This window comes from Abrus precatorius, unplaced genomic scaffold (assembly GCF_003935025.1).
Source record: "Abrus precatorius isolate BTA unplaced genomic scaffold, Abrus_2018 Scaffold7, whole genome shotgun sequence".
Classification (NCBI taxonomy): domain Eukaryota; kingdom Viridiplantae; phylum Streptophyta; class Magnoliopsida; order Fabales; family Fabaceae; genus Abrus; species Abrus precatorius.
Window position 1 is genome coordinate 17,070,813 of NW_020874417.1, and position 72,089 is coordinate 17,142,901.

The 72,089-nt window shown below is 31.7% G+C and overlaps 6 protein-coding genes across 6 annotated transcripts; 3 read left to right on the plus strand and 3 right to left on the minus strand.

The window, feature by feature from the left end:
• Positions 1–9,752: 9,752 nt before the first annotated feature.
• Positions 9,753–10,487, minus strand: LOC113871563 (protein MAIN-LIKE 2-like). The gene has a single exon (XM_027508654.1). The coding sequence runs from the start codon at positions 10,485–10,487 to the stop codon at positions 9,753–9,755; it is 735 nt and encodes a 244-aa protein (XP_027364455.1).
• Positions 10,488–15,290: 4,803 nt separating this feature from the next.
• On the plus strand, positions 15,291–19,320 carry LOC113871564 (2,3-bisphosphoglycerate-dependent phosphoglycerate mutase-like). The gene is made up of 8 exons (XM_027508655.1): positions 15,291–15,495; positions 15,748–15,971; positions 16,307–16,425; positions 16,524–16,680; positions 16,801–16,902; positions 17,013–17,132; positions 18,746–18,823; positions 18,982–19,320. The coding sequence occupies exons 1-7, from the start codon at positions 15,291–15,293 to the stop codon at positions 18,788–18,790; spliced, it is 972 nt and encodes a 323-aa protein (XP_027364456.1). The 3' UTR covers positions 18,791–18,823; positions 18,982–19,320.
• A 1,698-nt stretch (positions 19,321–21,018) lies between these two features.
• Positions 21,019–24,965, plus strand: LOC113871565 (type I inositol polyphosphate 5-phosphatase 5). Its single transcript, XM_027508656.1, has 10 exons — positions 21,019–21,162; positions 21,272–21,371; positions 21,475–21,549; positions 22,026–22,113; positions 22,238–22,342; positions 22,836–23,394; positions 23,655–23,848; positions 23,944–24,052; positions 24,465–24,613; positions 24,746–24,965. Exons 1-10 carry the CDS (start codon positions 21,019–21,021, stop codon positions 24,963–24,965), a joined length of 1,743 nt encoding a protein of 580 aa, XP_027364457.1.
• Positions 24,966–25,381: 416 nt separating this feature from the next.
• Positions 25,382–28,257, minus strand: LOC113871567 (putative ETHYLENE INSENSITIVE 3-like 4 protein). The gene has a single exon (XM_027508657.1). It carries the CDS (start codon positions 26,792–26,794, stop codon positions 25,382–25,384), a length of 1,413 nt encoding a protein of 470 aa, XP_027364458.1. The 5' UTR covers positions 26,795–28,257.
• A 4,832-nt stretch (positions 28,258–33,089) lies between these two features.
• On the plus strand, positions 33,090–37,227 carry LOC113873219 (nitrate regulatory gene2 protein-like). The gene is made up of 5 exons (XM_027511259.1): positions 33,090–34,283; positions 34,422–34,499; positions 35,154–35,359; positions 36,151–36,374; positions 36,520–37,227. The coding sequence occupies exons 1-5, from the start codon at positions 33,239–33,241 to the stop codon at positions 37,172–37,174; spliced, it is 2,208 nt and encodes a 735-aa protein (XP_027367060.1). The 5' UTR covers positions 33,090–33,238; the 3' UTR covers positions 37,175–37,227.
• A 452-nt stretch (positions 37,228–37,679) lies between these two features.
• LOC113872280 (acyl-coenzyme A oxidase 2, peroxisomal) lies at positions 37,680–42,183 on the minus strand. The gene is made up of 7 exons (XM_027509709.1): positions 41,415–42,183; positions 41,206–41,321; positions 39,444–40,324; positions 39,101–39,280; positions 38,837–39,003; positions 38,614–38,737; positions 37,680–38,037 (listed from the first exon to the last, which is right to left on the minus strand). Exons 1-7 carry the CDS (start codon positions 41,855–41,857, stop codon positions 37,882–37,884), a joined length of 2,067 nt encoding a protein of 688 aa, XP_027365510.1. The 5' UTR covers positions 41,858–42,183; the 3' UTR covers positions 37,680–37,881.
• Positions 42,184–72,089: the final 29,906 nt, after the last annotated feature.

The window sequence follows — 72,089 nt, forward strand, 5'->3', positions numbered from 1 at the left end:
TTTATCAAAGTATTTTTATGATTTTTCTTATTTTTTATGTTTTATTTAACGAATAAAATACTATCACTTCTCTGTTCGTTTAAATTCGTATCAACTTTGTTTTTTATTATTAAGAAAATTTGCTATTCGAAAAAATAGGAGCTTTAGGCACATATATTTTTAATTAATAATTAAAATTTATAAATGCGTTAAAAATAGTGTATTATTATAATTTTTCTTTCAAAAATAACCATTTCCTTTTTTCCCCTCTACGCCAGACCACTATCATCGAGTACAAGCTTCTTCTCTTAAAATAATACATCTTTCATTTTATGCTAAATGTCATTTAATATTCATTTTTTTAAATTTTTCCGATAATTACCTTCATTTATTATTCTAGATATTTTTAATATTTTATATATTTATGATATATGATTATATTTATTTATCTTAATAAATTATTTATTTTTTATAAAAATAAAATATTGTAATAAAACTTAAATTAAGTAATATAAATACTTTTTAATCATGTTTTAAATCAAAATTAAAGAATAAATGTATATATTTAATATAAATACACATATACTAAAAAAAATAAAAAAAATATTTATATTATTTTTATGTTTATACGAATTTTTGTTATTTGGTCTTTGTTAATAAAAAAAATTAAAAAAAAAAGATAAAATAAATAATAATAATAATTAAATCTTATCGTATCTAATATTTAATGTGTATTAGATAACTTTACAAATAATGACACTATAAATTACATGTAAAAAAATATTATTATAGGCAGTGATGATTGTGGATAATAATAATAATATAAAATAGGTATAATGGTGATAACAATTGTAATAATAATAAAAGTATATAATATAGGGATATCGATCGATGAAAAGGAATTTTTTATTATATCTCGCATGGAGTTTAGTATATGAGTTTTGTCATGTAAGCTAATTTGCAAAAATTTATTATTTTACCAGTTAGGCTGAAAATTGCATGACTTGTTTAATTATGACTCTGTATGAGTTGGTTTAAATAACTTGTAGGTTAAATAGGTTATATAAGTTTTTGACCTAATCCATTAACCTGTAAAAAAAATTTTAAAAATTAAATTATTATAAATTAAGAGAAAAAGTTATTAAGCAATTAAAATGATAATAAATAATTGTTTTAACTTAATTTGTAATATTGAGTTTAAATCTTAACAAATAGAATTGCGTGAAGAAAAATTTTTGCTGCTCAACTATATTAAAAGATACCTATAATTTAAAATATATATATGTAAAAAAGACATGTAAGTTTGTTAAAAACATTCCTGTTTAAATTGGAGTTTATAAAGGTTAGCTTGTTATCATGCAGGTTTAAGCAAGAAGGCGTGGGTGGGTCGACTTTGCATGCCCACCAATAATCTTATCATGCTTCTTCATGATTTAGCTAACCAACTCCCACCTTTGATAACTTTTAAGTTTTAATCTGATAAATATAATATAACAAACTAATAAAATAGACTTATATTATCAACATGCTATAGTGATATTTATGTTAAATATTTTAATCACTGCTATTTGAGTGTGCTTAAGCCTAAAAACAAATATTTATGACTTGTTTGATAAATATCATAAAATAAAAATTATAATACAATAGTTAAATAAAATTAAGATGTCATAAAAGTAAGACATTATTTTTCTATACTTAATATATATTAAAAAATAATTAAATATATTATATTATCTTATCATTTATATTTTTAATTCAAATTTATCAAGTATTAAAAGATACAAATTGAATAAGTTAATGTAATAAAATTATAGTATTCCATTTGATAAACATATATACAAATAAAACAATAAAGATAATGAACATTTTATCTTCTTTATTACCATACGAATGCTTAATTTATTTCTACTTCATCTATATTTTTGTTTTTTATTTAATGTTATTCTACACATGTTCAAAAATGTTATTAATATTTTTGTTTGTGAATATTTTTGCAATATGCTAATTTATCAAGTTATCTCTCATTTATTAGTCTTACATTTTATATATAGTTGACTCTGTTACTTTCTTAACAAAGATAATAAAATATATTTGAGAAAGTAGTAATTAATTATATGGCGAGCTTTTAAATTTCCAATTAAATAAAACAAAAAATTTAAATGGGAATAAAAAAATTTATTTTAAAAATATTAAAAATATTAAAAAACAAAAAAAATTAATTGTCATCATAAAAGATCCAAATATCATTTAATAATTTTTAAATAATTTATAATATTTAATAAAATATGTTTAATATTTTCCCACCGTGTAATTATGAGGTCCACACTAGGAGTTTTATATACAGTACTTAAGGCACTTTAGGCAATATTCTTCTATCAAAAAGGAGTTTTATATACCTTAGTAATTCACATAAGAAATATATATCAACATTAAAATTTTATGCTAGTTATTAAGATAAAATTATTATGTTAACTAATTATAAAATAATACTAAAATATATTTTTAAAAAATGTTTAAATTTTGTCTTTATTAAAACTATTTAACCTAATAGTTTTTTTCTTCATAGTTAAATATTATTGAAGAGGGTTGAGTCTAATAAAAAGGTTAACCCCCTCAAAGTGTCAACATGCAGTTTTAGAATCTTACTCAAAGGCTTATCATTCCGAATATCACTTTCCTACAATATTCCCCTTCAACATTATTCTTTACTCGTTTCTTTATTCCATTCCTTATTTTCTTATATCATACATATGACTAAAACCTTTAGTGCATATAACGTTGATTTATCAAATTATCTCACGTTAAGTGCACTGCACAAAATATTCTATATAAATGTCACAGTAATTAGATAAATTTTGGATATCTTATTATTTCATTTGGTTCAAAATCATTCATATACTATACATTTTTGCATAGCACAATGACATGCATCAATTAAATCATCTAACAATTTCTTTAAGCACTATGAACCTCGTTCTTTATTTCCTTATTCCTTAACCTCTTTTAACAAAGTTTACATCCTTTCATTCTCTTAACATAAAATACTTCACAAACTTGTTACATTCCTTTTACGAAGTCACTGCAATCTTGAGAAAATTTTATTATCTTCGTACCGTAATGAGTTCAATCTTAAAAAATAAAATAAAACCAATCAAAATCGGTGTGAACCAACTAATCATATTAATTTGAGACTTATTTATTTTTATTCAAAACATTTTTTGAGAAAAAAATGAGCTCATATTTAAATCTATTATTAAATTTTTTATTGATAAACTTGTTAGCCCATAAAATATAATTTTTTTAAAATAATATAATTTATCTTTTTATAATTTTTAATAATTCAATATTTAGTATGTTATACACACATAATTATATTTAATTTGATCATGATTTAATTATAATTAGACGAATAAATCGTGAATGGACATTTTTACCTATATATTTAATAATTAATTTAATTTTTAAAATATAGATTCAACCGATGATCTTTCATGAATAGATGTTTTTATAAGTATCTTTTTCGTCTCTTGATATTTTTAAAGATAAAATATAACAAAATCCATCTTAAAGGAATATGTGACATATAATTTTATCGTGAAGAAGGAGTTACATATATATGCATTTAGGAACTAAGTTTTATCGACCCATTTTTTTTTAAAATAACATATATATATATATATTTAAAAAATACGTAAGGACAATTTTTTTTTGTTGAATTTCAGTTATCATAAGCATTTAAAATTTAAAAATAGCTATAATTGTATTTTTTTAAAATATTTAAAATTTATTGTATTAAATATATTTTTGAAGAAAATATAAATAAGTAAACCAACAATTTAAGATAAGAAAAACTTATTAAAATTATAATAAAAAAACATTGAGGAGGACGAACGTGGGGTGGGGCTACAAGAAGATACTGGTGGGACATAGAAAATCTGTTGGATAAGATGTATGGAATAATTGTAAGGAAATAACTAATGGCTGCAAATGCAAAATACGAAAAATTAACCATTTCCTCGTGACGATGGTTATGCTTTAACGCCCGTTGTGTCCGCACGTACACTGTCCCAACTGTCCAACTGCAGAACCTCACCCAACTACCCAATCTCCACCACATGGGTATTCAAACTAACCAACGGAAACAGTTCTAAAGTGTTTTTGGAACTTTATGTTCTTTGCCCAGACCACAAACTCAAACCACTTTTTTTTTTTTTAATACCATGTTTAGATTAAGAAATTTGAAAAGACTTACCCCATATATATATATATATATATATATATATATATAAAATATATATATTAAAAAGAGACTACAAACTTGGCTAAAAGATTAAAATAATGTATTTTTAAAAATAAATTACCAAAATAAATTAAAATTAAAACAATTTTTTTGTTTGGAGTAAATTTTTGCCAACTCAGCATTAGTTTCGTATAAAAGTCAGATGAAATTAAATTTTATTTTTTTATTTAACTATTTCATCTAAGAGTAGAACGAAACACTAACTAAGACGAAATTGTAGGATATTGACATGTATCCGTATCTCGCTAAATTCGTCTAAATTTTGGACAAAACCACTGGATATTGACACGTGGCCAATCTTGTTAATTTCGTCTTAAAATTGGACGAAATCACATATAAATCGTCTCACTTTTCAACAAAATCATAGGATTATGAAACGTGACACAATCTTGTTAATTACCCCCAGTCCCTCGCTTGCTGCTGCCCCCAAAAATCCAGCATAAGTTTAGTATGTTATGTATGCAGATGGGCATCCAAATTGAAGTGCAGAAGTGTTTCTAAACTTTCGGAGACTTGTTCTTCTCCAGGTTAGTAAATTTTAGATATTTTATGAGTTTTTTTGTTATTAATGTTTTATTAAAATTATAATTTTTTAATTAGTAAAATAAATAGAGATAGTTAAAATTTATGAATATTTAGTAAATATATTGGTGTGAATGTTAAAATGAAAATGTAATTATTTAAATATTGTTAAAAAATATAGAAGTTAGGAGATAGTTAATATTAACTTGTGTAATAAATAAAAATGATGTTATATTTGTTGTAAGAATTTATTTTATATATGTGAAATATGTATATAAACTATTAAATTATTTGTAATATAAAATGATATAAATGTTGTAATATGTTTGTGTATGTTAATAAAAATTTAATAATTTATTATTTATATTAATAAGTATAGTTAAAATTATTTATTGATATTTTTTTTTTATAAATGCAGGATCAGTGAGATTATTATTATTGTATATTGGAATGGAAAAATTGTTGTTGGAAACGAAGGTGTAATATTTGAAGGTAACAAAAAAATGATAAAGATAAGAAGAGGGATAAGTTTTATGAATTTGAAAAAAAAAGATTCATGGCAAGTTGAATCTTAGTAATAATCATTCAATATCTAGAATAATTTCTCGTTTTATGGTTGATTCAAGCGCTAAACAATACACTGCATTGGATATATGTGATGATGAAGACATTGATTATATGATTAGTGCGTATCAACAACAAAGTATTACAACTGTTATTGAATTATATGTGGAGATTGCATTTGGTGAGAGTTCAAGAGGTGAGTCAAATATGTTGAACTTAAGCTTATGAATGTCACTGCCTAACCTTATGGAAATGACGAATATAAATATTACAAAAGGTATAAATTAAATTATAATTTTAATATTTTTTTTAGTGACTACACATATTGAATAAGTGCATGTATTTTGAAGGATGTGCAGAATTATGCAGTTATGAAGATGAAGATGAAGTCAATAGTGCTTATAATGATGATGATGATATTGATGAAAGACATATTCCGTTAGACAGCTCATCAGACACAGATGTAGATGGTGATTTTAATTCAAACTTAAATTTACAACAAGTGTTGGAGGTATTATTTATAGAGTATATTGATTAAATAAATTATTTTTTTATGGATGAATATTTATTGTTTATATATAGTTGTAGGTAAAATACCTTTTTGGAATATAAGTCCACACTACAATTATATTAATTGAGACCACTCAGACCAAGAAATTGAAGCAGAAGAAATTAGTGATGACAATTCATGGGTTATTGGAGATGCGTTACATGTAGGTTTATTATTTGAGTCGAAAGAGGAAGTGAAAAATGTCTTAAAACAACATGCAATGAAAATACATCAAAGTTATTATGTCGTTGAGTCAAAACTAACAAAGTTGTATGTGAGGTGTTTAAACCATAACAATGGTTGTCCTTGGAGAATAAGAGCATCATTACTTAAAAATGCAACAAAGTGGAAAATAACAAGGTGTGGGGGTAAGCATACGTGTCTCAACCTAACAATATCTCAAGATCATACCAAGCTAGATTTAGATTTGATTTGTTAATGCATCATTGGTAACTTTTGCATTAAATCTTATTTCGTGAAGGCTTTTGACAATAAAGGGACTAACCTCTTTTGTTTTTTGTTATGTAGGTATGGTAAATCTTGAACCATCATTGCCTATAAGTTTAATTCAAGAAAGGATGACAAGTCAATTTGGATATAAAATTTCATACAAGAAGGCTTGGAAGGTAAAACAGAAGGCGATTGTAAGAATATTTGGTGACTGGGATGAATCATATGCTACCTTGCCAAGATGGTTAGAGTACATGCAATTTCATGCTCCAGGGTCTGTTTATAAGATTGAAACGAAACCATTTGTTGTTAGGCATCAACAGGATAACAGATTTAGAGTATTTGAGCGATTGTTTTGGTGTTTTCATCAATGTAAGGAAGTATTCAACTATTGCAAACCAATTGTTCAGGTAGATGGAACATTTTTGTATGGTAAGTATTGTCACATATTGTTGATTGCAACGACACAAAATGAGAATAATTGTGTCCTACCAATTGCTTTTGCAATTGTTGAAGGAGAGACTCTGTTAGCGTGGAAATGGTTTTTGGCAATGATTCGTGTGCATGTGATGACAAAGTCTGGTTTATGTTTAATATCTGATAGACATCAAAGCATCAAAAGTGCTGTTGCAAACCCACATATTGGTTGGCAACCTCCCCATGCATACCATGTTTATTGCATTCGTCATATAGCAAGCAATTTCAATCATAGATTCAAGAACATTGATTTGATAAAACAATTGGCGAAATTAGGTATGATGACTTTATTTTTAATTTTGGTGTTCTCTTAGCTTATTATGAACTTTAATTTTGAAGTAATGGTTTAATAATTGTTATTTGCAGCGTATATACCTTCAAAGATTGTATTCGAAGAGAAGTTGAGAAGATTTCGCAATGAATCACCAGAAATAGAGAGGTGGATCGATAACATATCGAAAGATAAATGGGCTTTGAGTCACGACGAAGATGGACGTCGTATGGGCACATGACTACGAATTTGTCAGAGGCTATTAACAAGGTTTTAAAGGGAGCAAGAAACTTACCTATAACTGCTCTGGTAAAATGCATTTACGAACGCTTGGTTGAATATTTTGTGAAGCGTGGAGAGGAAGCCTTAAATGATCTGAATGTTGGTAAGAGGTTTTGTTCAAAATTGTTATACAAAATGCAGAAGAAGCAAGAAGAAGCATCTTCACATCAAGTGAGACGATATGATATAGAAAGAACAAGATTTGAGGTTGAAGAGGCCTTCAATCCTATTACGCAAAGGGGTGGAAACAAGTGGACTGTTGTTCTGTGTAGAAGATACTGTGAATGTGAGAGATTTCAAGCATATCGATTTTCATGTTCACATGTAATTGCTGCTTGTGCATCAGTAAGTATTGAATTTTGGCAATATGTTGATGAAGTTTACTCTGTACAAAATGTGGTAAATGCATATTCATCATAATGGTTCTCCCTAAAAAATGACAGTAATGTGCCCACACATAGTGAGTGGAAGTTAGCTCCTGATGAAATGAGAATCAGAAGCAAAGGAAGACCAAAATCAACTAGAATTAGGAAGAAAATGGATTGGGTTGAGTTACAAAGTAGACAAAGATGTAGTAATTGTCATCAAATTGGTCACAATATGCGTCAATGTACTTCTATATCGCCTAACCAATAGTATAGAGCCCTTGATGTATGAAATCGTATGGTGTATAATGTTATTTATCATCATGGTTTTTCGTGTGTTATTTATCAGTATGGTTATATATCAACATGGTTATATATGAAGTGGAACGGTGAATGCATTTAAACGCAGTAAAATATGTCATAGAAACATTAAAATGATTACATAATATATATGTACAAGTAGTGGTCTCAGTGTTGTCAAGGTCAATCATCGTGTGGCTGGTCGGGTTGATGTGGGGTCAATATGCACTCCCTAGGCCAATCTCTGGCTCCACGATATAGGTTACAACGTACCTCTGCAGGTGAAATATCTAAGGCTGCTTTGAAGTCAGCATTCAAATCAATTCCATGACTATATGGGGTATCATATGAGGTCCCAGTAGCAAAACCTGGATCTGGTGGTGGTGGTGTTAGAGTAGATGGATCATAGGGAGGCGAAGTGATGAATGGTGATGGACATGAGATATAACACTCTGTGGTGATGAATAGTGATGGAGGGGTCTGTGGCAGATGTTGGGTGGCCTGAGATGAGTGAAAATATGTAGGTGGGGTGACATGTTGTGTGTGGAAGGAAAATTACGAAGGAATGTAGAAGACCCCATCAGGTCGCTCAGGTATGGGAGGAAGAGACCATTCGGTTGCTTGAACCTCAGTGCGTCTACGCTGTAATCCCCTGCCTTCCTTACGGTCCCTAGGTTGACCGACATCTATAACTGGATCCTCAGTATTTTCACTATGTATCGGAGGGTCGGATGAAGAAATAGGCTCCATAATGCGATTCAAATCATTCTTCAACACTAGCATAGACTGACACAAGTCTCGCATTTCATCGAAGGTGAAATTATCATGGCCATCAGTTATCAAATAGTGGGCTCTTTCAAGACCATCACCCTACAACACCAATTTTTGTATGGAAAACAATAGCATTACAAATCAACACCACACAACATAATAACAGTGATATAACTGCGTTTGATTACATTTACAAGTAATGATGAGACCACTGCTTCTCTTGTCATCCAACGTCTAGTGTGAGCTATATACCACCGCATATACTCAGAGTTAGAACTGAGCTACCCAATCTCTCCTTCTCTCCCAAATGTCTATGACATCCCTAAGCTTCTCTTGCCAATTCTCTGATGTCTTCTCTCGTAGTGTGAAGTTATGTAGTGCATCTGACTGGAATGGGTCACGAGGTATATGTTGGAATATACCAAATTGACGCATTACTCGATCTGGTTGGTGCCACTCACACACCTGAAAACATATAAAAGGGACTACGACCCTCCACAGTTCCATCCCCTCACAACATATAGGTGGTAACGAATTAATCAATTCAATCGAATATGGTTGCCAAATTATTTGTAAATAAGGATAAAATATTAATGGTAGTTTTCATAAATGATAACAAAATCACAATTTAACTAGACTTTCATATCAAAATAGGAAATAAATTATGACTAAGCATGTCAAATTTATATCTATAATAACATATGTTCTTCCCCCCTTTTCTATTTCTTTGGTTTGCCAACCACCTGCACAAAAAATTAAGCTAATGTTAGTACCAAATTTATGTTAATAAAAGTAATTCAAAATGAGTCTTACTATTACCTGGTAGCATATGGAAGATGAAGTCGTGTGTGTGGGGGTTATCATAAGCTAGAAATGGAAACCTATCTCATGTCCACATGACAAGTAAAGCAGCTAATCCACCTAAACCATGCCGATCAATGTTGGTGGCCATACACAACTCTCTATACAATACTCCCAATACTGCAGACCCCAACTATATTCACCAGTAATATCAAAGTCCTCTAGTAGAGGTAAGTACCTCATTGACACTCTACTACTGGAGTGATCGTTTAATATAAAACCCCTAATTAACCGCAACATGTAAGCCCTAACAAACCGGGTGATCTGTAAAGGATTCTGTGCATGCATCGCAACATGGGTAAAATGTTGGTCTAACCAACTCATCTTTAAGAAGCTACCAACAAAAGCATCACGTGATGGTCTAATCCCGAGACTCTCCTCAACAATATCAGCATAATTACCTCCAATAGGTGCTATCATAGGTCTTCCATCAATCTGTAACCCTAACAACACGAATATATCTTGCAAAGTGATCGTACACTCGCCTTGAGGCAAGTGAAAAGTGTGTGTCTCTAGGCTCCATCTCTCTACTAATGCAATGATCAACGGGAGGTCTAATGGGAATTGATATACGCGAGCAATCCTAGTAAATCTCGCAATCTCCAAATGTGGAAGGATCTCTTGTGGAACACCATCCAAACCAGTTGGAATAAACTGACTCTTCCTAACCTTCAAAATGAGATGTTTCCGACCATCCCAAATATGTTCAGACACGTGAACATTCTGTAAGCACAATAATGAAGGATTCTCTGGTCCTAGATGAATAATCCTATTCTGTCCTAAAGATGAAGTCATCTTCAGGAAAACATGGTCAAAAATTAAAATTTAAACATTAATTATACAACAAAATTAATAACATTGTCTCCTAAATAATATCAATTTCAATTATTCACACTCAATTTAAAAAAAAAATTGTAAATAAAGTTTCTATTTACATATATTTTAACATTTCTCAATTAATTGTATTTTTTTACATTAAATATCTAAATCAAATCTTAGTCCTAAATATATGAATGACCTTTATAAATGAAATTTATTTTTTCCTTCTATTTTACCATAACTAATTATTTTAAGTTTACTAAATATATTTTTTTTCAACTAATGACATAATTTAAGATTACTAACTTTTTTATTTTATTAAAAATTATATTATACTGATAACATTTTTTATAATTTTAGTATCAATCTAAAAATTTTATTTCACTAACTAAAATTATTATTTCATCCTAAATTAAATTATATATTTAAATTTATTTTTGCTAAACATTTTATTTACATAAGTAAATTTTTAATTTCATCATAATTAATTAATAGTCATTATATTATTTATTTTTATATTATTTATAATCTTAAATATTTAATAGTATAATTTGAATATAAATTAATATATAGTCAATTATAATACATTTAATTTTTTACTTTTATAGTTTTTTTAATTATCTATTAATGTTTTTTATTCATAAATTGAGTTATCATTTTACATTTTTTAATATTATTTAATATTAAAAAACGAAATTTTTATTTTCAAATTTATATGTATTCTAAATATCATTTATTATATTATTAATCAACCAATTTTATACAACTATTTTTATTTTTCTATTCTAAATATTATTTAACAATTTAATATAATGTATTTAATTTATTTTTATTTGTTTTTCAATTTACACCTCAAATTACTATAATAATTTTACATATAAAATTTTATTTTTTTTACAAATTAAGATTATTTTTATATTTCTAAAAAATTACTTAATTAAATTAAAATTAATTTTTAATCTAAACTACTTTATCAATATTTGTCTAATCAATCAAATTTGAATTATAAAAAAATTAAATTACTTACAATAAAATAAAACTAACATTCTGCAGATTTTTCCAGCCAACCACAGTTTTTTCGGCGATGGACGACGCCAAAAATGCTGGCAGTTTGTGCAATGACATTTCTCCACTACCTCCAACCTTTCTTCTCTCCTATCGCTGACGGCAAACGTTTGCAGTTTTTCCAAGTTTCTCAGACTTCCACTTCAATAATAGTCCAAACCGGCAATGGAAATGGATGAAATCACAAATTTGTAATGGATTAAGAAAATAACCACTTGCTTACTCAAAAATTACTCAAACAAATGATAATGGCTTCCAGATCAAACCAGAGGTAGAGGGGAAAAGGAGAAGAGGATTCGCGGTAACTGTGAATGCCAAAATTAAATTCAAATCTTTTTATTTATTTTTTTTAAATACGGGGCACATGTCATTATATTGATAATTTTGTCCCACTCTTAAACGAAATAATTAAATAAAAAAAATTAATTTCGTCTAACTTTTATACGAAACTAGTGCTGAGTTGGTAAAAATTTGCACCAAACAAAGAAATTGTTTGAATTTTAGTTTATTTTGATAATTTGTTTTTAAAAATACATTATTTTAATCTTTTAGCCTACAAACTTCTGGAAACTAATAAAATAAACTATTAATTAAATATTTGTTTATAAAAGTTTATGAATATTTTGTAATTTTCATAATTTTTATAACTCGTTTTAACATTTTTTTCAGTTCATTAAAATAAATTATTTTAAACTAATTTTATTAAATTTTATAAATATAAATTATTATTTAAAAATTTATTAAATAAATTCTTAATTAAGTTATATATTGAATTATATCTTCAAAGCGAAATACACATATTTACGTAGAGTGAACTTTTAAATTAATCTTTATATTTTAGCGCTGCTGCATATTTATTATTTACTTATTTAAAACTGTTCATTAATCTCTCTCATATAATTTGTGGTGTATTTAAGTGTCTTACATGTGATTAATAAAAGTTAAAATAACTTCGTCTGAAACTGTTATTAATCTGATCCTTCCACAACCACTTTTTCTCTCAAACACACGCATAGAACCTTTAAATAATAGTGGTGTTAGAGCTATAAACAATATCTAATAATGTCACAAACGCAGAACCTTCAAACCTCAATAATGGTGATGATATTTTTGCAGATCTCAAAAACACAATAGTATTGTAATTTGTTGTTTGGGATGAATTGATTGGTAGGTTACAGTGGCGTTGCTCCGAAGAGAGTGAAAAAGAAAAGAAAAGAAAGAGTTGATTAAGGTTTTGGAGGTGCTAATCACTATGAACATTGTGACTATGAGGCTCCAAAAAGAGAACAAAAATGAGAAGTGTCAACAGAACACATGAACAATGTAAATTTGAGAAAATGTAAGAGAAAATAGAAGAAAAGTGTAAAACAACTTCGTTTTAGCTTCCAACTATCGCAGAAGTTAATGTTTTTTAGGCACTTATTAATAACAATAACTTAAATACATACGACTCTATTTTAGTGTTTGCAAAAATATTTTGCTTTTTTTTAGGATGAAGTATGAAAAATGAAAATCTTCAACATCAAATGTTACTCAAATGAATGTGTGACAATACAATTAGTTAAAATAATTCACCCTCTTTCAAACTAAATCCAAAAATGCACCTTGCTGTGATTGCTTTTTTAGTTAAAATTTATACTAGTATTATTCATAGCAGATAGCAATGTTAATGTTTACCAAGGCAGATTTGAGGAGTCAAACATGGATATCGTTGGAATGGGCAAAATAATTCAACCTAAAAGACAAAAGAAACTAACCGTACACCTTGGATAATTCTATGATTGATCCTCATGCTCCAGCAAAGTGTTCGAGCCATTGATGTGAAGCTTGTGAGGTTTGATGAGGCCATTGCGTAATTGCACATGCCTCTTACGCAGTGCACATTGCAATGCAAATGCTACATGATGAGAATTTTGCAAAGGCGAATAAAGGAGTTGGCATAGTCAATGGTTCTACTTCTAATGGATGACTCGTTCCTGAAGATGCTTTTGTTCAGGCCTTCTATTCTGAAATTGTGGCTAACTGTTCTTTCCTTCTCTTTGGAAGCACTAGCTCCCTGATTATCTAAGACCAACTAAAAAATAAACGAAAAGAAAATTTAAAGAACTGATTATTTTTTTTATTTTTAATTATAAATTTGTCGTTTCTTGTATTTATCTTTCAAAACTTAAAATAAAAATAAAATAAGTATTAAATAAAAGTGAAAACAATTGTGTTCTGTCTCGTTTCAGAAGTTCTAAAATTGTATAAGTATTATTTATTTTGTTAAAATATTATTTCACTTCACAAATTTCACTTCTCAAATTTTGAAGGTTATTTAAAAAAGAGTTAAACGAGGTGTAAAATGTAAAATAAGAGTTGCAAAAAGCAAGCTCCTTATCTTTTTCTGAACTTTTTTTTTTGGGTCCAATCTTTTTCTCAACTTTTAAGTGTCCACGTATGTTGCAATTTGCAAGCTGCATAGCCACAGGCCCGTGAGCCCAGAAAGATTTCTGACCTCAAGTCATGAATTGTCGCTGACCCAAAAAAAAAAACGCAAAGAAGTCGTGAATCGTCAACGTCCACTTTACTCCACTTTTTATTTTGTTAAAAAAAGCAAAGCACACAGATAAAAATATAATGCAAGTAATGAACAGTGTAATGACAAAGAAAGAGACTAAAAGCCACAAACGAGTGTGAAAAATAGGGTTAATTTTTTTTAATCATAAGGTTGATTGATACCTAATGAAAAGATCGTTCTTTCTCTTAAACTAATATTTAAGTTTATAAAAATAAAAAATATAAAAACTTGAGTTACAAAATATCACCAATGCACATGCAAAAGTTTAGTTAAAATTTTAGTAATTTGCGTTTTTTTAGATTTTTTGATAGAAGTAAAGAAGAAAGAAGTAAAATTTAAAGACGTAGTCATTTTTGTTTATTTTACAATTATTTAAAATAAAACAGATAGAAAATATAAATAATAAATTTTATTTTCATTTACTTAAGAATAATAAAATAAAAAAGTAATATAATGTCATTTTTATCCTTAATAAAATGTGTAAAATTAAATGTGCTACTATGAATAATAAAAAAGGAACCTACCATGCTAGATAACAGAGATAAAATTAATAAAATATAAAAAATTGAAAATTTTATTTAGTTGAAGAAAGAAAATTCTTATGTTAATATCATTTTATTTATTATTTACCACGTGTATTAATCAGCAAGAATTGTTTCAATTTTACTGCACATAATATTTATATATCTATCCAATTACCTAAAAAAAATTATTTATTTATTTATCTATCCAACTTTCCTCTTTCCACTTCCTCGTTAAACAAGCGCATAAGGTGAAAGAGTTAAAAGAAGGATGCCACATAGTTAGCATTCGTCGTTGACAAAATCGAAACGGCGTCATACGTCTCTCTCCCATCCCACACACCAACCCTCGCTTCGTTGGTCTTACCTTTGTTTTGTGACCATTTTCAAATCTCAGTATCACACTATCAATTTCTTGTCTTCTCCGCCACGCTTGTCAGTATCTTTTTTTCTCCGCATTTGGTTTTTGTTGTTATTATCTTCATTTGGAAATTTATCTTATACTGTCATGGTTGAATCGTTTTATATTTGATGATCCTTATTCACGGTGTGGAAATATCAATAGGGATTTTATTTTAATATACGCACTTAATTTCTCCAATTTGTTGTTAATTTAATCGCATTATCAGGATGATGGCTGCTACATTTAATCACCAGCCTACGGGACTTCATGGTTGGGGCATTGATGTCTCAGCGTCTCGATCTTCTAAAAAATTCGGGAGGTTCCTTTCAATGCGTTTCGCCTACAATGCTCATAAACTGAATCTCATTCAAGCATCTATTTCTCATGCTTCTGCTGTTGATCCTACATCACTATCCATTTCTCATGATTCATCAAGTTAGAAATTGTTTTTCTAGATAATTCTTAATATTCACAATTATAGACATGTTTGGTATTCCCTAAGTGGTAAAATTTGTGTACAAGAGAGAGTAACTAACTAGTAACTCGACAAACTAATTTAACTAATGCTAACATTGCCACATATATGTGATTTTACACGATTGTAAAGTGTGTTTTGATTACTGAATAAACCCAATGGCCTTGGTGTTCTGCTTTTTCTTAGTGGGTATTGTGAACTTGTTTTTATAGCTGAGAGTACTTTGATATTGATTCGTCATGGGGAGTCTTTGTGGAATGAGAAGAACTTGTTCACTGGATGTTGCGACGTGCCTTTGACCAAGCGAGGTGTGGAGGAAGCAATTGAAGCGGGTAAGAGGATTAGCTATATACCAGTTGATATGATTTTTACGTCAGCACTGATTCGGGCACAGATGACAGCTATGCTTGCAATGACTCAACATCACCAGAAGAAGGTAGTGATGCCATTTATAATGAGATTGCAAGTTACTTGCTTCACGAAGATTCTATATCTAGGAAAACGCAACATCAGAATAGATTTAGTGGTTTTTTAAGTTAACTTCAAACTTGCCAGTTAATGCTGATACCCAAATGGCCATATGTTTTTCACTCATGCAATTGGTATAGCAATTGCTCTTATGGGAGAAGGCCTTTTTTGTTAAACATGCATCTTCATTTATATTAGTATGGTGGCTTTAGTCATCTGGTGCTTTCATTTGCCTTTCCTCCATTTTTCCGCTAATTGAAGTATAGGAGAAAAACAGACTTAATTGTGTTTTATGCTCTATAGGTTCCTATTATCATACATAATGAGAGTGAAGAGGCAACAACTTGGACTCAAGTTTACAGTGAAAAAACCACCAAGCAATCCATTCCAGTTATAACTTCTTGGCAGTTGAATGAACGGATGTATGCATATATTAATCTTTGCCCCTGTTTCCTGTTCATAGGTTATGTTCAATTAATCTTAGAAGGATAGAATTATCCTTCTTTATTTAATTCTTCAGGTATGGGGAGTTACAAGGTCTTAATAAGCAGGAGACTGCAGAGAGATATGGGAAGGAGAAAGTGCATGAGTGGCGTCGAAGTTATGATATTCCTCCTCCCAAGGGTGAGAGTCTGGAAATGTGTTCACAGAGAGCTGTTGCCTATTTTAAAGATTTTGTAAGGATGTTAATTTTCTTATTCCTTTTTATATTGGATTTGTTTGACATTGATATCTTGCTGGGAATTGAAATAAATTAAAATGCTAAGAGAGTTGATACTGATAATCGTGTGTTGTAGATTGAACCCCAACTAAAATCAGGAAAACACGTGATGGTTGCTGCTCATGGGAACTCATTGAGGTCTATTATAATGTATCTTGACAGATTAACCTCTCAAGAGGTAGAATCCTGCAATGCTTATGAGTGCCATAATCTCATTTACATAAAGTTTTCTATTGGTATTAAACAAATAGGACTGAAATTGATCTTTACTTCTCTGATGACAAACAGGTCACTAATTTAGAATTATCAACTGGGATACCGTTGCTTTACATATATAAAGGGGGGAAATTTTCTAGTAGAGGAAGTCCTGTAGGACCTACAGAAGCTGGTGTTTATGCATATAGTCAGGTATGATACCTGGTATTTACCTGGTGTAATTGGTGAGCTGAAATTAACATTAAATGCTTCTCAAATTAATGAAGGAGAAATCTCATGTGAGGGTTGTGCTGTTGGGGGGTATTTAGGAACATGAAGTAATCATTGCCCATATTTATAATCTGCACTGATTGCTAATTGCTCAGATTTTGTAATTTTATTATTGTTCCAGTGTTTTCTCACTTATAGAATAAGTTCTATGCTAATGCAAATCATCTGCCAATAAGCTTATAGCTAAGCTGCCATTAGCCAAGTCTTTAAGATTTGGATGTTATATGATGACATCAACTTCGATCCTCCACTAGGCGTCCCATCTCCCTTCACTACTAGGTGCTTGCACCACCGATGTTTTATATATGGAATCATATGAAAATCTGTATATCATAAGTCTAAAGTCATTCCATTTTATTGTTGTTTTTCATTTGAAAACTGGGAATCATCTCCATTTAATTAAAATAAGCAGTTTTTAGTCCAAGTCATAAATCAATTTCACAACAAATCGGAATGGATCCAGAAAATGTGCATGCATGACAGAGCCACTAGTGACCAAATTTGACATGCATAATTGTAATTAGTGGATGACAAGACTACATATTTTTTTAAAATATATAAAAAACTGCTGTCTGAATATATAATTTAAAAACAAAGACCTTTTGCTCTCCCTCTCTCAATCCATTCCTAACTCCAAGGTTTCTCTTTTTAATGATGGTTTTTAAAAGGGAGCTTGAAACTTTAGAAGATAATTTTAATTAAATAATTAAACGTCCACATATGTAAAAGAATAAGTTTTTCCATTATCAGCAAGCCCATAAATAAATTGGTGAATGGTTATTTTAGCTTAATTAGAGGTCTTGGATGCTCAATGCGGTGTTTAGTTAATGGTGGTATTTTTGTGTAAACTCTTAAAAATTACTCATCAGGATTGTATAGATAAGGTATTTTAATCATTAATATTCACCCTTTCAAATAGTTCTTAGCTTGCAAGCAAAAAATTTTTCATTTTGGTCTTTCTCACTGTCGTTTTGCACAAATAAAATAAATGTCATTTTGTAAAGTTAAGGACTAAGCTTGGGTTTTCAAAATTTTCTAGACTAAATTGTTTGGTTTATACAGTATGAAGGACTAATTTAGAAGCTCAGTAAAAAAGACTTTTCCATTACTGTAGGCAATATAATGTACTGCGGTGCCTCTTAAATTTTGTTGCTTCTGTTTGTGTTAAATTTTAAAATATTTCAATTTGCTCAGATTTTCCCTGGATGTCCCTTGGGATGAGATATATATCCATGGACCTAGTTGTTGAGTCTAACAAAGATTATAGCATAATTGAAAATTGTGAAATCTGTTTCCTTCGAAGTTAAGTATGATATTTTTTATTTGTGTTTGGTTTTTATCTGAGTAACAGCTAATGGTAGTCTGGTTTGGGGTTCAGAGGATGTAGGGGAGATACTATCATTTTATTTTTTTTTCAGATTGTTATCTATTATTTGCTTGATACTAATCTGATTGTGTCTTTATTATTTGCTGCGCTCATGTTGTTGAACCTATCTGATCATACCGATGTTGTCTGCTGCCATTTGTATCTGCAGAGTTTAGCTGCTTACAGACAACAGTTGGATGAAATGTCACATTGAAGTAATTGATCCTTCATGTAAAAGATGAAAATGGTATGCTCCAATACTCTGATGATTAATATTTTCTATGCCCATATTAGTCGATCTATCGAATCCCCCAATAAGATATCTGATGTCGTCTATACACGACTGAATCTATGCGTGATTGATAACTTAATGTTGTCACTGAGTATGCTCGTATATATCTGCAGGTATAATTATCGATATTCATTTCTTGGTGGATGGCTTCATATTTTTCTTTCTGGTTATGGCCATTCTACAGGATAAATTTTTTCTTCTCGCATGCCTGACGATCCTTAGAAAATTATTGGAAGAATTTTATCAATTTTCGAGTCTGGAATGGCAAAACGTGAGAGCCCTGAAAATTTTCTGCTCGGTAACAACACAAGTAGCCCCAGAACAATTTTTGTTAGAGAGATAGTAAAAAACAAAATTTGGTAATGTAAGTCTAGAACTTGATTGTGTCTGAATGGATGTGAACTTGTAGGTATAGCTGCCATCTTTTAGAACAGAGAATTAAATTTATGGTTAGGGAATGAACAATATAAACGAATTGAAGTATTTACCGGACCCTTATGTTCTATCATCTTTAATTTGTCAAACGATTGTCCATTTATTGCCTCTTATCATGATGTGTACAAATTATGGAAGGAGAAAATATTTGGAGAAGAATATAACAATGATTCAAACACCGGACGGCCATGATGGTTTTTTCAATCCCAAAAAATAAAATAAAATTGAGAATCGGTGATGGAGAACTGATTTGAGTCGTTTTTTCTTTTTAATTTCATGTATGATCGAAATGTATTTTATTCAAATAAAGGTTTAATGTCAATTTATAAAAATTCATATATAGAATATTATTATTCAATGTTTTTTAAAATCTTCGCTGGCAATGAAATAGAAATGTTGATAATATATATGTGATGTTTTCATTATATGTTATAATTAACTGAAATCCTCCATGTCTTTCCCTAAATAATCAAGACAGACTTTTAGTAATGGATTCGACGTGAAATTTTATTCAACCAAAAAAAAAAAAAAAACCCTAAAAAGATAGTAAAAGATCACGTGGGAAAAGTTGAATAGTTCTATTTTTTTTAAAATAGATATACTTGAATCGTGGGACACCAAAATTTTTTGCCCCATAATAATAGGCAAAAATTTTGAAGTTCAATGTTATAGTCGCCTGCCAGGGTAATTAGCTTGATGTCAAATTACAGAATACATTATTAACTTTGTGTCCCGATATTTAATTTTTACACATTATCTTGTATGGAAGTTGGGTCCAAATAAGTTAGGACATCACGCAACTTATAATAAATAAAAAGTTATATCTAATTTTTGAAATTTAAAGGAAATACAATAAAGATGAATATATTTTTACCTAAAATATATTAAATTATCACATAAGTAAAGATTTAATATCAACATTGTTACTTAACATGTATTAAATATTATATATAATAACTATCTATTGTAAATAATAATCATCAAGAACTGTATCATTTATATTATAATAATAAAAACAAAAACATTCACTTTTGCAATGTATTTCGTGAAACTTGAGAAATTGAAAATTTAACAAATAGGTATTTTTTCAGGTAATAGTGCTAACTGTCCAAGCACTTCAAAATGTTATTTGCCATTTCCATGTCCTAGATTCAAGGGGAACAAAAAAAATATAACATGAAGTGTATATATAGAAAAAAAGGAAAAGAAATTATATTTTGAAAGAAAGTGTTCATTATTGTTGTTTCTATTCCTAACGGGTAATTATTTTCTGTTTTTCCATTGAGTGTTGCCAAACTGCCCAACAAAGATGTACAGCTTAGGGATGATGTTATGGGTACCCTGTGCTGCTACTACATCCTATAGCTACGTGTGCATTTTTTGGTTTATTTTGTGAACTGTTACTTAACGGTTTTATACCTCTTTTTGGCCCCCCATCACCCTCAACCTTAAGTGCTCCGAAAGCTCTGCCGCCAAAATCTCACCTTTCAAACCGGAAAAAAAGGCAACATAGAAAGACATGATTGATCGCATCCAATTATCAATGCAAAATTCAATCCAAAAGACAAAAAGTGAACAATAGATAAATAAATTGTGCAAACTTGTTGACAATCACAGCCTATGTACCCATTGTTGTTTTGTCAATGTGGGACTAGAGGATGTGATGAACCGAAGAAGATAAATGAATGAGAATGAATAAATAAATAAATGAATGAATGTCTTCGTTTACGGGTGCACGTTCCAAATCGAGTGCTTACTCTGAAATGACCAGAGCTAATGACATTACCCTCAGCCCCGTCAATCCAAGCCTTACATCAAACTCTTCTGACATTAATGTCAAAAATGAGAAGAAAAAGAAGGTGTTTTTTCCTCTCTCTTTTTTCTTGTTTTTTTCCCCTTCCCTGCATAGCAATTTTCTTGTGTTTAATGACACATTCTTCTTGACCCTCTTTTTTCTTTGGGATCAAGTCTATCCTTCCAAAGATTTTTGGATCAAAGAGAAGTGGAAGAGGCTCAGATGAAGATGCGCTAAGATCAAGCGCAGAAGAAGGAGATGGAGTTGCTCTTGGTATTCATTGCGTGACTGTTTTCTTTCTTTCTTTCTCTAGAATATCTGCATTTTCATGTTGTCAAGGTTGCCCTTTAATTTTATTTTCAATAAATGTGAACAGATTTGGAGAAGAAGATTGAATCAAGAAGAAAAGCATTCATCGAAGCATCCCCCATCATGAGAAAAAGTTTCTCAGGTACTACTAATGTATGCCTTAAGTTGTGTCACAAACACATTTTTCACATTCTTTGAAAATTTAATTATTATTATTATTATTATTGCTTAATCACAATTTTTTTACGATATTATAATGCTAATATCAATATATCCAAATTTGCGGCTTTGAAAAAAATGATGGGTCAACTCTAGATTCTGGATCTAACTAGTACAGATCTACGTATCTATCAAACAAGATGAAATCTTCCCCTTGTCATCCTGTATTATTTTGGTAGCTTACCTAACAACAATGAAATTTGGTAATTAGTAAGATGATTTCTAATCAAGGGGAGGAGCGTGATGAAGGCTATGGATTTTTCTTGTTTGATGTTGACCTTAACTCAAACTCTCCTTGTCTCATCTTAATACATTATATACCCACTACAATTATAGATTTGTCATGACATGACAACATGATAAAGTAAACCATGATTTTAATTTCTTATCTACACGCAGAAAGGGAGACTAGTCCTGGTATCGAAGGCTTAAATTTGTCCAGTTTTGAAAAGCCTATGGCTCAGGAAACTGAAATGCAGAGTTTCAGGTAGGGGATTTCATTTTCAGTTCAAGGCTGAATTCAAGCACTCTCTTTTTTGATTGCATATGGTGGTGAGACTCACATGCTACATCCTTCTTCATGCTATGCCTTATCATTCCTTGGATTGCAGGATCTTTGTTGCAACGTGGAATGTTGGAGGAAAGTCACCAAACTATGACCTCAACCTTCAAGATTTCTTGCTAGTGGAGGGCTCCGCAGATATATATGTCTTGGGGTATGAAAAGACTGCAGCATTTCAGCATACTTTATAAGAGTTCAGATAGTTGTTGCAACAAGGAACATCTTGAGCTTTAGAGTTTAAATATATGATTATGGTTACGAAACTACCAGGCTATTAAGAAGTAAATCCAGACCAGACCAGACCAAGAAGTGATGCAAAGATGTTGTTCTGATGATAGCAAAGGAGATTATAAAAAAAAAATGTTGAACTTGAAAATTCATGATGCTCTATATACATGCTTCGCTATATCTTTCCATTGTTTTTTTTTTTCAGATTATTACAAGGGTCTTGTTATCCAATGTCCTTGATTACATCGGTTACGAAATAAATAATATAGTGCTTTTATTAGAAATCATACTGTAAACATTAGAAATCATGAGGGCACATTAATAATACTTTTTTAACCAAAAAATAAAAATCACTTTATTTTTTGCTTAACCATTTGCTTGTTACAGGTTCGTGTTAGCTGAAATACTTGAATCTTCAGTTTTCAGGAAATTGTTCCTCTGAGTGCTGGGAATGTTTTAGTAATTGAAGACAACGAACCAGCCGCAAAGTGGTTGGCATTGATAAGTGAAGCACTAAACCGACCAAGAAATGAGTACAGTGATTCCTCTGACTCAGGAACTGGCTCCAAAACCCATAGCAGCTCCAAGGAGTCAAAGACTCCAGCAAGTTTGAACTTCTTTCAGAAGCCTTCTCTTAAAGTTATCAGTAGGAATTTCAGGGCAGAGGGTAGCAGTCTCCTTAAGGCTTGCAATTGTCCTGTGGAATCTCCAACCCGAGAGAGACGAAGGATAAGAAAGTTTAGTGACCCTATGAATAAGTTAGATTCTGAGATTCGTGGTGATAACAACGTGGAAGAGTTGCTTTCAATTGCAGAAATACCATCTTCTCCAAGCCAATCCAAATACACCCTTATATCAAGTAAGCAGATGGTTGGGATTTTTCTCACTATTTGGACTAAGAAAGAGTTATTGCCCCACATCGGACATCTTAGAGTAGATTCTGTGGGGAGAGGAATCATGGGTTGCTTAGGTAACAAGGTAAGTAAAAAAATATGATATTCAATTTTATTAAACATCAATCTTTAAAATTGACTTCAAAAGTTACTAAAAATAGGTGGTTTCTTTTTTAAAACGTTTTCAACGGTTTGTTTTTTCAAAAGAATAAATATTTCCTATGATTTAATAAAACACTTTACATACTTACCCACTAATTGTTTATCATGAAGCTATGGTTTTTCGTTTTTGGGGGCATGAATTAAAGAGACTAATGATACATATGGAATCATAATTGATTGCAGGGGTGTATATCAATGAGCATGTCATTACATCAAACAAGTTTTTGTTTCGTCTGTAGTCACTTGGCTTCTGGGGAGAAAGAAGGAGATGAGCTGAAGAGGAATGCTGATGTAGCTGAGATCCTCAAAGCCACACAATTTCCAAGGATTTGCAAGAATCCTTGCCGTCGAGCGCCAGAAAAGATAGTTGACCATGAGTAAGTTATTATGTCATGCATGTATTTGACTAATTATGAGTTAATTTGCCTTTTGAACTCTTCTGAATTCTCATCACTTCTTGCCTGTTCTACAGTCGAATAATTTGGCTGGGAGATTTGAATTATCGGGTGGCTTTGAGTTACGAAGAAACAAGACTTCTGTTGGAGGATAACGACTGGGACACTTTATTAGAGAAAGATCAAGTGTGTCCCTCCCTTCATATACTACTAATAAAACAGTTCAATCCCATTGCACTAATATATATATATATATATATATATATATATATATACACTCAGAAATAAAAAATTTTAAGTTCACTTTCATGGACATAATTTTTTAATAAAAATCGAATATTAATATAAATAACGACAGCAGTCTATGTTAATGATGTAATATATAATACTCTTTTGTTATATATTATTGATATAGACAATTGATATATATCATCAATATTTTATGTCGTTAATATGATATAATATACAATTAATGTCATTAAATAAAGTTTACATCAATGAAGACATTTGATAATATATGTATTTCTTTTTAGTTATAATGCAACGTACTTTTATTGTGACATAGGTAATTTACTAAATTGTTTTTCAATGTATACAGTTGAACATGGAAAGAGACGCAGGGAGGGTTTTTAGTGGTTTCAAGGAGGGAAGGATTTTATTTGCCCCCACATATAAGTATTCACATAATTCAGACTCTTATGCTGGTGAGACTGTAAAGTCAAAGAAGAAACGCCGAACACCCGCATGGTATTGCACGCCTTTTGACTCTCACTAACAATATATGATATGATCAAGTAATTGAAAATTGCTAGCTGGGTGGCTTTTCAATACAGATAAACCAAAACCGTTGACAATAATAACTCTTTGCATGAATTTTAGGTGTGATAGGATATTGTGGCGTGGCAACGGCATTGAACAATTATCATACATTCGTGGTGAATCAAGATTTTCTGATCACAGACCTGTTTGTGCTGTCTTCTCTGTGGATGCGGAAGTAAGAAGCAGAAACAACAGGTTCAGGAAGGGCTATTCCTACACAAGCCCAAGACTTGAATATGAAGACTTCATCCCTCAAAGGCATAGTTTTTATGATTATTAATTCAAACCTCAAATCAACCTTGTATATTTCCTTAGGGTCTATAGAAGCATGATTTGTCACCTCTCTTTATTTCCTTCCTATTTTGTCCCCGCACTCACCAAGGTGTCCCATAGCTAGTTATTAGAATCCTAACATTGTAAGATCAAAAGATTTATACAAGTGGCTAAGGAGTGACCGCGATCTTTGTTATTACGTAGAGATCCATGTAAATAGAGTTGAAATATTCATTGAGAGAGCCAAACATGAAATTAAGAAGAAAAACTCAATAGTATTTGTACAAGCCAAAGATTCTCTCGAGTCTTGAGTTACATCAGGAGACAGTGCCTTATTAATTAATATTCGAATCATTAATGTCTACTTAATTACTACAAACATAAATATGGAGTACTACATTATAAAAGCACGAGGCGAGGAACTTATTTGTATGTCAAGTCCCAAATAGAGGTTTCTTCTTGGCCTTGTGGGATCTCTTGCACTGGATTTTGATTCAAGCCCATGCTATCTCTTGCCATCTCCAATGCCGCTTGCAATTCAAGATGGTCAATGCCATTTATCCATAAGCTTTCATAATCTTCTGCTGTCCTACCCGCAATCTCTCTTAACCGATCATTCAGATGCACAACAAGGTCATTCTCATTCTGATTATTAGCTCTTGCTACCCCCATGCTCATCCAATCATCTACACTTGGCATTTGTGTGTCATTGGACAGATAATCGTGGATCAGATCAAGGTTTTGTTCTGTGCGGTAAGCACAGAGGGATTCATGGTTCATTCTTGAGTTTTTGTCCGGGAATCCCATACACAATTCACTTTGTGGACACTGGGCATATTGGCAACCATAAAGCTTATCAACAGCAGCATCTAAATCAAACACACTCTTCCGTTTCTCACTGCTGCCAAATAAATAAGAGTCATAATCATTCAACTCAGCCACATGTCTCCTTTCATGGGTAGTAGAACTTTCACATTCGTTTTCATCTTCCTTTGATGGAGATATCTTGAGGCACTTGTTAGTCAATTGCAGCAAAGCTGCTTCTTGGTTCATAACCTTTGACCAAGTTTCTGTGTCCTTGGCTGTCATCTTATCTTGCAAAGTCTTGGACTGAGTCACCAACCTTCTCAGTTTATCGAAATCAGGAGACATGTGTTTGATGACTGCAGCCAAAACAGAAACTTTCCAAGCCTTTTTTAGGTCATGGGGTTTCTTATAAGGAGGTGGGCCATGTTCATGGGCCAGAAGGCCTTGTTCACCCCACCAATTTTCTGATCCAGTGGGCCACCAAGGTGGAGCCAAGCCTCTTTCAAGAGGGAACCTTCTTTGGGGAGGTATACAATGTTGCATGAGAGCAGAAAGGAGAGAACTCAAAGTAGTGTCTTGCAAATCATTAAGGAGATGTATATAGGAAGTTGGATCCAACTCATTTGTCCCAAGGAGTGGCATGTATTTTGCAATGGCACTTGGAGCGTTTTGATCGAATTTGACTTTTTCTTTCCACCACTCACGCAAGCTGTCAGAAGAACCTGCCATTGGCTTACCCTTTTCTGGCACAATCCCGTACACAAACCCTTGAGCGTTGCAAATTTCCATAATCTTTACCATATACTTTAGGATTGAATCTTGTGCTCTTGACATCTTCTTACGCCTTGTTGCTTCTTGTTTTGCTTCTTGGTCTGGCTCTTCTTTGTGGCGTTTTTCCTTTAGCTTCTGCAGCAGGATACGATCCTTCCACATTCGCTTCTTCAGCTCGTCATAGCCAATTTCCTCCTCTTCATTCTCTTCATCTTTTTCTTCATCAAAGGGGTTGATTTCTTCGTGAATCTCCACCATGATTCCTGTGGATTATTCCTTGCTTCTGTAAATGTTGGTATGACGAAAAAGGTGTTTTTAGTCGTGCTTGAACAAAAACAATTGATAAGAATATAAGATTTGCTTGAATATTGATAAAATGTGTGCTTATATACCCGTGCATGAAGCTACTAGAATGGCGGTGGTAGAAGGGTAAGGTTTATTCGGCAAATTAAGCTTAGGAAATTCAACCAATAAATACGTTAAAGGATGAGGACAAGTAGGCAGTACCGAAGGTAGTGAGTGTTGCAGTGTGGACAATTACCTGAGGAAATGGTGTTGTGAGTCTCACGTGTTGAACACGTGAGCCGATTTGGATAGGTAATATTAATGGATATATTGAATGCAACCTTTTATGTCAAAATTGATTCTCTCACACCCAAGAAAAAAAATATATTTGAAGAAAATGTAAGAGAGATGGATGTGAGAAAATTGAAGTTATTATTTTGATATATGTAACTCTGATATGTATGTAAGTGACGTTGTCATGATTAGCATATACGTAATTGCATGGGAAATTTGCATGCTGTTGACGGGTTGGTGGCCATGGGAAAGGAAAGGAGATGGTAATAATAATCAAATGGATCATCAATCTACTGTGAGCTGGGGACATTAGAGGTCTGATTCGTGTCCAATATGATATGAGCTGTTTTTAACCGAAGGCCTTTGTGAGACCTGCATCTGTATTCTGAATGATGTAATCACCCACGTATTGTTATCGCTTATGACGTTAACTTGACTATGGCTCTTAGATTTGGCGAGGGGACATGATTTAATTGGAGAGGGAGAGGAAAAGACGATTATGTAAGAACCCTCACATAAATAATGATGCAAAAAAATCATTTTCTTTTCGCTATTGATATGCTCTTTTGACCACATTAATTTCTATACCGTGTTTGGTTACAATCTTTTGGGACCCAATGAGTTAAAAAAACACGGTTATCAGAAGAAAGTTCTTCATGCTCTCCAACTCTTATACATGACATTATATATTATTATTCATAATTGTTTATATTTTTATATACAAGTTTCAGAAATGCATAACATTAATAAAGATTCTTTAAATGTCTCATTTAAGTTAAAACAAACCGATACCCTTTTGGCTTTAGCCTAAACAATCATGTTAATGACAAATCAAGGGACTTGGAGACTGGAGTTGGACTCTCATCGTCTGGCTGCGCAATGTTCAGCAAGAGAAAGAAAGACACCTAAAATAGACGAAATTAAGTTTTGATAACTTCGTTCACTTTTGAAGTGTATTTTTAGAAAATATTGTTATTTATTAATATAAATTTATTGGTACAAAAATGCGACAAACACAGTTTAAACTTATTATCTCAAAGTATAATCGTGCATCAGTGATAGAAAAATAAATTAAAGTTATCAGCATACTTGACACAAATGTATTCGTGTTTTTTGTCTAGTAAAAAATATTTTTAAAACGTATTTATATGAAAAAGATAAAAAAATAATTATAAAATAAAAAATTACATGCAATATCAGATATGATATAGCGAATTTTGTCAAATATAATTAATAACTAGCATTTATATGTATCAAATTTATCAAGTATATTGGAATGAATTATAGTACTTGTTGATTTTTTTTTATAAGACTTTTTTTAATTGAATTGCACAAACTAATAAAAATAGTTTAAAATGATTTTTTTTTTTTAAATATATACTATTGTGTCAATTTTAAATTCTTATTAATATTATTAAATTTAATCTCACTATTGATATTTTAATTTTAATATTTAAACTTTTTCTTTACCGATTTAAATTTATAGTCATGACTAATTTCATTTGTTAAGGAAGAAAAAATAAAACACTTTATAAGAATCGTAAATATTTTACAGTAAAAATCACCAAAATTTTTAGATAGTATCTTATAGAAGAAGAATTTAAAAGAATGTAATTATTAATGTGTCTCTCAAAGACCAAGTTTGAATCGAGTGAATATTTGAACTAAACCAGTTAATGAATGAAAAGAAATTAAGTGCAGTGACTAGTTTTCTTCGATCTTTATGCACGTATAAATATGGTCGGTCTTCAATGTTTCGTCAATTATTAATCAAGATTTAGGCAAGTGGGCTAATTGTCAGATAATTATGAACTAATTTGAGTAAATTTCATAACAAATGTTCATGAAAAAATGAAATAAACCAAGTTTTAACATAAACTAAAATTAAATTGGATATCACAGATTTTTTAAAAACCTCTTCATCTAATTTATTCATAAATATCTATGAGCTCGTAAAGTATTTTTTAAAAAACACTAAGAATCAAATCCATTCAATTTAAATGCTTCGATAAGTTAAAAAGTTAATTTAAACTGAGCCATTTCTATTTTGCTATGCTGGTAGGGTTTAATAAGGGATGATAAATTTTGAGGCAGTTATTGAACTGAAGCCGTGTTCATAAGGTCGTCTTCTTCTTTCAGCTCAACTGGTCTTATGGTCATTTGACCCCGTAATTAGTTCGGGAACATGCTTGTAGCATATAATCGAGTTGGGCCACGTTTCCCATTAATTGATAATGTTTTTTGAGGTTATATAGCAATTGGGCTATCTGATTGACCTAAAATAAAAGAGTGGTTGGGCTAACCTAGTACAAAGCCAGTATTGTAAAAAGAAGTATTTGAAAGGTGCAATTGAACAAAATAAAAAAAACCCTTGAGGAAGATGATGAAAATGAATAAGATTCTTTCGAAATAAATTTGTTTCTTGGGCGAGTAAAATAATTTTATTTTATTTAAAGTATATTGTGTCCTAATATATATTAATATAATACACTTTTCTTACTAAATTCAAAGAAAAACTGAATCTGATTAACTAAAAAGAACAATAATGGTGCTTTTGTAATAAATATTAATATTCAGTATTCTATAATTATGCTAGTATACAGAAAACAACTACACCCGTAAAGTCTTGCGAATAAGAACAATGGCGTATCTCGCTAATAACTTGTATATTCACTGATCATTTTTTCAGCCACACATTCTTCATTCATATGAATTTTGAGATTTTAAGAATGATTTGATATACAGTGTCTATTATGATTAAGGGTCCATTCATATAGGCTTTTAAAATGTAGTAATAGAGATTTTATGAAAATTAAGTTATATTTTATTTGTTTTATAATCATAGAAACATAATTTACTTTTTAAAAAGTAACTTTAAATCAATTGTCAAAATAATTAGAAATTTGTTTTTTTAATCCAAATGAATATAACTTAAACAAACATACTATTTATTTGTTTATTTATGAAGAGGGGGAAAAAGGGGCTATGAAAAGTTGATGGATTGGTGGTAGTACTTTTCCAGCTAGATAAAGATGCACGAGAGGAGAGGATCCTTCAACGATATGAAAAGAATAACAACAGAATTGAGATGACAGTAAAATAAGGGCTTCATCAAAGTCATTTTCTCTTTGCTATGCATTTTACACTTTTTTCTTTTGGATAAAAGAACTATGACTGCTCATCAGAAATTATTGAGTTTATTGAACAGCTCCATCTTTTGAACAGTGGTTTATTCTTTTTCTTCGTTACATGTTATCTAATTTTCAAGGTTATAAAAGTAAGGTTTGAATATAAAACCACCTAAAAATAAGACTTTCAATTTCGAAAAGGGACAATGTTGGAAATGCTGTTAACAATTTAACGAGTTTTAATCTTTGAACATTTTTTCCAGATATTATTTTAACATAAACATATGAATACGAAGGAATGAGATTTGTGCCATTGAAATTGAAACTGCAAAAGATTCTATTGTGCAATCTCAGATGTTCTTGCTGACAGTGTTGTAGTTCGAGTCGCCAGACAAACCAATAATTCAAGTCAATCCACTAAATGAAAAATAAGTTGAACTATGAGTCTAACAATTTTATAAAATCAAAACTATATATACTCTAGGTAAAAAATTTCTACAAGTTTTTATAAAATGTAAAGCAAAAGCTTCAAACTAGATAATTAGTAGTATAAACTCGAAAGTGTTCTGTGCATTGTGTACATGTTTTAAATTTTATAAATTTTTAAAGAATATAAAATAAAAAATAAGAGAATTTGTAAGGTAAATTATCAAAATAAAGTTAAATTAAAATTAAGTATATTTGATAGATGTGGTTAAATAAAAATATACATGCGTTTGTTATATTTAAAATATGAAAGACACTTATTAAAATTAATATTATTATATCATATGTAATATTTTATTAGTTTTAATAAACAATTTGTTTATAAAAGGATCAGAAGAGTGAGTCAATAAACAATTGTATTTTCTGGAAATGCAAATAAACTTGGTAATTGTTTTTTTTTATCGTTTTGTTTGATATGATCAGTATCTTAATAATTACAATAAAAAATAACAATTATGTTGTAGATTAGAAAAATATTATTTTAAAAAAACACATAAAAAATGAGAATCCTGAGTTTCCAGAAAGCGAAGCGGGTTTTAAGGAGCCGTTGGCGAGCCTCGGGAAATTCCAACGCATTTCTGCCTTCTGACAAACCATCCTTTTTATCCCGCTAACAACTCTTCGTTGCTATATTTTATATTTAAAAGTAGTAAATAAATAAATATTTGTAATTTAAAATTTATCATATAAAATGTTTTTTAAAATTTTTACATAAAATAAATAAATATTCCATCTCAATATAAGTAAATACAATTTAACGTTATGAGAAACTTAGCGCATTTGAAAATCTATTTATATAAAATAAACCATTCAATAATCAAAGATAAATGTTATGTTACTAATTTGTATATCTTTCCGTATAGAAAATTACATAGAATAAAATAATAAAAATATCGTATTGAAATATATTTAAATAAATAATTTAATTAAACGCTTATTAAATGCATTTAGTAACAATTTTATAGGCATATATAAAAACTTATACCTTTTTAATTTAATCAATAAATTAGTAATGAAAAATTAGAAAACATCAATTTTAAATTATCTTTCAAAAGTCCACTTTAAATGAATTTTTATTTCATTTATAAATACAATAATTGACTTATCGTCTTATTTTTTATAATAATTTGTACTCATAATAATTACAACTCTAACAAAAATCATCTTTCATTCTTTCATTGCATTAGAAAATACTGTTATACAACATTTTTTTCATGTACCATTTTTTCTTTTATTTTTTCCTTGTATCATTTTAACAATTTTAATATATTTTAAAAAGTTATACAGTTATTTTTATTGAATAATTATAATTCAATCAATTAATCATATAATTATAAAATTTCAGTTCAGTTCATAGCTATAAGCAACGATCTCATAATTTTTTAGTTTTCTTAATAAAAATTCATACACTTTTATCACACGAAAGTTTAGACTAATTTATTTAAATAAATTTAATATATTATATTACATGTTTTATTAAAATAAAATAAAAAAAGTTTAAAATATATGAGATTTTAAAAAAGTAAAAAAGTAAAAAATTTAAAAATTTAAAAATTAAAAAAAATTAAATTAATTTTAAAATCACAAATGATAAATTTTAATAAATAAATAAATTAAAAAATATTATTAATAATTTTTAAATTTATATATATTTTAAAATCGTCAACAATGATTTTTAAATTTTTATACTTTTTTTCAAATCTTATATTTGAATATATATTATATTTCTTAATATTATATAAAAAAGGTAAAATAATTAAAGTTATTTTGAGAATTTTTCAAAAACGGATCCTGATTCTGTTAAAATTACGGAAAGTAGCGCACAAAACGAGGTTCCTCAGTAAGCAAGCAATAACTGGTGCAGAAATTTTATTACTGGAAGCCGTTCACGTTTTTTGTTTCTTTCTTTCTCTTTTTGGACCCTTTTTCTCATCTTCCTCAATGCTCACTGCTCCTCTCTGCCCAATCTCTGCAACAAGCTTTTAAGTCTATACTCAAAAATCATTACCCCATTCTTACGCTTCAGGTTTCCCTTCATGCCTTTGATTTCATCACTTTTACCAACCCTCATTCTCCTTTCTTTCCTTCTTTCCTTCTTTCCTTTGTTCTTCTCACCTTATCACACTGAAATCTACTCAATAACTCACCACCACCTATCCTCTTCCATTTCCTCAACGGTTCTGTCCCTTTCCTACCAACCTACCCCTCTCATTGCTGCATCACCATGATGCAACTTGGGTCCTCACTGTTGCACTGTTCACACTGTCTGAGACATAAAGTTGACATTTTGACCAAGGAACTCTTGTTTTTCCAGCTGTCAACTTTAAGGGTCATGAAATTTTAGTGTTCTTCATTGGTTTTGTTTTGCTTAAGCTTTTCTAAGTGGGTCTCGTGGAATGTTGTGTGTGAATGTGATATGAAGCTTTGAGAAAACAGTTATGGGGGGTGTCAAAATAGAGTCTTTTTCTATGAGTGCTTGGTGAGTGGATGTAATCTGGTAAAGGGGGCAATGAAAATGGGTGCTACTAACTCGAGAGCTGAAAAGAATGAAGCTTTGAGTCTGTGCAGGGAACGGAAGAGGTTCATCAAGGTGGCTATTGACTCCAGATACGCTCTTGCTGCTGCACATGTTTCTTACATTCAATCTCTTCGAAATGTTGGCATTGCTCTCCGCAGGTATGCTGAAGCTGAGGTGCTGATAGAATCATCTCTGTCAATTTCTGACAAAACCCCTTCTCAGACTAGTTACCCTTCTCCATCATCACCTTCACATGTTGCTGAGGTTGAGGTTTCAGAGTCACCCTTACACAATGAGAGTCCTCATTCTCCAACCGTGGCTACTCTTAGTTACATGAGATCAAGCGGTAGTGCTTCTGTCACAGTAAGGATTAATGCTTGTGGTAACACCAACTATTTGGATGATGAATCCTTGGCTGTTCAAATGCCTCCACCTCCACCTCCACCTCCTCCTCCTGAGTCAGGTGCATCCTGGGATTTCTTTGACCTTGGGGAGGATAGTGAGAGTTTCAGGTTTCTAGGGCATTGTAGTGAGTCCAGAGAGTGCAGAGGTGAAGAAAAAGCTGATCAATGGTTACATGTTGGTTCAGATGGACTTGACATGATGCAACCCAACTTGGGTGAGAAGTTTGATAGAAACTTCAGTTGTGCTGCAATGAGAAATGAGTGTGGCAATTCTTATGCACATTGCCTTGATCATTCCACTGTTTCAAGAGGAGTTGAAGGTTGCAAACAAATGGTTGATGGAGAAGTGAAACAGCTAGAGCTGCCAAGTGCTGCAGGGGACATAAACCAAGATGTAGCAGACAAGGGTGCTGGTGGGAGATCCAGTTCAAAGAGGGAGAAGAATATAGTGGGAAAAAATGTGTGCACAGAAAGAGAGGATCCTTCAGAGTTCATCACCCACAGAGCTAAAGATTTTCTCTCTAGCATAAAGGATATCGAGCATCGGTTTGTTCGAGCTTCTGAATCTGGTAGGGAGGTCTCGAGGCTTTTAGAAGCAAACAAAATCAAAGTGGGATATTCAGAGGCAAAAGGTAATTGCTTGTCATCAAATTCTTTTTTTCTGTATACTAAACTTCATGTGAATTTTGTATATTTTGGAACATACAGCTGGGTGGTCATTATTTTCAATGATGAGTAATTACTAATCTGCTTCAGAATTCTTCTGATAGGGAAGTCATCTGCAATGGCATTGGTCACGACTTTCCAGACTGTTTGTTGTAGTAGAAAGGCTTCACCTGTTTTCCAGGGTAAGTTGCATAAATTCTGTAAGTAGACACTGATTACAGACTTATTGAATCTGAATGAAAAGGCTTATTACGCTATAGAAGGTGTCTATATACTTCATAAACTCTTGTTAGATTTGCCATTTCTTAACAAATGAAATGAAAGTACACTAGACAAGACACAAGCTCAAAACTTAATCTGCTATCTATATATATAGCTGATTTTTATTTGGTCTTAATATTTTCTGAATGTTTCAAGATTGGTAATTATTTAGATTGAGGTAATCTGCTATCTAGATTGAGATTATTATTATCTGCAACAACATGCAGTTATCTGGATGGTCTCCTTCAATTCATTGGGTTTGAATATTTGTTTGGTTAATAAATAAATAACGGTTAGCTGTATGGTAAAGCTAACCTATGTTGGCATAACATTTGGACTTGTAACAAGTTTGAAAATAAAGAGGTATATCGTATTCTTTAATATTCTTTGAAGCAATTTGGTCTACCTGTAGGTCTTTAACTTTGGTACAAGGTGTCAATTATTGTCAAAGTTGTTTCTGCGATAGTTTTTATTCCAAGCTTTAACTATCAGGCTGCTGTTCGTTTGCCTGTTTTAACTTCGATTTCTGAAAGATGAGTATTTAGGATGGACTAACTTATCACCCTTGTGTGCAGAACCAGCCCAAAAAATTATTAGTTGGAAAAGGACAGCATCTTCTCGATCATCTTCATCTAGGAACCCTTTGACTGCAAAATCAAAGGAAGATGTTGATGATAGTGGAAGTGACTTTGTTGAAGAATTCGGCATGATTGCTGGAAGCCATTCATCCACCCTGGACAGATTGTATGCATGGGAACGAAAACTCTATGATGAAGTAAAGGTATTACAATAAACATAAAAAATGTAAAAAGAAAACAGTTTGTGTTAGAAAAAAATGAAGCATATAATTGAAACACGATTTGAATGGATAATCTGACATTGCATGACATCTAAATATGCTAATTGACATGATAATTGATAAACAATCAGGATCTATTGTTTTCGTTATTTCCAGTCCATGAGAAATGATCTTGGGATGCTGGCTACAAAATGTTTGGGTATAAGATGTATGATAGATTATGACTCTGTAGAGAAATCTTGGTTACCTAACGGCTCCTTATCGTGTTCATTTGTAGTGCTAATTTGCATTACATGGCCTATTTGCTGTCTTGTAGCTTCGTAAAAAGTTTCACTATTGACGTAGTATCAAGAAAGTTTTAATTGATTACTTACTGGGAGTCAGGGATAGGTAATGAGAATTTGGTCAAACTTTTTGCTTGACTTGTAGGAGCAAATTACTGCACATTCCATTTTGATTAACTAATAGCTTTTACCTCCAGTACTCTCTACTTCAATTCTAAATTTAGGAGTTTATGCAATTCAACAACAATCAAAGTAATGCCTCATAAGCTGTTTGTGAAGCATTGAACACATAAGTAACTATTCTTAAGAAAAAGAAAAACTTCAAAGCAAAGCAAAAAATATCCAGCTATAATATGCATTTGTCCTTTGCATGCAGGGTAGTTCTTTGATTATCTCTTTGTAGATTTGCTTGTTTTTTAAAGTATTATGCCTCCAAGTTGTGTTTTCAATTCCTGGTCCTTTTTGACCGCATATTGGTCTATCCTGTAGGGTAGTGAATCCATCAGGAAGGACTATGATCGAAACTGTCATAAGCTGAGGCATCAATTTGCAAAAGATCAAGGCACTCGTGTGATTGACAAGACCCGGTCAGTCGTGAAGGATCTGCATTCTCGGATAAGAGTGGCGATTTATTCTGTTGATTCAATATCTAAACGAATTGAGAGAATGAGGGATGAGGAGTTATACCCCCAGCTTTCGGAGCTAATGGAGGGGTAAGTGGGGGTTCTAGATTTTATATTTGTATTATTACAACCTTGAAGCTTTACTATCTGTTCACTACTCTTGACAACTATTTTCCTTGCCAATTGTGTGTTAGAGCTACAAGTACTATTGACTTAAGGAACTACTGTTATGCAGATTGAACAGGATGTGGAAGGCTATGCTTGAATGTCATCATGCACAGTACATCACCATCTCCTTGGCATATCATTCAAGGAGCTCAACAGGAACATTGCAAGGTGATGGGCGCAGAGAGATAATGAATCAGCTTCTTGAAGAAATTGAGTTCTTTGGTCTTAGTTTTGCTAACTGGATTAACAGCCACACCTCATATGTGGAAGCTCTCAATGCATGGCTGCAAAACTGCATACTGCAACCAAGAGAGCGTTCCAAAAGCAGAAGACCGTTCTCCCCTCGCCGAGTTCTGGCGCCACCTATATTTGTTCTTTGTCGTGATTGGTGTGCTGGGATCAAGTCTTTACCCTCTGAGGAACTAAGTCATGCTATCAAGAACTTTTTGTCAGATCTTCACTGTCTGATGGAGGAACAAAATGAGCAACTTCTCAAGAAACAGAATTCTGCTAATGCAAGCCCTGCAGAATCCGAGAGCAAAACTAACGAAGACGAGTCTGCAAATTTGAGCTGCATACATGCAAGTTTAACAAAGGTTCTTGATCGACTGACCAAATTTTCTGAGGCATCATTGAAGATGTATGAAGATATCAGGCAAAAAAGTGAAGCAGCTCGTAATGCATATCATAATTGCAGAACTATCAGGGCTGAAAAATTTTAACTCTTTAAGTACAAGCTTCTGCCTGTGCTTGCATGAGATTAATACATGAATGAAAAACACCCCTCAAAAAAGCAAAAAACCTATAAACACACATGGTTCTGGTCCTTGTTGGAAAAACAAATTTGTTAGATGAAAAATGTTGGAAGTGTCTTTAAGTGAGCTGAGCTTTCAGTTCATGATATGATAACTAGCAAAGACTGTTGTATGCTTTGATGATAGAGTTTGAGTTACTTCATTGGTGGTTGACAGTCGACCATTTTTATTTTCCTATATGTGAATCATTGAAGAAGTATCGGTTGGCATGAGCAAAGGTTAATTGATTAATTCTCATTACTTCTGATGTTCTGTTCTAATTTTAAAAACAAAATAACGAATTTTTACGTATATCGAAAATTCTTGCCATCAACGATAATTGTCACCATTTCATTAATTATTATATGCCGAACCCGATCAATTAGTTTGCAATCAGTGTCAAAAGATGCCTCTTCTTGGCTTCCAAAAATATGAGAGAAAAAAAAAAGGTGTATATACCTTGGTATTAACACTATTTTTCATTTTTCATCAATAAATAATCTATATTGAAGCGTCATTACACCATGTTTCCTTCGTCAGCTGACTCAGCTGCAACCACTAGTATACAAATCTAAACAAGCTAAAATCTAAAGATTTTCCTCAAAAACATTTCAATCCTGTTTGCGATCCTTTTATTAGAATCCCACATATTGTGTGTATTGCGAGTAAGCTTCTGATTGCATGGCAATAGGGGCACGGGTAACGTGATCCGGAAGATCAAATGCATCAACGAGTTCCCTTGCAATATTCCTCACTTGGAAACTTAGATACTCAGTGAGTTTGTGGATGGCCTGTGAAATAGAAAAACTTCAATATTCAACAATATTAAGGTTATAATGTAGAAAATGGGCTAGGTCCCAGTATGTTCATCCACATCTCAGATAACTTAGTACGACTACTGGTATCTTCCTATGGTTAAAAAGTGATTGCCGTAACCAAGATTTTCAACAGCCAACTCATGCTCATAATTAATATGCGTTTTGTTAAGAGAAAAAAAGCAGTTTATGAATACTAAATTATCATATATCTTAATCATATTTTCTTATATAAAATTTGAAACTTCTCATGGCTAAGAAAAGAAGCTAAAAAAAGAATTGTTCTTATATAGCCTTGCGTTTGTAGGGAGCCACATAGCAGTATCTACCTTTATCCAGATTTTTATGAAACCCATCAAAATTGTCCCTAGCAGACCCAGTATCAATCTAGGTCTAGGCTTTTACAAGTCATTCTTGGCTTTTTAGAATGGTCCCTCATAGTAGTTTTTAGCCCATTGGTAATTAAGGATTTTTACGATCTGTTAGGCAAAGTAAAAACAGCTAATTAAATTACGTGCGCATTAAATTTTTTAAAAAGAGACGTTTTCATACCTTAGCTTTGTTTGGAGCCACATAGTCAACATTTCGGTAGGTTCCAATGTCATTCCATATTCGATCCAGAGCATAAAGATCACAGACGAGCTTTAGAGCAGCCTGTGAGCTTGGATCAGGACAGCTGGTGCAGATATAGGTCAGGTTAAAATGGGTAAAAAAATCACAAAATTATGCAAGTAAAGGGAGTTACTCTACGGAAGTACAAGAAACTAGGAAGCACCTCTGCACTGCATCAATAAATTTAGCAAGGATGACTGACTCAATATGTGATTCAGCAAGTGTCAAGAGGTGATTTAAGCATCTGTTCCATGCACCAAAGTCCCCAAGAGACTTAGAATGCTTTCGAAGTCTAACAGCAACACTTTGAAGTAATCTAGATGTTCGGTACTGCAAAGTGAAAATCACATAAATTGTTTATTAAGTTAGTACATATTATATTTAGTCAGCAGTCAAGGAATCAAGATAAGTATCCATGGATTCTCACTCTGAAAGCATCCAACTGAAATTTAGGATCCCGTAAATGGTCTTCGCCTTCCCACCGAGCAGTTACTGGATTTGGCTGCGACAGATAAGTATTCATTGATTCTCTCAAGTAGTTCCATGTCACCGCAAAAGTTCCTCCTTTGAACTTTCCCTTGTATTGTTTCAAAAGATCAGCTGCAACCTTCATTTGTAAAGGAAAAAAATCCAAACATATTACCTAACTCACTTCCACTACAAGAATAACAAAACCAAACAAAAAAATAATGCGCAGCCTAATGCTGTGAAATTACAGTTGCCTAGTTATTATCTATGAGAAGCGATATAACTGGGCTTTAGACAAAAACCTGTTGAAGCAGAACTGTGTTGTCTCCTTCAAATGTCTGAAAAATATCATGGTCATTCCTCAAAATACCAAACCGATTTACAGCAGCATAACCATGGCCTCCACAAGCTTCCCTACAGATGCTGAGTGACTTTGCAGTATATGATGTTACATAAGCCTTTAGACCAGCGGAAAGAGCATGGACATCTGCAACTAATTCATCATCATGAGACTTTTTCATTTGAGAGTACTTCTCAACTAAATTTGTGGTCGCAAAATGAAAAGCATAAGTTGAAGCCAGCATTGGCATAAGCTTATGCTGTTGAGACTGGTAGTCAAGAATAGCGACTTCTGGTTCATTTGGAGGTCCAAATTGCTGACGAAGTAGAGAATATCTGATGGCAATAGTAGCAGCAACCTTCAGGACACTTACTGAAGAATATGCAAGGCCTACCCTACCACCAACAAGTTCCCCTAGTGTTGCTGCAAACCGCTTATTTATTGTAGGAAGGCTACTTGTGTACTTCCCATCACGGGAGACATCTCCAAAACGGTTTAGAAGATTGTCACGAGGAATTCTTACAGAGCGGAATTTCAATGCTCCATTGTCCACACCATTGAGGCCAACTTTATGACCACAATCATGTATCTCAATTCCAGGAAGTGGTTGATGGGTCTTCATATCCCTTATTGGAACTATGAAAGCATGAACACCCAAATCAGAAACTCCTTTTGTGTCATATGTGGGTAATTTCAACCTTGCAAAAACAGTGGCAAACTTGCCATGCACTGCAGCATTGCCAATCCACCATTTGATGGCACCATCATTTGGTGTATCAATGATAAATTCATCAGTGATTGGATCAAAGGTGGCAACAGTTTGCAGGCCCTGCACATTTGAACCTTCAAACACAAAAATGTAATCAGTTTAGAAATGTGACCTGGGGAAATGTTATGCATATCATGTTTGAATGGAAACACAATAGAGATAACAACCCCCAAAAATATTAATAAAAAAAATAAAATATCTCAACCAATAAAGGAAAGACACAGGCGCATTTGGTTGAAGACTTAAAATCACTTCACTGGCATTTGAACATGAAGGGAAACCACTGTTTGTTAGATTATTTCAAACAGGTATCAGCAACATCCTACATTTTCCTGTTTAGTCTGAAACGCTGCTTTATGATTTCATTTATTGTTCATAAATAATTAGAGCGTAGTATTATTTTTACTTTATTTGTAATTTTCAAAGATTTATATAAGAAACCGGCAAACATCCTATATTCACAGTGTCTTTCTGCAATAAACTACAAATCCTTGTTTTATGTTTTTGTACAAATCTTTGTAATCAAGGGAACACATTTACAACCATTTGATAAACTAAAAATTGTTTTCTGCACAAAATTGTTTTGTCATTGTCAAAGATTTGTGAAAGAAACCGGCAAAAATCCTATATTTGCGGTGTCTTTCTGCACAAGCTACAAACCTTGTTTTATGTTTCTGTACAAATCACTGTAATCAAGGCAGCACATTTCTAACCATTTGAAAAAACTAAAAATTGTTTTATCAAATCAATCAGGCTTCCCCGTGTACATTCTCTTACTATGAATTACAAGCATCAACCAGTATCCCCCCATAATTGCAAAATTTTACTTCATCAAATCTAATTAAGTGAAACTAACCAGTAAGATTAAAAAAAAATACACAGCATTCACAATTACAATAATCAATAATTTCAACATGTTATATAAGAAAGAAAGAAAGAAAAAAAATGCAATTACCATGGTGAAGCTCTGTCATAGCAAAACAACCGGGGTAGTCCAAGTTATCAATCCTGTCAAAGTACTTATCCATATGCTTCTCGGTCCCCAAATTGAGAACAGAACCACCCCATAGGCTGCACAGCACAAAAATAAAAAAAGTTGCAAAATTTAACATCACCGAAACCAAGTCTTAAGTAACAAACAAAAGGGTAAGTTTAGTTACGTACCTATACTGAACACCCATCTTGATCCCAAGTGACATGTCAACGCTACCAACAGCTTCCAAGATGGCGAAGTACTTAGCAGGGTCATGAAGAACGTAATGGAGGGGTCGAATCCCTGCGTCCCTAACGAGTCCCATAAGCTGCTTCATGCAGAGTTCACGGTGTTCATCTTTGGAGATCTCAACGGGGGTTTGAAGGTGAGGATTGGCGTTGAAGTAAGCGAAGACCTGTTCCTGTAACTCTCTGTGTTTGCCTCTCATGTAATTCGACAGAGATTTCGTGTCCACGCTCAGCTTCCCTCTACCGCACGTTGCCATCTCTAACTGCTTCGTCGCACCGCTGCTAACGGGGTTTAGGTGCAGTGTTAACCTCTGGATTCGCCTTTCTGCTTCCGACGTAGATTCATCGTTGGATTTCTGTTTTGGAATTACATTCAGAGTTTGCATTTTTTTTTTTTTTAATTTGTTTCGTGTTTTGTGGAATTGAAGAGAGAAGGAGCTTCAAATGGTGTTAAAATTCAACGATGGATGAATCATGTGATGTATTGTTAATGAAGAATAAGGGAGAGTTTGGTGTTGGCGATACGGCATGCCTAACGATCACGATTGATAACGTGGCTGTGAAGCGACAATCAGTCGTGGCGGCTGCGGATAGGATCGAAAATTGGCGGTTAGTAAAATATTCTGGCGCGCCTTCCAACGTGTTTTCATGGACTCTGTCTTTGGTTAATCAATCCACCATTTCAACGTTAGGACCCAACCAGACATCCAATGCAAGGGAAATCACACCAATGACTTTTTAACACCTCTATTTTAATATTTTTATATTATTAACTCAATTTTGTTAAACATTTTAAGATATCTAAATTGTATTCTCAAGTTAATAATTTTCATTTAATTTTTTATATTTTTAATAAATAATTAAAATATTAAAAAATTTATTGTCAAGATTTTTTTAACATATAACCACCATAAATTTGAGATTTTATGGTAATATTTGTTTTATTTTTTTTAAATAAGAAAATTAACAAAAAATAAACAATTATAAATAAAAATTTGAATTATTGTGTAAATTTTTATAGCTTTTAAAATTAATTTTAATATGAATAATTATTATTATTTGTAAATAATTGTACACTGCCATTTAATTTACCTCTTATTTTAGTTTTATGAAATTATATAATATCTTTTATTTATTTAAAAATTATATATTTTTTAATTATAAATTATGTATATCTTTCACTAGGAATAATCTTATTCAACTTAACATTATTACAAGCAGCAAAATTTCCCTGCTAGATATTTGATATAATTAGATTATCTAAACCTCAAACTTAAAATATAAAAATTATATTTTATATAATTTAAATAATTATATTATTATTAACGAAGATTATCTCAGTATAAAGTTTTAAGTTTGAGTTTTTATATAACAAAAAAAATTTAATAATAGACTCATTTATCACATTCATGCATGTGACCTAAATTATATCCTTATTAAACTGATGAGAAAAAATAATAATAATCATATTATTTTTTTTTGTCAACTATTTAAATAATCATATAAAATCATACTGTTCAGTTGTTGGGCTAGGTCCACTGGGCTAATAACTTGGGGCCATGTTTAGAATGCCGCGCCTTTTTTTCGAAAACGGTCTAATTCAAAGTTGAAAGCCCGCTTTTACCCGCCCCCGAATCAAGTGCTCTAGCTTTTGGCATGGTGTGTGAAATCACAGATTCAGTGAGTCCTCAAACCCCAACAATAGCAAAATTTGTTATTCGTTTTCGTGTCCCCTTCATCATTCATCCACTTCACAAGGTCAGTGTATCTTAACGGAGTTATCTTCTCTTAACTTTTCTACATATTCAATCGATTCGTTCCATATATAGGGTTACACATTTGAACCGGGAAACGGTAGGGTTTGAAATCAATAAATTCATGGAAAACCAAGATAAATTCACCGACGGGGTTTTTAAATCCCGTCCCGTGCTAATGGACGTCACGAATCGCCGCGCGAAAAGGCCGTTTTCTGGAATTTCCGGCGACGATGGGAAATTGCAGTTCACGAAGCAAGTGTGCTTAGGGCTTAACAATGTAGTCGAAAAGAAAAACCAATTACAGTTTGGAGCACATTCTCAGTCCAACGACAAGGGTAAGAAGATCTTGTTACAACCAAATGAGAAACAGAAACGCCCTTGTTTCAATGTGCCTTTTTGCGGTGATACTTTGCTCTCGTCTCAGAACTGCGAAAACGAGGAGCAGAATCCGTTGGGCCCGTTGGGCGTTGAAAAATCTGCATCTGATCGTGCCATTGAAAGTGGTGATAACAATTTGGAATCAGCGGAAAGGCCAACAATTCCTTCCTTTTTTGATCCTAAATTTGTAGGATTGGAACGGTGTTCGGAACTCAAAGGCGATGGTAATGCACATTCAGTTACCGATAGTGGGGACTTTATCAAATCTTGCACTTGTTCCTTTTGCTCCAAAGGTGGTTAAAATTTCTAAGCATGCTTTAAAATGTTGCATTTTTTTATGGAAATAATAAAATGGTTGTTGCATGTGTATCACTAGCTGCTTATATATGGACGGATCTCCATTACCAGGATGTCAAGGGTAGATCAAGTGGTAAGTTGTTTGTAGAAATCGTTTTGGGCACTTTGCATTGCTACATTCAGTTATCATAATCGTCTTTTACCGTCACTTAACCTAATCTTTTGCTAGCTCTGAAGAAGATTCAGAAAGAAGCACGCGCCATCATTCATAAATTTTCTGGTTTAAAGGATACTGTGGTGCTTGACCAGCACCCGGGTGCCGGGTCGTCCGAGTTAGAATCGTCTCTTATGCATCAGTGGAAGTCTCTCTATGTTCATATGGAGAATATATATGCTCAAGAAATCAGCCAGCTTGTAAGTTTCAGTGCTATCACTTGGGCTTAGTATTTCAATCCTATTGCAAATGTCAACTTTCATTGCCATTTACTTTCTCGAGAGTGCACAATCCTCGGGAATTCACTTTGCTACAGGAAAGAAGTGAACTTGAATCTACATTTTTGGCTATCCCTGTAGCCTTTGTTGCATATGGAGGCTAGCTTCTATACTTAATGTTTTTGGCATAAGTTTATTTAGGACTTGTTTCGAGTGGTTGCAGGTTCACTTTTGGTTTTTAAATACAAATTCAAAACAAAATATGTTCAATTAAAATAAAAATAAATTGATTTTTAACTTGATTTCAAAACAACAGTCGATATTGCTTTCACCATTATTACCATTGTCATTACTAACACCATCCTTGTTGTCACTATTTTCATCATCACAAGTTCATCACCATAATCGTTGATGCCTCTCCTTGTTTAAGCTTGAATTAAGAAGTAATTTTTGTGGTTTAAGATCTGTATTAAAATTTTAAAACTAAAACTACAAAATTTGAAATTAAAAATTGTAAAATTGAAAATTGGTTTTAGTTTTTAAAATTTTAAAAACTTAACTAATAGTTATACCAAACAATGCCTTAGTTATTGTTATGCTATGTTGTGAACGTTGATTTCTCTGATCTGCATCCTGCATCCATGCCTTAATTTTCTTCCCAAGCCTTGAATGATTTCATTCTTCTCTCAGGATTCAAGCTTTGAAACACTAAAAGATTTGAGAGAGAGCTGCAAGAATGATCTTGAGTTGAATGACAATAGCCATCATGACAGTCATTAGTCTTATAGTGCGTTTTTAGATTGTAAGATTGCTTTGCACATCAGTTCATTAGTTTCAAGCTTTAATAAATATGCATACGCTCAACTGTGATTTACCTTCATGTTTGGGGAATTTGGTGTCTGTAGAGTACTTGCAAGTTTATGTGTACATTTGTCACACCAGCTGTTTCCATCTATTCTCGTATCATTTGAATCAACCTGCTTTGGAGGATCGCTGTTATGCGTTTTTTGGGATGTCCCTGATGGAACTGAAAGATGATTATGGTGCTATCTATTCAAAGTTAGTTGGCTAATGTTTTTGAATCCCAAGATACCTTTCAATGAATGTTTGGCAACAATGATTCAAGACTCTTAAATGATATGCCACTACGTAGCATGAACAAGAGGTGTGTTGGGTATGTGAAATTGTCTTGGACATCGTCTTAAACAGTTTCGACTTTCAATCAAATGATACTATTGATAGCACCTAATGGAGTACTCTGCGGTTAAAGATGGTCAGCCTTCGGCACTTCCCATTTCATGAACTAGAAGACCTGTTGTCACGGGAAATTCTTACTTTTGGGACATGGATTCTTTTTTTCGTTTTGAAAGTCATGCACTTGATTATACTGTATCTTATCTTTAATGTTAAATGTAATCAGTGGATTACGACTTCGTTTGGTTAATTTGAAATAGAATTCTCACGCTTTTCAATGCACAAAACTATGTTAGCGTCACGTTTTTCCAAAGCAAAATTTGTCAAGATAGAGAAAGCTTGGTGCTTACTGTTTGGATCTATAGGAAGAGACGGTGGTTTTGAAGCCGAGAAATCAATGTCAACAGTTGAAAAATGTATTTTGCGACAAAAAATGCCCAGCACGAGTGATGCATTCATATAGATTAGGAGTACAGCCGAGGAGTTGCCATTGCTAGAGGTGAAAAAGGAGTAATCAGTTGTGTGAATTTGCTCATTTCTTTGAACTCAGCTAGCATATTCTTTATTCTCCCTCAGCGTGGCTGGTCCTATTTGGCAGAATATTGTTGGTGTCAATCTATGAGATTTTTTTATTTTTTTATTTTTTGCTATTACAATGAGATTTTGATTTTGGGTGTTTTGAAATATTTTATATAATTTATCTTTTATAAGTTATTTTTAGTTATTTTAATAATTTTCTTATAACTTATTAAAATAAGTTATTGTCTTATTTTAATAAATTTTATCATTAAATTTATAACAAAAGTAATCATTTTATAAATAATTGTTAAATAAGTACTTGTTTAGTCAAATATTAAATAAATAGATATTCAAAGTACCCTTTGTTCTTCAGGATTTAACCTTTTCATTGTATGAAAATATGGAATAGATCGGGAGGTGCATTTAAAAAAATTTCTTAAAGTAGTTAAATATATTAAAAAATTAATTAAATTGTATAAAATAATAAATACAATGTCATGTTATGAGAAAAATATGAATTAATATTGTATAAAATAATTTTTTTAAAACGCTGTGGAGTTATTTAGATGGAGCTATCCTATAAATCAGTATTGTTAAGAAAACATAATTTAAAAAATAACAAATGTTATAATATGAATCTTTTATATTACTCAAGTGATGAAGTTAGGAATTCATGACTATTATATGTATGTAGGGTTTGAATCCTTCAACATAGAAACTTCTTCCGATTATTAAAAAAATATAAAAATAATTTTTCAATAACACATTGTAACACGTAAGATTCATTCAAATTGGTATAGTATTTTGTATTTATTGTCATTTAATTATTTTCCTATCCAAACATTTTCACTACTTTTTGAACAATTGTCATTTATAATTATCTAAAACGTACATTGCTATTCTTTAATGGGAGTTATAAACTGATAAGAACAATTTGTCCAAATGATTCTACAACGTTATCTAAACCGCACATGCCCGCACACGTCTTAGAAACATGCCTCATAATTGAATTAGCACGATGTCAAGAAAAATATAAAATTAATGCATAACCAATGTTTTACTGGTTAACACATTGTATATTCAATGCCTTATTATAGGTGGAGATGTGACTCTCTACCTCTTCCCCCACCAAGGCAATGCAACTATACCTCCCATTTGTTTATTCATTAACACAACTTCTTCCCATTTGTTTACTGAGTTCACCCCCAAGGACCCACCCACCAAGGTTTTGTTAGAAAAAATGAAGGTTCACCCCCCAAAAAAATTACAACTTATAATTATGTTTATGATTTTTTTTTAAATGAAGGGTAAAATGGCAAGAATTCCATTTTTCATTCTTTATCAAACTCCATTTCCCCTTCAATTTTACTTCATTTGTTGACTTTTAATCCCATTTCATTGTGAGCCATTTTCCTCCTTCCTTGAAACTCCCAACATTTCCTTTGTTTGGTCCAACGTGCTAGAGCTTATGATAACTGCCATCAACCTAGAAATATATGTTAAGAAAGTGCTTATTATTAGCTCTAAATGGAGGTTGATTACTTAATTAATACATAACAATGATCTCTTCCATTGTTGACAATTCAGAAGATTTTCAACTACGAACTAGATGATTCATAACGACATTACTCATTATTGTGGTCCAAATGATTCAAAGTTGATTCTCAAAAAATATCTACCAAAACTTTATATATTTTCACTCTTAAAGGGGAGAGATTTGTTCTGTTTTCATTAAATACTTTTGGAAGTGAAATATCGAAAATACATACCGTTATTGTCATTAGCCAAACTCGATCTGTTATATTATTTTGTAAGTGCTACTAGATTCCGAAATTCAGCTACCTCTTTGCTTCAACCACCATTACTAATCATGAAATTCTATTCACCTTTCTTAACTGCAGTTAAAGATGGCTTACGAATTCAACAACACCATTGTCATTGAAATCTAGATTCAACTTAATTGCGGCAATTAATCACGCTGCCTGGTAACTTTGGTTGTTTAATTTGATTGCAATTGATGAATTATCATACTTTGGTTGTATTATAAGTTATTTTCACCTGAAATATTTTTTCAAGAAGTTAGTTTCAATGTATTATAAGTGAAAATAAGCTTAATTTTGCATTGTGATCTAATAACATCTTGTCGATCATATTATTTGATCAATTGATATTTTATATACCGTTGAATTTATTAATAATATGAAAATATATTATTAAATAATACATTTTTTTACGCTGACATGATATCATAACTTGTGTTTTACAGCATGGTTATCAATACTACATATTCAAGGCCTAAAAGAAATAGTGGACACTATCAAATATAAAATAACTTTTTCCATAATAAAAAAACAATTTTTGTCTTGCATGCACTAGATCATCACTTCGCATTTTTTTTTTCTAATTAAATACGTCCTTCTTCTTTTGATTAGTTGATAAAGAGCTGGGGCTTTTGCATTTTATATGCAAAAAATTGTAAGAATAATTTGAGTTGAATCTAATTATATGAATTTAAAATATTAATTGTGAAGCAGTGATAAAGTCACTTACTTGTTGTAGACATTGTGAGTTGTATCATAAACAATTTATATGAGCGAACCCTTTCGTGAGTAAAAAGTCAAGATCTTCCTTTGCTTAATCACACTCTTCTAATCTTAGGTTCTCAATGGGGCAAAATAAAATAGCAGTGGAATGTGTTTTCGTGACGGTAAAGGAGACTTAGCCACCATATTTATTAATCTTAGGTACTTCTCATTATGGACCTAGATGTTAGGCCCACACTATATCCTGTATAGATCAGTATTAAGTGTCTAAAGTCCATGAGTAATTGATCATATTATTAATAGGTTTAAGTATCATTAAATGGATCACAATATTAGTTTGTTTCTAACAAAATAAAAATAACCACAATGATTGTAGCCCATAATAAATTTTATAGAAAATTTTAATATTCTCTCACTTAGACAAAATCAATTGTATAGTTCATAACTTTTGAAAACTTGAAAAATAACTCTCGGGCTAATAACATGTTGTGGCTACAAACATATGATCCCAAGATATAATACTTAATTAAGATTTCATCCAACAAATCATGCAATATCGAATCATGACGGCAATTGCATCTCTTACTAACGCAACTCCTTTCATGGTTACAAACACCGACGACTTTATTGACTAGTCATCAATGTGAAGTGTAGCGAGAAAATGACATGCCAATATGATCAAACAGTCATATTATCATTTTCCACATCAGTCTTTAGTTTCTCTCAAATGCTTAAAAGCTAAAGAAATTATATAGTTCATTACAAACTTTTATGCCTTAACTCCAATGGGCATCAACCGCCAACTTATTGGTCCTAATGACACCGAGCTTAATTTATTTTTGTCATAATACCTCAGCTCCAAATGGCATCAATCACTAGTATAGTGGTCCTAATGATACTGAACTTAAAATTTGATCATGCCCGAACTTCAATACAATGTTAATAACAACCACAATGACTCTAACAACATTGAGTTTTATATTTAACAATCGATATAGCAAATATGCTTATATGTACAAAGATATATAATAAAAGATATATTATTAATTGCTCAAAATAAAATAAAATACATGTCAATCAAACAAAAAAGGTGTCCAAAATAAAAGGTCCAACAACCAATTAGAAAATGACATAAGAGATAAACTCCCACTAACTAAGTATATTAAAAGAATTCACAATTTTATGTTATCAACATATGCCTTTTTAAATATAATGTCTTAACTTTTAAGTTGAAGAATCATCTAGCTTATATTACATATCAATATACTCAATAACTATGTCATTTTTCTTCACAAGATTTAACAGTCAATACTTCCATGTTAAGTGCTTAGAACCAATAATAATAATAATAATAATAATAATAGTATTGTGTAGAATACAACACTGTTATAATAATAAGTCTTCAATGGTCTAACAATAGAAAACATAATACAAAATATTGTCATCAAGTTTATTAACAAAACAATACAAGGGTCAACAACATAAAAAACAACAAAGATTTGAATTTCTTATTCTTCCTAAATGTGAAACATTCGGTTATCATAAAGATGTATCCCAAAATCGATTACTACGACACTCTCAAAGATTTGAATTTATATATATACCCCTACAATCTCTAAGATGTTAACTCTCCCATACATAAGTTCATACTCTTCAATCCCTTCTAAGTACTTCCTTACTTAGCAAGTATCCAATGATGAATCCAACGAATGTATTCATATATAGCAAAAATGTCAACTATTAAAGCAATATTATATCTAATAATTTACTCCCACTCACTCAAAAGATGTCTAGCATTAGTTCTCTTGATAATATTCAGACTTCACCTATCAAACTTCTCCTACTAAGCCAAAAGTTTCTTTTATTCATGTGCATTTTACTAATTGATTATGGGCTTATCCCTCACACAAAACTAAATCAAGAACAACAATTCTAAAAGGAAATTTCAGATATTGCTTTCATTTGTTATGATATAATTAGGGGATACAATAATTGTTTACAAGAAAATTCACTATCAAGATGAGACAAGAATGCATAAGAATAAATTATAAGACAAGGTATAGCTCAAGATGGTAATAAGCTATCAATGCGAGGTCAATAAAATAGTACATTCTCCTTTGGGTAGAAAGCACAAACCAATATCATTTTTCCTTGGTCAATACCTCAGATGGGTTAATCCATGAGCACACACTAAAATTAGAAAATTATTCCCTTTGGCTAGACAAATCTCTTAACTCAATGCATTCTTTAATAACTATATCTATTTTTAACTCTCAATCCAAACATACAACCACCTTTTTTAAGCAGGCAATCGCATGCAAGGATCAAAAGTATTTCTCAAATTATAAAAATATCCATAAACCAACACAAATAGTCTCACTTTGGTAGTAATAACTTGTAGCAATTCATGAAAACTCTTATACAGGAATCAATTCTCTCTTGTCTAAAATCATGATTTAGTCAACAAGAAAATACACATCTAACAACATCCTCACTAGCCATTTGTCAATTATTGTGAATACCCAATTTTATCCCGGCCCCCTCTTAAAATAAATAAATAAATAAATACATAAATAATAATAAAAAAAATTAGATAAGATTTTAAATTTTAAGTCTATAAGAGATTAAAATTTTAAATTTTAAACTTTAAATTTTAAATATGTAGATATTTAGGTTAATGAGTAGATTTTAAGAGAAGTGGGTGAGATGTTTAAGGAAATGTGAGAGGTGGCCATAAAAAAAATAAGAAGGTGGAACCTTTTTTTTTTGTTTTAATAAAAAGAATAAAAAATAAATAGATTAAATAAGACCTAGGGTTAGGAGGTGTGGCTATAAATAGGAAGCTTAGGTCTTTAGAAGGGTACTTTTTACACTTCATATTTTTATGTGACATTTTGAAAGCATAGAGAGAAAAAAAGAGAATTCTAGAGAGAGAGAGCTCGGGAAACGAAAAAAAGAAGAGAAAGCTAAAAAGAAATCAACCGAGAGCATACCAAGGTGCACCCGAGATCCACAAAGAGAGTAAACAAAAAGAGTTGAAGATTAAAGCTAACAAAATTCTTATTCTCCGAATCAAGTAAGATTTTCTTTTGTTGCTTGTTCTTCCTCTATTATTTGCTCTTCTTTCTGCTTGTATATATTTTTGTTATATTAAAAGTCTCGAATTTTGTTTCTAAATGAAATACCTCTGCATCTATTATATTGTCTCCATTTCTTCCTTCCGTTCATATTAAAAGTCTAAATTTTTATTTCTAAACAAAAATCTCTTTGTTTTTATTATGTGTACTTTACTTGCATCTCTATCTTTTCCTTATTTGATTAGTTCACATTGAATGTATCACTTTTTTTTTAAATAAAGATTATACCTTTTTTGCAAACCCTAGTCTTCACAAACCCTAAAAATAATTTTTTTAAAAATCCCAAGTATTCCTTTTTTACAAACCCTAAACATTTTTTTAACCTTAAAAGTATCTTTTTTGCAAACCCTAAAGCATGTTCTACCTAAAAGTGTTATTGTTTGAAAACCCTAAAAATAAATTTTTTAAAAATCTCAAGTATTCCTTTTTTACAAAAACCTAAAAATAAAAAAGAACCTTTTTTAAACCCTAACCATTTCACAAATTATAAAAGTCTAAATTTTTCAAACACTAAAAATTATTTCTTTCTTTGTAAATCTTAAAAATTTCAACTTCTTTACAAATTAAAAAAAAAACTAATTTCTAGATCAAACAATAATTATTTTCTTGTTATTTTGTTTGCTCTTGTATTTATTTTTATTGTTCTATATATTTTTTGTTATTTCTTATTGTATATATGTATAAAAAAAATCAATATCGATAAGACATATTTGGTTTTATATATATATATATATATATATATATATATATATATATATATATATATAAGAGGCTTTTAAATCCACGCAATGACCAAGTAATTTTGATAGAGTGGTGGATCCACCTTCAACATCGCTTGGATCGTAAGGGTTTATTGAATAGTCGTGTACTAACTTGAACCCCGTGCAAGAGTGAATTTAAAAAATAATAATAATAATAATAAAGTAAAAATCAAGCTAAAAAAAATTAACACTTTTGAAACTCTTTCAAACCTAATTTTCAAAAGAATTACGTGACAGCTTTGATTCTTTCGTTGTATACGGGAGATACGTAGAAGCGGGAACCTGACCCATCAAGTCTAATTTTTTTTTTATTTTAAATTATTTTAAAAAAATTTACTATGAGCAATTCAAAATCATACAAGAGGAAACCAAAATTTCTATGTTTATTTAAAAAAGGGGTAATAAGTAAATAAAATAAAATAAAAAATATTTTAAGATTATTTTCATTAATGCCAAAAATGAAAAAAAAAAAAGAAAAAGAAAAAAGAGGGAGCAATAAGATCCTATGATTAATCCCTTCTCTCAATTCAAATTAAAATTTTTATGTTTCTTTATTTAAAAAATAAAAAATAAATATTTACTAAAAAATAAAGCTAAATTTTATTTAATATGAAAAATAAAAAATGAATAATATTTCATAGATAATCCATCTTCCTAATTTAAATTAATTTTTTAATTTTTTATTAAAAAATATAAAAAATGAATTTTATACTAAAAAAAAGAGAGAAAACTAAATTAAATTTTGTTTAAATTTATCCAATTCAAAAAATAAAAAAGAGAATAATATTTTATAAATAATCCATTTTCCCAATTAAACTAAATTCTTCTGTTCTTTACAAAAAAATATGCAAAAAATGAATTTTTACTTAAGAATAAAAAATCAGGTTGATTTTTATTCAAATTCATTTAATATGATAATGAAAAAGTAATATTTTATATATATTTCACTTTCTCTATTAGATTTTTAGCTCATTGTTTAAAATGAAAAAATACAAAAAAGAAAAAAGGGAAATCTTACTTTAAGAAAAAAAAATCATGTCATATTTTATTTAAATTTATTTAATACGAAAATAAAAGAAAAATAGTATTTTTTTTTTTATATATATTCATTTCTTTAATTCAAAATTTTTTGTTGTTGTATTTCTAAAAAATATATATAAGATTAAAACTTAAAAAAAATTATTAAAAATAAAAAAAATAAATGAAAAATGAGAAAATAAAAAAATATCAATAATTTTCTTTAAAAAATGAAATAAATAATTTTTAAATTTGAAATAATTTTTGCACAATCAGTTAGAAAGTAACTGTTTTAATCAATGGATGTCGTAAGATGCTAATACATTCCCTATGAGTAAACGACTCCCGAGCCCAAACATGGTTTCGAAGATTATTTTATTAAAAGTTTTTCTAATGTTTTTCTTTAATAAACTTTGGTGGTGACTCCTTGTCATCGCCGTCCTGTCGTGCCCCCGGTTGCGACAGATGGCGACTCCACTGGGGACATTTTTTAGAGTCAAGCTTAATCTAATTAACTGTGCAATGTTTTTAACTTTTTACACATTTGTTTAACTTTTTATCTTGTTTGTATATTCCTTTTATTTCACTTATTGTCTAGTGTATTTTGTAAATATATTTCGTTCTCTTGATATATTGTGAAACTTAGGATAGATGACCCTTGTATCATTTGTTATGTGTTCGTTGATATTTGACGTAGGGTAATGATTTGTATGCTCCTTCCACACACATCACTAACACTCACCTCACACACATTTGGGCTCTATACCCGAGCCTGTGCGAGCCTAGGAATAGAAGATGCCTTGACTGCTGTTATTGAGGGGCTTGATGCCCACTTGGCCGTCGTCTGGGTATTGCTCAGGTTGTTACTAGCATCATGGCTTAGTCATATTGAGAGGGCATGTCCCTACTTGTGGCTAGGTTATGAGCTGGGTCCTTATAATTTAACAGGGGCAATCTGAGGGCCATAATAGATTTAGGGATTTAGATCCACTTGAAAACCATGCACTAATTAATGACCATAGTGACCACCTCACTATAGGATTCTACCCAAAATAAGAACACATGAGGAGCTCACTCTCCTTTTCTCTTCATTCATTATAGCTTTAGTAACATGACATGCATACCATGAGCATACAATTTTCTTTCCTTCGCATCCAAAAAATTAAAAATATTCATTTTGTGAAAATCAAGGTCATTACATGAGCATGCATTGGTAGGACATCTCCTAAGGATGACGGGTTACATTTCATCTCATTATTTGCAATATCCAAATTATCATGCATTCATTAAGTTTACATATCAAACATCAATTTTATTTTTTCATTTTTTTCTTTCTTCATTATGCTCATTTTTTTTTGTTGTATAAAATTTTTACAAGATTTAATAGCATTAAAAAATGAGAGAAGTTCAAGGTCACATTAGCAATGCATCAGGACCAATGAGAAGTATCAAAATCACTGTGTTGAGTAATGACCTTCAAAGAGTGAATGAGATTCGCCAACATATGCCCAAAGAAGCACATTTAAACTTTGAAAGGAAATATGGTCGGATCCTCGATTTGCTTTCTATCTTAATAGAAACACCAATGTTGAGCGCTCTAGCCCAATTTTGGAATTCAAAACTCAGATGCTTGGAATTATCCAGCTTGGATCTTGTGCCTACCATAGAAGAATATGAAATGATGGTTAGACTACCAATCAAGGAAGACAATAAGGTATATCTGTATAGAGGAAACTACGTGGGATCCAGGAAAATAGCTGCTTTGATCGGCCTAAGCACAGAACGAGCCGAGTTTGAGAACAGGGGATCAGTTCAAGGTTGGAAGAAGGGCTATTTAGAAGAACATCTGGAGCCTTTATACAAGCAAGGGAACTGGGACAATTTCAACAAGACTCTCGCATTATTAATCTATGGACTAGTTATATTCCCATTCACCTCAGGTTTTGTAGACCAAGCTGCCATGGATGTATTTCACCAATATGAAACAAATAGAGTGAATCCAGTTCTAGCTATCTTAGCAGATACTTTACTTTCTATGGAAGTATGTCATCAGAGAAACGGGGTACATTACGATGTTGTTCTCATTTACTATTTATTTGGTTCACAACCCATCTCTATGCAGCAAATCATATGGGTCAAATGCCCGATCCTTTGAGGAATTTTCATCGTATTCCAATCAAAAAACAAGATGTTCGACTATAGAAAGAAGACTTCTTGAGATTCAATGCTAAAAATTTCCCATGGGTATGTCCTTGGTACCACCCCAGAGACACCATTGTTAGTTGCGAAAAGTTTTCAAGTATGCCTTTGATGGGACCAAGAGAATGTATAGCATATACTCCAACCGTAGCTCTCAGACAACTCAAATAGACTCAAACCAAGCCAAGGAATGAAAAATTGGGAGGACTGATCTTCCAGTATACTGAAGATGGTGCAAATAAGCATCTAGAAGAAATCAAAGTTGCATGGGAGAATGTTAGAAGAAAGGGAGAGAAGGAACTGGGTAAATCTCGTGTGACCGTCTCACCACAATATCGAGAGTGGAGGGAAGCTAGAAGAACCCAAAATCAAGCCCCTAAAGTAGATTGTCAAGAAAAGGAACCTTCTCAAGCACCCAATGAAGCAGTGACTTCCTTGATGACCCAGTTAGAAGGAGCAAAAGCACAAATGAGATTATTGGAAGAGGAAGGAGAATACGCCAAGGTGGAGGTTGACTAGCTCAAGAGACAATGTCAAAAGAAAGATCGAGAAATAAATCATTTAAAAGATCAATGTGCTGACGGGTTTGACGACTCAAATGGCCAAGGGGCAAAAAGAAAGAGCAAAGAAGAAGCTTCTCTCTCCAAAATGAAAAGAATGCGAGATGAAATAAACATGTTAACTGAGGCTCTGAAGACAGAGAAGGAGGCATCCCTCTCTAAAATGAAGGGAGCGCAAGATGAAATGAATATGTTAAAGAGATAATTGACCGAGACTCTTGAAAGAGAGAGGAAATTACAAAACCAGAATGAAGCACTTGAGAATGAGAAAGATAAATGGCGCGTTCGAGCCGAGTACGAATAGGAAAGGAAAAAGGAGTGGATGAAGAGGTGCGATGACATGTATGACTGCGTCCAACGTCATACCACACAGCTGTTAGAACACTTTCGAGAAGTAAAGGAAGAGTACGAGAGGAACGATGAGATTGTGTTTCCTCTTAAAGTCATTATGTTCTTCAGATGTTGTAAAAACCTTGCTATGAGTTTTGGGGTGCATGTGTAATTCCTTCACTTGAAAATGACACTGTATTTATTCTATTTGATATGGGATAAAATTTATTTGTGGCGTTTATATTTGGCTTTAATACGAATCTCACCTATTGAGGATACCCTCATTCTTAATCGAAGTGATTTGCCATGGAATGAGAGCATGAGGCATATGATGCATTGCTAATGAGTAAGACCTCGACTATTGAGAAGTGAATGCTTCCTTAGATTGAGTGTCAACTACTGCTCGACCTAAGGGGGATTTGCCTCTAGCGTTGAAAAGTAGGGAACTTCTCTAAAAACATTGAATATTTAACAAAAACATATTCATTCTATTAGTTTTCTTTTTACTCATCATGTTCTTTTCATAATTAAAATTAGCAAAATTGCGGATCAGACATCCTTACAGAACGCGTTCCCAGTCGAAGATCATGGACGAATTAGAACAACACAATGAAGAGTTGAGAACGAAGTCAACCAACTGAAAGATCAAATGGCCAGAATTCTAGAAATACTGCAATCTTTGGAAAGGAGAAACATTGAGGGGATCACGCTAGTTAATGAAAGATCGCCTGCTACTCCCACATATCCACCCAGCTTCATCTCCCAAGGGACAATGGCACCACTAACATTGCATCCCACTAGGCCTATCCAACAGACTAATTTTCAAGAGGCTCAATTCCCACCTTATGGCCTCCTAGCTGGCTATGCACCACCTATGGTTCAAGAGGCACAATTTTCATCGTACAATAATGCACCTCCAGCTGTAAGTGATTCATTAATCACTCAACAACAATCTACCCAACCCCCAGGCATGCCCTCAAACATCACCGAAATCCCTCAAATCTTTCCAATATTGCCAAAGGATACTATTCCTAACCCACAGGTTATGCTCCAACCGCAAACTATCAACCTGAGCACCCAAGGGAATCCACCTACCCCCATTGGTATTGCCAACACATCTTTTCATCCCACTATTGAAGAGTTTCAGCTAGATGAGGATGATCATTCTAAAGAGAAGTTGCAACTCTTGGAAGACAGGTTGCGAGCTGTTGAGGGTAATAGTTACGGTATTGGAGACGCAGTTGACCTTTGCTTGGTGCTAGACCTAGTAATTCCTCCAAAATTTAAAGCACCAGAATTTGATAAATACAAAGGCATTACATGTCCAAAGAGTCACCTAACAATGTACTGCAGGAAAATGGCGTCACATGCCCGTGATGACAAGTTGTTAATTCATGTCTTCTAAGATAGTCTAATTAGGGCAGCTTTAAATTGGTACATGCATCTGGAACGTACTCGTATTCGTTGTTGGAAGGATCTGGTTGATGCTTTCCTGAAGCAATACAAGTAAAACATTGACATGGCTCCTGATAGATTAGAGCTTCAAACCATGATGAAGAAAGACCATAAAACTTTTAAAGAATATGCTCAAAGATGGAGAGAGACGGCAGCACAGGTTGAGCCACCCCTTTCAGAAAAAGGAAATGGTTTCTTTATTCATTGATACTCTTAAATCTCCCTATTATGGCAAGATGATTGGAAGTATCTCCGCAAACTTCTCTGACGTTGTCATTATAGTAGAAAGTGGCATGAGAAGGGGAAAAATTGCATATGCTACAGGGGCAACTAGCATCAAGAGGCCGTTGAGCGGACCTGGGAAAAAGAAAGAAGGGGAAGCCAATACAGTAACGTTTCACCCTTCTGGAAAAGTCGACCCTAGACCAGCCCATACCCCCTATAAATCTTACCATCCCAACACACAAAATCTATCCTCCACACTCCCCATACAACCACCCCAAACTAACCAAGCCCATCACACTTATCCTAACCAAGCTAGACCCTAAAACTATCAAGACCGAAAATCAGTTCACTTCGACCCCATCCCTATCACCTATACAGAACTGTTACCTCAGTTACTGCAGAGCTCAATGGTGGTGCGTTGTCCCATGAGACCCCCGGAACCCCCATATCCCAGGGGGTATGATCCCAATGCTAGGTGCAATACCATGCAGGTGCTGTTGGCCATTCCACAGAAATTGTAAGGCACTAAAGTTTAAAGTGCAAGATTTGATTAATGCAGGGTGGATAAGTTTTGAGGAGAAGAATCCCAATATCAGAAGCAATCCTTTGCCAGGTCATCAGGGACCGTCTATCAACCTCATTAATAAAGGCAGGGAACAATTCTTGAGGAGAAAAGTTGAAGAAGTGAAGACCCCATTGAAGTCCATTTTTAGAGAAATGTGCAAATTTGGACTACTTGAGCGAAGTTCGAAAAGAGGAAATGGTTGTGAGTTTCACCCTAATGCAGCCCACACATTGGAGGAATGTATCGAATTTACCCACACTTTGCAAGACCTTATGGATAAGCAATTAATTCAAATTGGTTGCTCCAAGATTGATCAAGAGGTGTTAGTAGTTGACGAGTTGACCTCAAACAGTCCAAAACCTTTGGTGATCCATTACACCAAGAAAAGAATCGCATCGGTATCTACTCTACCAAAGTCTATCACTTTACGAGTCCTTATGCCTTTCTCATATAAGGACAATAAAGCGGTACCTTGGAAATATGATGTGAAAGCTTACACTAATAATAATGAAGAGAGTCAATCAGAGGACATTGATTCCCATGCTGTTGATGTTACAAATATCGCTAGTGTCAGAGGTATGACTTGGAGTGGTCGAATCTATACTCCTGAGGAATTGAGGAATGAACAGTTGATAGAAAAGAGGAATAATTGTGAAAAGGAGAGCACCAAGGCAACTGACTCAAAGGGGGAACAAAAGAAAATGGTCTCTCATGAAGGATAATAGCTGAGAGAAGAGAAAAGAGGATGGCCAAATTAGAAAATAAAGAGCCTGAAACTGGAAGGATCCCCTTTTGTGATCTCCTACAAAGCTTTCAAAGTGCAGGATTTGAATTTGCAGATCCAATGGCTGCTGCTGAGGAAGATACCCATGGAGATGAACATGTCAATTTAGTTCGCGCGTGCTCGCTGAATACAGAGATCCGCAATTGGGAGATCATTGAGCTTCCTGTGATTTTAGATTCAAAATTCAAGTAATTTGTAATGTTGATTCTATTGCTCTGCCCAAGGCTTTAGGATATTTGTTTTTCTTTATTTTGTTTTATTGAATCGGGTATACATGTTTCCTTTTGATATTATCAATAAAATGCATTTTGAATTTTCCAATAAAATTTTCTTCCTTTCTTATTATTAGACCTTTTGCTATCTTCTTATCTTTTTGTTATTGCAAACTATAAATTGTGCAGACCTGACGATGATATACTCAAAAGTGTCAATGCTAATATCGCTCAGAATAATGTTGACTGTCTCATTAATCAAGCTAGCAATGAAACTGAACATGAGCACGATCCTTCTCATGAACTGCTAAGGCTAGTAGAGCAAGAAACTAAAGAAATTTTGCCCCACCAAGAACCTACAGAGATGATTAATCTGGGCCTCGGAGAAGAGAAAAATGAAGTCAAAATCGGCACCTTACTGAAAGAGAATGAGTGCCGCAAGTTGATAGAACTCCTCCATGAATATAAGGACATCTTTGCATGGTCATACTAAGACATGCCCGGCCTCGATGCAAATATTGTGGAACATAAATTACCACTAAGGCCAGAATGTCTCCCGATCAAGCAAAAGTTAAGACGGATGAAGCCCGAAATGTCCTTAAAAATCAAAGAAGAAGTGAAGAAATAACTTGATGCTGGTTTCCTAATTGTTGCAAAATATCCACAATGGGTTGCAAACATAGTGCCTGTCCCTAAGAAAGATGGAAAAGTCCGAATGTGCGTAGACTATCGAGATCTGAACCGAGCTAGTCCTAAAGATGATTTTCCATTGCCCAACATTGACATGCTTGTAGACAACACAGCCCAACACCAATTCTTCTCCTTCATGGACGACTTCTCTGGATATAATTAGATCAAAAGTGCAGAAGAAGATAGAGAAAAGACTACATTCATCACACCTTGGGGTACCTTTTGCTACAAAGTTATGTCGTTCGGGTTAAAAAATGCCGGGGCAACATACCAAAGAGCAATGGTGACCTTATTTCATGATATGATGCATAAAGAGATTGAGGTGTATGTAGATGACATGATTGCAAAATCTAGAAGTGAAGAGGATCATATTGTTCATCTTCAGAAGCTATTTGAGCGATTGAGGAAGTTTAAGCTAAGATTGAATCCAGCCAAATGTGCCTTTGGCGTGAAGTTTGGCAAGCTACTTGGATTCATAGTTAGCCAAAAGGGGATAGAAGTGGATCCTGACAAAGTTCGAGCAATTCTTGAAATGCCACCACCCAACACAGAAAAAGAAATTCGAGGGTTCTTAGGGAGACTAAACTATATTGCCCGATTCATATCGCAATTGATCGCTACATGTGAACCAATTTTCAAGTTATTGCGCAAAAATCAACCAATGAAATGGAATGATGATTGCCAAGAAGCCTTTGAGAAAATCAAGCAGTACTTACAGGACCCTCTAATCTTGATTCCACCAGTTCATGGAAGACCCTTAATCATGTACCTGACGATACTCGATGGATCAATGGGTTGTGTGTTAGGGCAACATGATGACTCTGGAAGAAAAAAGCATGTCATTTATTACTTGAGCAAAAAATTCACCAATTATGAAGTCAATTACTCGTTATTGGAGCGAACTTGTTGTGCTTTAGCTTGGGCTGCCCGCCAATTGAGACAATATATGCTTAGCCAGACGACCTGGTTGGTATCAAAGATGGATCCGATCAAGTATATCTTTGAAAAGCCTGCTCTCACTGGGAGAATTGCTCATTGGCAAGTACTTTTATCTGAATATGACATTGTGTACGTCACTCAAAAGGCAATTAAAGGCAGTGCCCTAGCAGACTACCTAGCTCACCAGCCAGTAAATGACTACCCGTCAATGCAATGTGAATTTCCCGATGAAGACATAATGACTTTGTTTAAAGAAGAAGGGTCAGGAAAGGAAAAATGGATCATGTTATTTGATGGGGCTTCCAATGCATTGGGACATGGAGTTGGCGCTGTGTTAATCTCCCCAGAGAAACACCATATCCCAATCACTAGGGATGGCAATGGGTAGGGTACTATAGTACCCATCCCCATACCCGCATTTTAAAAAAATACCCGTACCCAGCCCCATACCCGCGTGGGTATGAACATTAATCCCCGTACCTGTACCCTCTGGGTACCCGCATACCCATCTTTTACCCATTACCCGCGCTTGTTTGAGAAAAAAATATTTATAAAGAAAAATATGTTTATATAATTTCACATAAATAGTATAATAATATAAAAATTTAATATGTAGTTGTCAAATAAGGTACAATCATAGATGAAAAAGCAAATATTCAAATATCACAAGTGCTAAATGTATCTTAATATAATAATTTTCTAAACTAAAATTCTTAAAAATAATAAGCAAAACTAAATGCAGAAGTTATTTGTTGGCGATAACCCTATCTTGTGTGAGATTTGATCAATCAGCAACGTCAGAACGACAGTGAAATAGATCTGCACAATGGGTGACCTTTCGTGTGGGATCACTTGGTGTCATCTTGTGGCGGCATTGACAACTAACTCTAATGAATAACGTTTCATAGTTGTTATGTTTTAATGAGACAAACATTGAGAATAAGAATAAAGTTAGGGTCAGTTCAAGTACTAACAAAGAAAAGTGGATATATAAAATATATTTTTTGACTTTTGAATTTGAAATTGTAAGAAAAATAATAGATTTAATTAAAATAATATAATATAATTAATATATATATATATATTAATAATAGTATTTTTAACTCATATACTACATAAAGTATTTTGCCAAAAATATAAATTTTTTAAAAATTATTTTAATGAATTAAATATTTATTTAATGTATATAAATTTTAAAAGAAAGAATTTGAATAAAAGATAAATGGTCACCATAAAATTTTATAATAAAGAAATATATGTGTATATAAACAAATTATACATTTTTATCTGAAGAAGAAATTAACAAATAAAAATTAACAATAATTTTTTATATTTTATATTTTTTAAAAAAATTCTTTGAACATAAATAAATAGTAAAAATAATATTATTTAGATTCAATAGATTATAGTTGTGCTTATTATACATATGTTGCATAGAAAATATTATTTTAAATTAAAATATAAAAATAAAATTTAAATATTATCAATAAATAATAAATTTACGATAATAGTAGGTGATTGTAAAATTTATAAAATATTTACAATATGTTTATTATTTTTCATTTACTTTATGATTTAAATATGAATATGATTTTATTAACAAAAATATTTGTGTAAAAAAAATTTTATGTGTCATATATAAATAATATTTAAAAAAAAATAATCTCATATCAACTATATAATAATTAAATTGTATTAGCCTAATTAAATAATATAAAAAAAATTTATGTGTGTCATATATAAATAATATTTTTTTTAAAAAAAATCAATCTCATATCAACTATATAATAATTAAATTGTATTAGCCTAATTAAATAATATAAAATAGTAAATAAATTTTTTGGTTTACTTTATTATTAAATATATTTTTATATTAATCTTTTATAACTTCACATGTAATATAATAATACAAAAATTCAATACATAATTGTAGAGCAAAGTTCAAACATATATATATATATATATATATATATATATATATATATATATATATATATATATATATATATATATGCGGGTATGGGGCGGGGTGGGTACTTAGATACCCATACCCACACCCATCCTCGTTAAAATTTGCGAATTTTTACCCACACCCATACCCGTACCCATAAAGCGGGTAAATACCCTACCCATTGTGGGTAAATTTTGCGGGTGCCCATCGGGTACTTTACCCGTTGCCATCCCTACCAATCACAGTAAGACTATCTTTTGATTGTACAAATAATGTGGCAGAATATGAAGCATGCGTTCTAGGGATACAAGCAACTATAGAATCAAAAGCCAAGATTCTTGAAGTATACGGTGATTCGGCCTTGGTCATTCATCAATCGCGAGGTGAATGGTAGACTAGAGATGGTAAGCTAATCCCTTATCAGGCTTTTGTGAGAGAGTTGATAAAGCAATTTAAGGAAATCACCTTTCATCATATCCCACGGGAGAATAATCAATTGGCAGACGCATTAGCTACCCTAGCGTCTATGTTCGAATTGAGCAACAAAAAAGATATGCCGCTTATAAAGATTCAACATCGCGATCAGCCAGCTTATTGCCAACTAGTAGAAGAAGAGTTAGATGGACGACCATGGTACCACGACATCAAACAGTATATCCAAAATAAAGAGTATCCTTCAGGAGCTTCAGAGAATGACAAAAGAACTCTAAGAAGATTGACAATGAGTTTCTTTTTAAATGGTGAGATACTCTACAAGAAAAATCATGACATGATACTGGTTAGATGTGTGGATGCCAATGAAGCACAAAATATTATCAGAGAAGTCCATGAAGGCTCCTTTGGAACCCACGCAAATGGACATGCCATGGCAAGAAAGATCTTAAGGGCTGGCTATTATTGGCTAACCGTGGAGACTGATTGCTTCCAATATGTGAAAAAATGTCACAAATGTCAAAGTTATGCAGATAACATCCATATCCCACCAACAACATTAAATGTCTTGTCATCACGATGGCCTTTTTCAATGTGGGGGATGGATGTCATAGGGCCCATTGAGCCGAAGGCATCAAATGGACATCGTTTCATCCTAGTAGCAATCGACTATTGCACCAAATGGGTTAAAGCCACCTCATACACCAATGTGACTCAAAATGTAATAGTGAGGTTTAGTAAAAAGGAATTAATATGTCGGTACGACCTACCAAATAAGTTGATCACGGATAATGCCACTAATCTCAATAACAAAATGATGACAGAGTTATGTGCTAATTTCAAGATTCAGCATCATAACTCTTCTCCATACCGCCCAAAAATGAATGGAGCAGTCGAAGCAGCTAACAAGAATATTAAAAAGATTATTCAGAAAATGGTGGTGACGTATAAAGATTGGCACGAAATGCTTCCCTTTGCCCTACATGGATATCGTACGTCTGTCCGCACATCAACCGGGGCAACTCCATTCTCCTTGGTATATGGTATGGAAGCAATTCTTCCAATTGAAGTTGAAATCCCTTCACTAAGGGTGCTGATGGAAACCAAATTAGAAGAAGCGGAATGGGTGCGAACTCGTTTTGACCAATTAAACCTTATTGAAGGAAAAAGGTTAAATGCAATGTGTCATGGTCAATTGTACCAGAAGAGATTAAAGAGAATGTTCGAGAAGAAGGTACACCATCGAGAGTTTCAAGAAGGGGATTTGGTAGTCAAGAAGATACTCCCTATTCAAAAGAGTCGTATTGGTAAGTGGACTCTAAATTATGAGGGACCTTACGTCGTAAAGAAGACTTTCTCAAGAGGAGCCTTGATTCTTTCGAACATGGATGGCAAAGATTTATCATATCCTGTGAATTCTGATGCAATTAAAAAATACCACCCTTGAAAAAAAAAAAAAGAGGTGAAAGCTCGCTAGGTTGAAAACCCGAAAGGGCGACCTAGGCAAAAATTAGAGCAGCTCGTTGGATTGAAAACTCGAAAGAGCGGTCTAAGCAAAAATTAGGGCAAGATAACTCACCATTAAGTTGTAACCCAAAAAGGTAGTCTAAACGAACATTTGAAGCGTCATCCAAACCTTTGAGGTTCTAAGATGAAAAATTGAAACTCCAGGAAGCATGTGCCTCAAGCTTTAAATCGGGGTAACTTATGGTTGGCTAAAAGGGTGGTCAGGGTCATTCACAACTATGGAGACAGTCACGTGCTTGCAGCTCTGGGAGAAACGTATGTTTGAAGCTCTAAACTAGGGCAATTCATGGTTTGTTTAAAGAAGCAGTCAAAGTTATTCATGTACGATATTATCATTGTTCATCTAGAAAGTGTTCATCAAAATAGCTATGTACTCTTACCCTCTCCACTCATCCAACAAAGCTTGTTCATGTAAATACATTCTCCTTATTGAGTAAATAGAGTTATCTTCTTTAAACCTAACCATGGTTAATTCATTATGCATTTTGTTAAACACATATCAAGAGGAAAAGAAAATAAAAAAAAAAGAAGGGAATGAGCAGAGAAAGAAAGAAATGGGCATCAAAGGTGTCTTGATAGATCTAGCAATTGCAGTAAGCTCATTGAAATTCCATAGCTTTAATCTCCCTGCAAACTATTATTGGGGATCGTCAATTGCAGTCAAATTGGAATACACTTTGATAAGAATTCGAATAACAAAAAGAGTCAGAAAGTCTAATCTCATTTCGAACTAGAAGACACACGATTCTGTAAGGATGACAGATCCCAAATTCAAAATGAAAATATTATTGTAATTTTGAAAAGACTTTCATCTTCATCACTTTCAAAAGTCTTGCATCACACATCTTCATTGCTTTCAAAAGTCTCGCATCATGCATCTTTATTACTCTCAAAAGTCTTGCATCACGCATCTTCATTGCTTTCAAAAGTCTTGCATCATGCATCTTCATTGCTTTCAAAAGTCTCACATCACGCGTCTTCATTGCTTTCAAAAGTCTCACATCATGCATTACTCTTGCGTCATCATAATACCACTTTTTATATGATGCATCATTATGCATGGGCAAACACTCTTGTCCATAATCTGACTGGAACTCATACTCTTTTTTAAAATTGTCCAGAACCTGACTGGAACTCTTACTCTTTTGCTAAAGTCTAGAACTTGAATAGAACGTCTACCTTTTGTCCAAAGTCCAGAACCTGATTGGCATATCTACCGTTCGCTAAGGTCCAGAACCTGACTGGCATGTTTACCTGTTGCCAAAAGTCTAGAACCTGACTGGCACGTCTACCGTTTATTAAAGTCTAGAACCTGACTGGCATGTTTACCTGTTGTCCAAAGTCTACAGTCAGACTGGTATGTCTATCATTTGCTAAAGGCCAGAACCTCATTGGTATAATTACCTTTTGTCTAAAGTTCAGAATCTGAATGACACATCTACTCTTTGTTAAAAGTTCAGGATCTGACTGGCCCTCTTTTTCAGACCACAGATAAAATTGATTCACTTCTTTACTCATTTCTTACCATAATAATATGAAATTTTTATTATTCATATCATTGAGTAAGAAATAAGTAAAGAAGGACAACTGTGAATACCCAATTTTATCTGAGTCCCCTCTTAAAGTAAATAAATAAATAAATACATAAATAATAAAAAAAATTAGATAAGATTTTAAATTTTAGGTCTATAAGAGATTAAAATTTTAAATTTTAAATTTTAAATTTCAAATTTGTAGATATTTAGGTTAGTGAGTAGAATTTAAGAGAAGTGGGTGAGATGTTTAAGGAAATGTGAGAGGTGGCCATCAGAAAAATAAGAAGGTGGAACCTTTTTTTTTTTTTTAATAAAAAGAATAAAAAATAAATAGATTAAATAAGACCTAGGGTTAGGAGGTGTGGCTATAAATATGAAGCTTAGGTCTTTAGAAGGGCACTTTTTACACTTCATATTTTTATGTGACACTTTGAAAGCATAAAGAGAATTCTAGAGAGAGAGAGCTCGGGAAATGAAGAAAAAGAAGAGAAAGCTGAAAAGAAATCAACTGAGAGCATACCAAGGTGCACCCGAGATCCATAAAGAGAGTAAACAAAAATAGTTGAAGGTTAAAGCTAACAAAATTCTTATTCTCCGAATCAAGTAAGATTTCCTTTTGTTGCTTGTTCTTCCTCTATTATTTGCTCTCGTTTCTGCTTGTATATTTTTTTGTTATATTAAAAGTCTCGAATTTTGTTTCTAAATGAAATACCTCTGCATCTATTATATTGTTTCCATTTCTTCCTTCCGTTCATATTAAAAGTCTAAATTTTTATTTCTAAACAAAAATCTCTTTGTTTTTATTATGTGTACTTTGCTTGCATCTCTATCTTTTCCTTATTTGGTTAGTTCACATTGAATGTATCACTTTTTTTAAAAAATAAAGATTATCCCTTTTTTGCAAACCCTAGTCTTCACAAACCCTAAAAATAATTTTTTTTAAAATCCCAAGTATTCCTTTTTTACAAACCCTAAACATTTTTTTAACCTTAAAAGTATCTTTTTTGCAAACCCTAAAGCATGTTCTACCTAAAAGTGTTATTGTTTGAAAACCCTAAAAATAAATTTTTAAAAATCTCAAGTATTCCTTTTTTACAAAAACCTAAAAATAAAAAAGAACCTTTTTTAAACCCTAACCATTTCACAAATTATAAAAGTCTAAATTTTTCAAACACTAAAAATTATTTCTTTCTTTGTAAATCTTAAAAATTTCAATTTCTTTACAAATTCTAAAAAAAAAGTAATTCCTAGATCAAACAATAATTATTTTCTTGTTATTTTGTTTGCTCTTGTGTTTGTTTTTATTGTTCTATATATTTCTCGTTTATTTCTTATTGTATATATGTATAAAAAAATCAATATCGATAAGACATTTTTGGTTATATATATATATATATATATATATATATATATATATATATAAAGAGGCTTTTAAATTCACGCAACGGCCAAGTAATTTTGATAGAGTGGTGGATCCACCTTCAACATCGCTTGGATCGTAAGGGTTTATTGAGTAGTCATGTATTAACTTGAACCCCGTGCAAGAATGGATTTAAAAATAATAATAATAATAATAATAAAGTATAAATCAAGCTAAAAAAAATTAACACTTTTGAAACTCTTTCAAACCTAATTTTCAAAAGAACTACGTTACAGCTTTGATTCTTTCCTTGTACACGGGAGATACATAGGAGCGGGAACCTGACCCGTCAAGTCTAAACTTTTTTTTTTTAGTTTAAATTATTTTAAAAAAATTTACTATGAGCACTTCAAAATCATACAAGAGGAAAGCAAAATTTCTATGTTTATTTAAAAAAGGGGTAATAAGTAAATAAAATAAAATAAAAAATGTTTTAAGATTATTTTCATTAATGCCAAAAATGTAAAAAAAAAAAAAGAAAGAAAAAGAAAAAAGAATGAGCAATAAGATCCTATGATTAATCTCTTCTCTCAATTCAAATTAAAAATTTTATATTTCTTTATTTAAAAAATAAAAAATAAATATTTACTAAAAAATCAACCTAAATTTTATTTAATCTGAAAAAATAAAAATGAATAATATTTCATAAATAATTCATCTTCCTAATTTAAATTAATTTTTTAATTTTTTATTAAAAAAATAAATAATGAATTTTATACTAAAAAAAGAGAGGAAACTAAATTAAATTTTGTTTAAATTTATCCAATTCAAAAAATAAAAAAGAGAATAATATTTTGCAAATAATCCATTTTTCCAATTAAACTAAATTCTTCAGTTCTTTACAAAAAAAATATGCAAAAAACGAATTTTTACTAAAGAATAAAAAATCAGGTTGATTTTTTTTTAAATTTATTTAATATGATAATGAAAAAGTAATATTTTATATATATTTCACTTTCTCTATTAGATTTTTAGCTCATTGTTCAAAAATAAAAAAATACAAAAAAGAAAAAAGGGAAATCTTACTTTAAGAAAAATAAAAAAAATGTCATATTTTATTTAAATTTATTTAATACGAAAATAAAATAAAAATAGTATTTTTTTATATATATTCATTTCTTTAATTCAATTTTTTGTTGTTGTATTTCTAAAAAATATATATAAAATTAAAACTTAAAAAAAATTGTTAAAAATAAAAAATAAATGAAAAATGAGAAAATTAAAAAAACATCAATAATTTTCTTTAAAAAATGAAATAAATAATTTTTAAAGTTGAAATGATTTTTGCACAATTAGTTAGAAAGTAACCGTTTTAATCAATGGACGTCGTAGGATACTAATATCTTCTCTATGCGTAAACGACTCCCGAGCTCAAACATGGTTTCGAAGATTATTTTATTAAAAGTTTTTCCAATATTTTTCTTTAATAAACTTATGTGGCGACTCCTTGTTATCGCCGTCCCGTCGTGCCCCCGGTTGCTCTAATTATTAATCGCATTCTCAATATGTTTTACACTTAAATAGTTATAATTATATATTAAAAAAATACTAAATACTAAAAATAATTTTGTTACACAAAATCAAATAAGAAAATTGAATACAACAGTGCTTAGAAACACAATATCTAAGTTATAGTAGCAGAAACTAAAACTTATAACAATAATAGTGATAAATTAATTTTGTATTAAAATATGTAATAACTGTAATGCATAACTTAAATCAATGTAAGTCAACATAATTATACATTCTCCTTTTGGCAGAATGCGTAAACCAAGATCACTAGTGTCCCTCAGATAAGTTACTCAATAAGCATACAATGGATTTAAGAACTTATCCCATTTGAGTAGATAGATTTTCTTGATCCATGTACCTTCAATAACTTCATCTATAAATTTTAAAATGAGCTATTCAATGAACACATGCTAGGTTCAAATTTTATCTCCTCTGGACAAATATATTACCTCTAATAGCTACATCAACAAATTAACTCCTTTGACCATAAAATTTGAATTTCAAAATTTGAAAGATTGCAATACTAACTCAAAATTTGAAAAATTGCAATAGAACATGGAATTCAAAATTTGAATTGACAATAGTGAAAAACAAAAAAATGCATAATAATTCAAATCTCCAAAATTGCATTTATGATGCAGCGGAAGCAATAAAATTCAAGAATTAAATTAAATATCAAAGTTAACACACAACATAATAGTAGCGTCAGAAACGCATTATCGCAACACAGTAGAAAAAAGAAATACTACAATGGAAGTAGAAACTCACATAATTATTAAAGTACATGATAGCAACATCAATATTGCAATCGTGTAGTGACATTACATATCCCCTTAATTATATGTAACTAAAAAATATTAACATATAACAATGATAATTAATGCAAGCTTAAATATTATTTTATACAAAACAAAATAATATATAATTTACCACAAAACATATGACATAAATTAATAATGTCAGGGTTGGTCGAACACGATCCTAGTATCATGTTTGATTCTTTTCAACTTTAATTTTAATTTATTTTGATTATTAACTCTTGTGGTAGCAAAATATCCACGTATGGCAGTAGGGTCAACATAGGATTGCATCACATAGTTCAAAGTAACCGCTCAGCAGTTGCAATTGCCAACAATATTTGCATAAATATTGGATCATACAAATCAATTGAAAACAAAATGCATAGTAATTTGTTGTAGGCAATGACAGAATAATTCAATTATTAAAAATTAAAATTGAAGCGCTAGTAACAATGGAGAGCTGATTTGCGGAATGTAATTAAAAAAAATTGAAATTGGCTATGGGAGACGCACACATAATGTAATTCATCCAAAATTGAAATGGCCATATGACATCCACATTGAATCAGGAAATTTTTAAATTAAAATATGTCCAACAAATACTCATTGAATTATGTAATTCCACAATTAAGGTATGTTAAACATATAAACGGAAAAAATTATCAACGCATATTCAAATAATAGTAGAGGCAAAAATCAATAAATTCAAAAACACAACAAAATAGCAGCAAAAAAAAAGAAATCAAATATTATGATATATATTATATATATCAACAGAATCTACATGTGATTCAAAATTGGCCCTAAATGATAATGGCACACAAACAACGATTACAAAGTTTGATATGTTATAAAATTGACAAATCAACTATGAATGGCAATAACATAACATAATACAATACATTAAAATTTGCAGCACAAAAACGTATCAGATATTATGATAGTATAACAATAAAATACTAAATTCAAAATTTGAAATCAGAAATGCATAAAATTCATATAAACATGACAATCGACTCAACAAAAGAATATCATATACTTCAAAATTTAGAAAGCAACATAATACATGTAATCCAAAATTGCAATTAAAAAAATTGATCAAAATATTTTGAATTCAAAATTTGAAATATTAACATGACAACAGCGAAAAAATTTGCAAGAAACACGGTAACAATAAAACAAATATCATATTAAAAATATTGCATCAGTCGCAATAATAATGACACAAATATTAGATTGAAAACATCACAAAACATCACACTACAACAATGCATCAAATTAAAATTAAAAATAATAAAGATAACAGTAGTAATACATAAATATTGGATATCAAATTAATATCACAACAATGTATGTGAATTTAAATTCATTCATTCAACAAATAATTTAGAGCGGCAACAATTCAATTTTAGAAATAAAATTACAATATATATATATATATATATAT

Bases quoted from the DNA above. Each gene is read 5' to 3' on its own strand.
- LOC113871563 (XM_027508654.1), bottom strand. From the start codon at position 10,487: ATGACTTCATCTTTAGGACAGAATAGGATTATTCATCTAGGACCAGAG.
- LOC113871564 (XM_027508655.1), top strand. From the start codon at position 15,291: ATGGCTGCTACATTTAATCACCAGCCTACGGGACTTCATGGTTGGGGC. The intron at 16,903-17,012 runs GTAGAATCCTGC...GATGACAAACAG, and splicing joins ACAGATTAACCTCTCAAGAG to GTCACTAATTTAGAATTATC. The intron at 17,133-18,745 runs GTATGATACCTG...TTGTATCTGCAG, and splicing joins GTGTTTATGCATATAGTCAG to AGTTTAGCTGCTTACAGACA.
- LOC113871565 (XM_027508656.1), top strand. From the start codon at position 21,019: ATGTCTTCGTTTACGGGTGCACGTTCCAAATCGAGTGCTTACTCTGAA. The intron at 22,343-22,835 runs GTATGAAAAGAC...TTGAATCTTCAG, and splicing joins GCAGATATATATGTCTTGGG to TTTTCAGGAAATTGTTCCTC. The intron at 23,395-23,654 runs GTAAGTAAAAAA...AATTGATTGCAG, and splicing joins TGGGTTGCTTAGGTAACAAG to GGGTGTATATCAATGAGCAT.
- LOC113871567 (XM_027508657.1), bottom strand. From the start codon at position 26,794: ATGGTGGAGATTCACGAAGAAATCAACCCCTTTGATGAAGAAAAAGAT.
- LOC113873219 (XM_027511259.1), top strand. From the start codon at position 33,239: ATGAAAATGGGTGCTACTAACTCGAGAGCTGAAAAGAATGAAGCTTTG. The intron at 34,500-35,153 runs GTAAGTTGCATA...CCTTGTGTGCAG, and splicing joins GGCTTCACCTGTTTTCCAGG to AACCAGCCCAAAAAATTATT. The intron at 36,375-36,519 runs GTAAGTGGGGGT...ACTGTTATGCAG, and splicing joins CTTTCGGAGCTAATGGAGGG to ATTGAACAGGATGTGGAAGG.
- LOC113872280 (XM_027509709.1), bottom strand. From the start codon at position 41,857: ATGCAAACTCTGAATGTAATTCCAAAACAGAAATCCAACGATGAATCT. The intron at 41,322-41,414 runs GTACGTAACTAA...TGTGCTGTGCAG, and splicing joins AAGATGGGTGTTCAGTATAG to CCTATGGGGTGGTTCTGTTC. The intron at 38,038-38,613 runs GTATGAAAACGT...TCTATTTCACAG, and splicing joins TGGCTCCAAACAAAGCTAAG to GCCATCCACAAACTCACTGA.